Below are 63160 nucleotides of genomic sequence, written 5' to 3' on the forward strand. Positions count from 1 at the left end.
ATCGTCACTGGACTTCCTCATTTGCACTGTAAAGGGAGCTAACTCCTCTTTATCTTTCTCCCCCAGTGTCCCTGTCATCACGAAGCTTACCTAGACTGAAAATACACGTATCGAAGTAGAAAATGTTGAGTTTCTCTTCATTCCAGACATTACACTTGCATTTTAAACCCGTAGAAAACTTCTCCATGCAAAGCATTACCGGCGCGTGTGAGAAATATTGGAAACTTAATAGCTAAAATAAAATATGTATGTCCGAAATGATGATCGGCCTGAACATTTTCTGTTCACTACATAGTATACATTCGGTATTTCACACATAATTTGGTATAGAAGTATTGGAAATAAAAATAGATACAAAAATGTACTATGTTGCAAAACACACATTAAAAAAAAAACTTGTACCTTTAGAACAAATCTTTTTAAAAAATACTTCCTGTTACCAGAGTGATTATTTAAATATCAGGCGGAAAGCGGAAGAAAAAATAAATAGTATGATAAAACAGTCAATATTATAAAATGAGGAAGGTTATAGGTTACTGTAGAGCGTGTTTTTTGTCGGCTCCTATACGTACAGTGATCTGTCAGCAAACATGCTTTCAGACATTCGTATTCACCTAATTTATACTAGGATAAACGGCGTACCGTTACGACTTTAAGGAAGTTTATTTTGATTTGTTACAAGTATAAATTTATAGGATCCTGAAGTGTATGTATACCGATAAGCGGGAGTCTAAACGGAAGTTACATGTAAGAAATTTCCTCCTCTACTTCTACTTTTCGGTATAGGATGGCTGAAGTAATGATCAGGGCTTTTTTTCAGTATAGGGCGGACTTTCGCCGAACTTGTTTAGCAGACCTTTGGGAAGTGACTGTAAATTAATCTGACTTATAATTATTTTAAGCGCATGTAGTATTGTGAACTAAAATGACGGCTTAAGGCACAGTATGTAATCTGTATAGCGACTGATGGGACTATATAGGCATGGGTCCTACATGCATATACCGCGGTACGCCACACTCGGTGGTCTCTGCCGAATGACGTCATAGAAGGCTAACCTTTACGATATGTTATGCAGAGCTTCGCCATTTATAGTTCAGTGTCAAAAAAAGCTAAAAAAGTGACAACAAGCATATCGAATTTCACCACGAAATGGTTTGCTGTTCTGCATGCGGGTGTAAAAACAGGTCGTCGAAGAACCTTAGAGTTAGTTTTTTCAACTCTTCATACGCTTTGGCGCTCATAAAGACGTGGATTTGTACCCACCAAAAACAGCCGAATCTGCTCGCCCCCTTCATTTTACAGCTGAAAACTACGAGCAAGTGATACAGCTGACTTTCTACAACGGCGGCCGCACACAGTGGTTATAAAATATACTATCAACTGAAAACTGATAGATAGAAAATCTCTGTACACCAACGCCGAGGTCCACATAGTACATGTATTTATATTGTACACGACTATATAGGTCCCTCCAGGCATGCGTTATTCGGAATGCCGACATGTACCGGTAGTTGTCATCGCATATAGGTATGAATTTAGAATCCCATTGTGAATAGAATGATAGTTATTGTGAAACGGACAGAGGGAAAGAATAGTAAGTAGGCCTAAAGATTAAATTTTAAGGTATGCACACGAAGTGTACAATTTATAACACAGGATAAAGCTATATAGCTTACCAGGCCGTATTGCCAGTGCGGTTGAAAATGCCTGGACGAAGACCAACTTCAACATCTGAAAACCCGAGGATCTGAAGTCTGACCAGAGATGTCAATGTCATAAATCGGAACTTTTTACGTCGCCCACTATTCTAGAAATCATCTCGAAAATGACATCGTATTGATACGAATTCCCAGGATATTAAGGTTTGATATTGATAGGCCTACTTGGGTTAGCCACCTATGACCTCACCTGCCCGAGCCACAAGTGACGTCCAGCTGGAGATCGGCTAAGGCAGTAAATCCATTTTTTTGGTGGATCTAGAGTCATTATTACGTTTGTCAGAAGCCCTAGTGGCAACATACTGTTTAAACAGGTGATACTCTTTATAATATTAGCTCAATCTGAACACTACTCCTTTAACATTAAACGCATGCACTTCGTTTATATCTGCATGTTTTTGTCAGGCTATATTTAATTCGTCCATGCGGAAAATTATTTCACAGTGATATTGGTTTGAAAATGACACGATGTTTAACTAGGAAAGGAAAAAAAAGTCACAAATCGTCATCTGTCGGAAGATGTTGTCGATTTTATGAAAATATATTCATAGTTTTGCAGTGATGCTGCTCTGAGCCAATCATCAGCACCCTCTTTAGTCACGTGACTTAAGTGCTAGCGTTGCAAGCAAAGGAAATTTAACCCAAGTCATATACACTTTGAAGACGATTTCAGCTTAAAACATTAAAAATATAGATTTTACAGGTAAGAAATTCTTTCTGTGTCTTGCCTTCAAATATGATAGTTTCAGTGTCTTTTAGGCCTTTAAACTTTAGGAATCAGCAAAAATGAACATTTTGCCAATTTAACTCCATGTTATAATTATCACCTCCTGCTCCTTGCCAGTATACGATCTGATTGAGTCCAACAATTTGCGGTCAAGCCACGGTGTTGCCAGGAATCCGGGTGCTCGAAACTATGAATTATCCCTAACCTGGTATGTTGCAAGCCTATTTAGGTCAGATTCGCTATGTTCGTTCGGATTTTTCATAAATATGGTTTTCTGCCCTTAGACATGGCGGCTGCCTCGGAAGCTCAGGCGGGGCCTCCACAAACATCTCAGGTTGTGATCTTTATCCTACTCTGTCTTGTGTTTTATCGTTGACACATTGTTTGAAAAAGGCAACTGTATGACGTATATGTCTCTTTTTGGTTAGAAGAGGTGCTCAAGTTTGCATAAAGCTACTAACAATGTGACGAAAATTAGGCACATGGTAGTGTACTTAGGTTTTTTTTGCTAGCAGTTAGCCCTGGTTCACTACTCTCGCAGGGGCTCGCATAGTCATAGATTGCTCCCCTTCACCCTGCTAGGATGAATTGTAAAATTTAAAAAAAACAAAAAAAAACAAGCGATTACTAACCTACCACGCCCATCCAGCCACTCCTTTACAATGCTTAGGACCCCAGGGCGCCTGAGTATTAAAATCCTGAGATGTTCATCATCCCAATGAGAAATATCCAGCTATATTTATTTATGTCCCAGTCTCCGCTGACTTCTCATTTACGAAATGATCGTCATCTGGACGACGTGCAAAATTAATTCCCGCGAATATATTTTTGGAGAAAATCCGCGAAAATCAATTCCAGCGAATAGTAAGTAATTTACAGTACATGGGTATAGAGTATCATATGCATCAAATAGATGAGAAAATGAATAAGGGCGGAAAGCAAGGGTATCTGATTTGCTGATCCCCTCTCTCTTTACCGATGTCCTACTTCAAGACAAATAATCTGATTGCACTAAAACTTTCGTCATCTTGTCCATTAATAACTAAGCTTTATATTGGGGGCAAGTACATGGCACGTTTTGCTATATTTCGTGGCCAAAACATGTTTTATAAACAGTGCCTCCCACCAAGGATGGACCAGCTGAAAGTTCAACTGGTGAGGCACAAATCAACAGGTTTGGGTTGGAGGCTTGGGGATGAAATTATGGGTGAGAGGGAAGTTAGGCCACTCTGTTGAGATGAACTTGCCAGCAGCAGGCTACAAATATAACCCAGAAATTTTAAGTGTCGAGTAGTTAGAGGCCTAATTTTCCCACAGATTAGTGTGCTGTGAGATTTGCAAATCATGGCTTAGTGAAGAACTCCTACACTCTTTGAATTTAAATAACATGGCTCTTGTCTTAGCTACACACATTGTAAAGCAATTTTGTTAGTCTTGTAGGATATTCTGAGGCAAGTATGTAAATTTACACCATTTGAAGTATGGTAAATGACCTGACATTTCACCCCAGATATTGCATTTTTTAGAGACAAATAAATGTCCCAAAACATTACATTTAGTGCTGAAACTTACTTCATTTTTCCAGTAGGATTTTATCTGACCTTCCAAATGAACTTCGAAGCTCCTAAGATCAATACAACCCTCATAATCAGGAAAAATTTGAAACTTGGTCATGGACAAATTTTGAGGTTATTTATGGTAAACTTATATCATGTCTTATTTTAAAGGATATTCTGGGTCAAGTACGAAAATTTATCCGTGGTGCAAATTATGAGGAGAAAGTATCTGGGGAGGAGTTGTGCCAGTCTGCGCTGTATTTGCTGCGGACATTACCAGCGGCCAGGCACGCTGTGCTGGAGTACCTCTGTAATGTCTTCACTGAGGCGGTCAACTCACATCTACTGCATCTCCAACTCGAAACAACTGTGGCAGGTAGTGCATGCTGGGATACTATGGAAATACTGCTTACAGTATCGAAATGAAATATTTATTTATTTATTTAATTGCTGTTTTACGCCGTACTCAAGAATATTTCTCTTATACGACGGCGGCCAGCTTTATGGTGGGAGGAAACCAGGCACAGACCGGGGGAAACCCACGACCATCCGCAGGTTGCTGGCAGACCTTCCCACATACGGCCGGAGAGGAAGCCGGCATGAGGTGGACTTGAACTTAGTGAGAGACTCCTGGGTCATTACATCGAAATGAAATAAGAGGAAGAAGTTTTTAACAAATTAATAATTGTTTCATTTCAGTGCGATTATTTGGAGATATGATCTTTTGTCATAGAGTGGGCTTAGGAGCCTCTCACCAATGCGGCCTGTGTGAGTTCATGTCCGGCTTCCTCTGGAATCTGTCCTGTTTCCTTCCACCATGATCCTGGCTGTCTTTGTGTATATTTAAGTGAAACATGCTTGAGTGCAGCATAAATCACCAATCAAATAAATAAAGTTCTCACACAGGCAGTCAACTCAGATTTGCAGTACTCCAGATTGAAATGAAAATGGCAGCTAGAGGCAGGAAACTTTTCCTTGTGTTATAGGAAAATTTTTTTATAAAAATATTCTTTGGCTTAGAAGTGCTAACATTTTTTTTTTTAATATTCTTTAGAATTGCTAAAATGATAAGATGTTTGTGTGTGTTAGGAAGTTTCCTTTTTTTTTATCCACATGGATATCATATTTGGCAAATACATACATGTGATATAGATAGTGTAGTTAATAAGAATAGAGAAAATAATAAAAGAAAGGTTACTAGGTCCATCTAGAAACTAGTTTTGTAGCTGTTACATGTTATGCACAGGAAAAGAACCATTGAGGGACAAAGATTTATTACAAAATACTTTTGTAATGTTGCAGTTCGGAAAATGAGCCGTAAGCATTGTATGTTTGAAATACAGGTATAGTCTATTTCACCTGAAGTTTAGTGTTTTTCAGGTGACACATTTTTACTTGATTCTGATGGATTCAGCCGCCATTTAGGGCCACTTAAAGAAATTTGTGTTGTTATGTTTGGATTAATTTCTTATCAGAAGAACTGCTGTGTTGACATCAAAAAGTATCAGTTTATTCATGGTCATATGTGCTTCTCAAAGTGCCAGCTTTAGGTAAAATACAGTAATGTAAAAAGTGTACCACTGGAAAGAAAAAAGAAAGAGGAAAAAATCTATAAAAAAATAAATAAAGCCCTCTGAGAGATCAAACCTCCTCCACAGCTATGGTTACAAAGTCCCCCAAGCACTGCAAACAAGGGGACACTACTCTGTCCTTAAAATTGAAGAATTATTCTAAAAAAAATAAATTCCTGGAATTGAATCCAAATTTGGACCTCATTAAAATTTAATAGATTTATCATTTATAGTGAAAGGTAAACTTGTGCACAAAATTTCATCCAAATTCCTGAACACTCTGGTGGCTCAGTTGGTGGAACGTAGTTCCACAGAAGTGGCACTAGATTAAAGGGAAGTGGAAATCTGTCTTGCAACAAGGAGGCACATTAAACGTGTATGCATTCTAAGGATTCCTTCGTTGTCGTATGACTTAAAAATTGTTAAGTACGATGTTAAACCCTAAACACTCACTCACTCATCCAAATTCATACATGACTATCGCCTATTCCATAAAATGGCAGACAGGAAAAACATAACTTTCAACAGGTAATAAATAATAACTCTTCAAATTTAGTATGATTGCTTGACTTTTTACCCCCATTTCTTCAAAAATCAAATTACGACAGATTTGTTAAATGTCCAGTCCTGCCTAAGACTTCCAAAATGTCAGTCTTATTAGATACATATACCTACACTTCACCACTTTTATTTCTTTTTTTTTTTCAGATGAAGATGGAGTGAAGTTTGACAATATCATACAAAATGCCTCTGGAGTCCTGTTGAACTTTGTCAGGTCAAATCCAGCAGCCTGGGCACCCATCATATCCAGTGTAAGGCATTATTAATTATTAACCCAAAGGGTATTTCGTCAATTACGCTTTTGATAATCATTGCATTTATCAGAAATTTTTTTTTTTTTTTTAACTTTAAGCAAATTATGCCTTCATAATCTGTGCATCCATCCTCATGGATGATATTAACCGGATTAAAGCCATGCTTTTCATTCGTTGCTTACAAAGTTGATTTGTGGCCTCCGTGGCTCATTTGGTTAGCGCGCTAGCGCAACGTAATGACCCAGGAGCCTCTCACCAATGCAGTCAGTGTGAGTTCAAGTCCAGCTCATGCTGGCTTTCTTTCCAGCTGTACGTGGGAAGGTCTGCCAGCAACCTGCGGATGGTCGTGGCTTTCCCCCAGGCTGTTCTCGGTTCCCACCCACCATAATGCTGGCCACCATCGTATAAGTGAAATATTCTTGAGTACGGCGTAAAACACCAATCATATAAATAAATAAACAAAAGTCAATTTGTAACCTTGCTTCATGCTGAACTGCATTTTCATTTAAAATGGAATCAAGCTGTTGACAAACTTGCAAATATATTGAATTTTTTTTATAGCTTGTGGCATGGGCCAGATAACTATTGCCTAATACATGTCATATATGATATAATAAATTAAGAAATAAAGGAATAAATGAAATTAAGAAAGAATTCAAGAAAAGATTTGCACATGTATGTTTTATGATTCATGTGTACTTGCCCCACTCTCTTCACATCTTCATTTGAATCAAGCCAGACACTTCAGCATATGGCTGATTAATCTGAGGAGATGATTGAATGCTCCAGGGAGCATTTTACAACAGCAAACCAGTAACTAATGGCCAGCCTACCTGACTTTTTTGTTCCCATTCATGTAGGGAGTCAATGGAAGGTGCTTTTGTTATCAGATCTTACCTGTAATCAGCGCCTAATGCTGACAACATACCTTTAGTCTTCAACCTTTTCAACCTCCTCTTGCAATCAGTATTTTGAAACATTCGGAGAAAGCGGTAGAGTGTAAAGAAATAATTTTTATGTATAGTTTTATGAAGCTTAGGTGTTGAACGACACAAACAAATCATTTTTTAGCTTCATTTTCATTATAATTGTGTGCTTAAATTCCACTGAGAAAAAATGTTTTAGTGGTTGACGATTTACAGTACTTGTGTTGTTGTTGTTACATCTTTGCTGTCCAACATCAAGGAAACTATTATTAATTTGTTTGCATATTTGGAAGATATTAATATTCATCAGCTTTTAAGTTGGGGGAATCTTTCTGTTGGATCAAGGTATTAAATATAGGGTCTGACGTCATAAAACAAAGATACATACCTGAGTTTAGTACTATACTTTATTCGTTTCTCTTCAAGTGGTCATTGGAGTTGTTAGGTCAGATCAGCAGGAAGTACTCTCAGCGTCACGGGGTGCCACACTCTGACAGCCTTAATGAGGTGTTACAGCTTTGGATGACCTGTGGTGCCACCAAGGCGCTCATAGAAATCGCCACCGAATGCTTTGATGCCATGTGAGTGTCATAAAGTTTATTTGAGATTTTGTAAAACAAATGTGCATGTTTGTTTCACATGATTGTATGGAGAATCTAATAAAAGCTTCATATTTATTTGATTGGTGTTTTACGCGATACTTAAGAACATTTCACTCATACAACGTCGGCCAGCGTTATGGCAGGAGGAAACCAGGCAGAGTGCCGGGGAAATCCACGGCCATCTGCAGCTAGCTGACAGACCTTTTCACATATGGCCAGAGAGGAAGCCAGCATGAGCTGGACTTGAACTCACAAGGACCAGATTGATGAGAGGCTTCTCTTGTCATTGCACACTGCTAGCACTCTAACCACCTCTGCCACGGAGGCCCTCTAAAAACTTAATAAAAAAGCTCACTGATGTGTCATTTGTTGTTTAGAATGACATTTGACTAAGCATTCTAGTCTAGTATTCTCGCACACATCAGTCCTATTGTGCACTATGGCTGTTTCTATTACCTCCTCCGTTCACTGACCACCCGCATGTAAATGGATATATTCTTGATTACACTGTTAAATTTCAATCAGTCACTCATTCAGTCATACATTTTCCTTTCATGGTGTATTCGATGAATGTTCATGTTGTCTTATATGATGTTCATAAACCTGTGCAAGTGTTCTGTTTTAATGACTTGTCAAGTTTACTGTCTAGAACAGGTTTTGTTTTAAGGCCATGTTGGAAACTTTTAAAGCATTCACTGGGTATATTTCTTCTGTTTGTATGTCTTGGCATCAAAAGTGTGTTTAAAAACGTTTAAATGACGATTTGTGCTGTGTAACATTTGTTGGAAGATCGCTTGCCTGCATTCAAACAACGTGGTGTGCATGTTCTTCATGCATCGAAAAGTTTTTCATCGTATAAGGGACAAATTCTTAAATATGGCGCTAAAACAACATCAAATTTTTCTGTCCCCAGGGTTTGCGGGGCACCGGACGTTTGTGTAGACTCGCTGCTGGAAGCGTCGGTGAAGTACAGCCCCTATTTTGACTGGGTCGTCGCTCACATTGGGTAAGAGTGATGTGTATTATTATGATTTCAAACACCAGCCTGTTGATGCTTCTCTGAATGTTACACATGATCTGAAGATAAAGTGTTATAATGTATTGAGGGAATTCTGAGGAATTATCATGTAAGCTGACATGAAAATTATTAAAGAAATGTGGCTAAAATCAGACATATACATGTATGTTCACCACTGTGTTTTGCCCTTAATTTTTATCACGTCCAAGTCACTTTGACCTATCATGAAACGGTAATCATAAATTATTTATCATAAAAGTGTTTTTTAGATGAACTAGAATGTATATATTTGATTTGAGGGTTCAACAAAGTTGTCTGTTGTACATGGGCGTGTATTTCATTGGGGAATTGTTAAATTTCCTCCATACGGCTTAAAAAAAAAAATTATAGTCTCCCAGCAACCTGCAGATTTATTTATTTATTTATTTGATTGGTGTTTTATGCTGTACTCAAGAATATTTCACTTTTATGACGGTGGCCAGCATTATGGTGGGTGGAAACCGGGCAGAGCCCTGGGGAAACCCACGACCATCCGCAGGTTGCTGCAGACCTTTCTACATACGGCTGGAGAGGAAGCCAGCATGAGCTGGACTTGAACTCACATTGACTACATTGGTGGGAGACTCCTGGGTCATTATGCTGCGCTAGCACGCAAACCAACTGAGCCCCCTGCGCAGCCTGCAGATGGTTGTAGGTTCTCCCCGTCCCAGTTTGCCCTCGACATAATGCTGTCCATCGTCATACAAGTGAAATATTCTTAAATACGGTGTAAAATACCAATCAAAGAATTAAATGATATCATATAAAGTTATCTTGCATGGGCTGTCCAGATCAGTTTTCAACCCTCAGAACTGTCTTAAAAGTGTGTCTTCAATTACAACAGCGGTCGCTGTGAGGTCAAGTCCAGCTCATGCTGGCTTCCTCTTCGGCTGTACGTGGGAAGGTCTGTCAGCAACCTGCAGATGGTCGTGGCTTTCCCCCGGGCTGTGCCTGTTTTCCACCCACCATAATGCTGGCCGTCGTCGTATAATTGAAATATTCTTGAGTACGGTGTAAAATACCAATCAAATAAATAAATAAATAAAAAAATCAATTACAACATAAGTTACGCTGCTTTTGCTTCAAAGCTCGCCACAAGTCATTTTGATAGGCCTGACCTGACCACAGCTTGCTTCTAAAAACATGCCATTTCAGTGGGAGAGTGACCTCAAGGGAGATAATAAGGTAGAGGGTGATAATCTTAATAATAAGGTGAGGGTAATAATCTTATTTGTGATTCCGGTCAACTTCAGGTCTTGCTTCCCGAAGACAATCATTGCACGAGTACTTATGTGTGGGCTTAAAGATTTCTGCACCCACGGAGGAGGGCAATCAGAATCCACGTCCTCCGCGACATCAGAAGATAAGACACCTAAGATGGCGTCAGTGGTGGGAATTCTGGGACATTTGGCATCCAAGCATGGGCAGGATATTCGCAGGTCACTCATGACCTTATTCCAGGTTTGTTCTTGCCCTGTGGTTAACTGTATGACTCAAGGAATTTGATTGTATAGCTCATTTCGCAAGCATTAGATCTGGGCACAATTAAGGCCTTATTAATTTGTCAGAATTTTCACAGTAAAGGCTGTTTTTTCTCTTGCAGTTTATGGCTAAAATAATTTTTTATGTGAGTTTGATTCATTTTTCTATGAAGTATTTTACATAAAATGGAAATGGAGCGGGATGTGGTTAGAGGTCTTCATTCACTTGTACATTGGTTACAATTCAGCCTTGGTGACAGTAAGCAAAAACGAAAACTCATGTGGCTAATTAAACAGTCTTATCGTTCGTGGAAGACTAGTTTTATTGCACCAATATGGTGTGCATATTTACGTCACATGTGTGAAAGTTTGTCAATAACTTGCCAGTGGTTGGTGGTTTATGCCGAGCACACTGGTTTCCTCACCCATAAAACTGACATCCATCGTATAGAAGTATATTTATAAAAAGAAAAAATGTAATTGTACAGTTCTGAACTAAAACAATTTTGCTTAAGAATGACACAGTTTTATTTTCTTGTTTCGAAGCTGTCGTTTGCGTGATCATTTTATCAACTTTTATTTGAATTTTTTGCTTTGTAGGAGAGTCTTACAGCGGAGAATGATCCTAGAAAGCTATCGACTGTTCCGTTCCTCTTACAGCTGGCGTCCATGTCTCCCATGCTGTTACAAGTGCTAACCACAGATTTTCTGAAGGCTTGTTAGTTCCAGCTTTTTGTCCTTCATAATTTTATACTAATATGACCAGGTTTGAATGGAAAATGTTTTCATATAATGTTATTTACATGCATATACTCAAAATGACTTAAAATTTCGCCCATAAAAGTGCATTTTTAGAAGCAAATAAATGGCACAAAATAAAACTTACATTTTTCCCGTAGAATATCAAACCATTTTCCATGAAAACCTCAAAACTTCTAAACAGATTTTTCATAATCTGGAAAAATGGGCAAATTAGTCATTGATGAAATTAGTCATTTAGAGTAATTTGTGTTTATTTTGCAAGGTGAGGCCAGATTTTAATTATTGTCAAAAAGCTCTCAGATTATGATGTAGTTTTAGTATAATTCAAGAGTTATCGGAGAAAAACATAACTGAAAACTTCAGTTTTACTCCACTGTTTGGTATGGTAAATAATAGAAATAGCATTCGTGTTGGTTTGTGACTAACTATTTTGGCTCAAAAAGTTGATACTGGTTCATTGATAAACTTAATTTTTGCTATGATGGAACTGTGCGATGGTTAAGCAAAACACTGCAACACACTGTGACAGGGTCAGTATCTAAAGGTTTCATTGGTGGATATTTTTTCAGTGACCCCAGAAGTCGTGAACAAGCTCCGCGAGCAGTTTTCTCAGTGGCACTCGTTAAACCTTGGCGATTATGACAGGTAACAAAGGGACATAACTTGTCCTATTAGCATTGTAGCCACAAAAGAACAGACAAGTGTCAAACACTTGTGTGGCTACTTTGCCTAGCTACAGTTTGGAGGTTAAAGTATTGAAAGAATTTGTAAAAATAAAACAACGGAATTACCAACTTCTGGATACAATATTCCCACATTTGACGTGGACAGTTGAGCACTTTTTGGAAAATACAGCCCTTGTTCACCACTACTAACAAAATTGTCATTGGAAATGTTAGCCTGCTATCTGTAAAAGCACTGTGTCAGTGATATTCTTTGGATGTTCCATACACAGGAAAAAAAGGAAAGAACAAAAAACCCCTTGAACTTTAACAAACTCACAATACCCATTATGTTTGTTTCTGGTGATAAGTGAGGTGATAAGTGAGGTGATCAGTGAGGTGATAAGTGAGGTGATCAGTGAGGTAATCAGTGAGGTGATAAGTGAGGTGATCTGTGAGGTGATAAATGAGGTGATCAGTGAGGTAATCAGTGAGGTGATCAGTGAGGTGATCAGTGAGGTAATCAGTGAGGTGATCTGTGAGGTGATCAGTGAGGTGATCAGTGAGGTGATCAGTGAGGTGATCAGTGAGGTGATTTTCAGAAGTTTAAAACCTGATAATAAGCTGCATGTAAAGGACATTGTCGGGCACAGACTAGTCTGTTGGGCACCATTTCATTGAAGTGGCACAGTTTTGATATAATATGGATTTATTTATTTATTTGATTGGTACTTTACGCCATATTCAAGAATATTTCACTTATGGTGGGTGGAAACCGGGTAGAGCCTGGGGGAAAACCCATGACCATCTGCAGGTTGATGGCAGACCTTCCCACATACGGCCGGAGAGGAAGCCAGCATGAGCTGGACTTGAACTCACAGTGACCGCATTGGTGAGAGGCCCCCTGGGTGATTGCACCTCAGCCCCGTAGACCCCCACATAATGGCGAGTAACAGCATATGATGTGGCCACACATATACAGGTACAAAACACCTTCTCAGCTTCTTTCTTTGGTGTAAAAATGGCTTTAAACTACAGTTTTCCTAGTCCCCCGTGGTCAGTCCAGAAATTAAGTAGCCTGTTGAGGTGAAGTCAACAGTGATAGCTGTCAAAACAACTTTGATGTGACAAGAGCCTGAGCCTAACCTGGTCTCACATTTCGGAATCCCAGTATGTTCATCAATGACGTTATTTCCAAAAATTTTCGACAATTGATGGAAAACATGCCTATTTACTAGGGACTACATTTATAAATATGCCGAAAAAACATTTTTTTCTGTCTAATTTCTTCTTTGAATATCTGTCTTCATTTTTCATAAAACCATAATCAAACGTTGGTGGTAGCACAGCTGACATTAGAAATAGTATAGCACAAGCTTTCATTGATTTCATTTTCGTCAGAAACTGTCCAGAGTTACATTCAGTCTTGGATTTACGTAATTTTGATGTGTAGTCCTCATATTTTGCACATACTTATAGCACTATGCACAATTTTACAAAATCATACATGACTGGTGAGGTATGTGACTTTAAATGTTGGGTTGGTGTTCAGCATGGAGGGGGTAGTGCAACAACTTGTTGACCCGTATCAGTATAACGGCTCGAGCGGGGTGGCTTGCTTACCTTTGGTAAGGCGTCTCAGTGAAGCAGCACTAGATAAAAGAGCGATGGAAACCCGGCCTGCAACAAGGAGGTACATTATTACATACACCTTAAGGATTCCTTCGTCGTCATATGAATTTTTCATATGAAAAATTGCCGAGCACGACATTAAACCCCAAGCACTCACTCACTCACTCACTCAAATGTTGAGCATTGTGCAGAAGATTATGTTCAGCTTGGGTTTGCTTAATTTTGATGTTTATTCCACCTTTCCACTCTGTCATGTTTTCAGCTTGCTCAGTCTGTGTGTTCACCTTGTGATGAAGAGTGATGTAGGGGCTCATCAGGTGCTACAGTTCCTCCTCGATGTGGCCTTCCCTTCCCCCCAGTCAGCAGGTAAATAGACAAGCCAAATTGAGGAGAACCAAGGGTCCTCCGTGGCTGAGAGCGTTAGCACGCCAGTGCAGTGAAATGACCCAGAAGTAACTCACCGGTGTGAGTCCAGCTCATGCTGGCTCACTCTGCGTCCGGATGTGGTTGAGGGTTTCTGCCCACCATAATGCTGGCCGTCATTGTATATTTATTTATTTGATTGGTGTTTTACGCCGTACTGAAGAATATTTCACTTATACGACGGCGGCCAGCATTATGGTGGGTGGAAACCAGGGGGAATCCATAGGTTGCTGGCAGACCTTCCCACATATGGCCAGAGTGGAAGCCATCGTGAGCTGGACTTGAACTCACAGAGACCGCATTGGTGAGAGGCTGTGTGCAAACCAACTGAGCCACGGAGGCCCCCGTCATCGTAAAAAGTGAAATATTCTTTAGTAAGGCGTGAAACACCAATCAAATAAATAAATAAGTGAAAGGGAATTATGCACATTTCAATTCACACTAAGGTGTGTCATCCATGTTCTTTCTTGCTTTTTGTCAGGAGACCTGGGATCAAACCCAGGTCAGGTCATATCAAAGACTGTAAAAATGGTACTTGTTGCTGTCTCCCTGGTTGCTCAACTCTGAGATATTGGAGCAAGAAAACAGGACTGGTTGGTCCTGTGTCAGTATAATGTGACTGGGTGGGGTGTCTTATTTTTCGGCATGATACTTTAATGGCGGTGGCATGGACTTGCCACAAAAAGATGTAGTATATGTACACAACCTAATGACTTTTTGTCACATGACTCTAAAATTGTTGAGTACCATGTAAATACCTGAACATACATATATACTGAACAAAAATATAAATGCAGGAAGCAATTTTATATTTTTTTTTTCTCAGTATTAAGTCAGCAGTTAGGGTAAGTATTCATTGTCAATCAAGGTTTCATTTTTTACCAGAGTTTCACATTTTAGGGCTGTAATCCAGGAGCTATGGCAACGTGAAAACAGAGTTGTCAGTAATCACAGTTCACACTCTTCATGATGCTAATGGTGGATGCACTCGGTTTTGTAAACTGTGATTACTGACAAGATTGGGAGAAAAAAATATTAAATTGCTTTGTGCGTTTATATTTTTTTTCAGTATATGTATGCTTAGGTCTTTACATGGCACTCAACACTCAATATTTGAATTTTCACGCTGCCATAGCTCCTGGATTATTGCCCTAAAATGTGAAAATCTGGTGGAAATTGAAGCCACAATTGATACTGATTACTTCCCCTAATTGTTGAGTTATTTGATTCTGAGAGAAAACAATATAAAAATTGGCTTCATGCGTTTATATTTTTATTGAATATTTATTCATATGTGCATTCCTGTTTTTGAGATATTGATGAATGAATGCTTAGTGGTGAGATAATGATTTATGAATGAATGACTGCTTATCGGTGAGATAATGATGAATGAATGCTTTGCAGTGAGATAATGATTTATGAATGAATGAATGAATGCTTCACAGTGAGATGATGATTTATGAATGAATGAACGCATCACAATGAGATAATGATTTATCAATGAATGAACGCATCAAGATGAGATAATGATTTATCAATGAATGAACGCATCAAGATGAGATAATGATTTATCAATGAATGAATGCTTTACAGTGAGATGATGATTCATGAATGAATGAATGCACCACAGTGAGATAATGCTTTTTGAATGAATGAATGCTTTACAGTGAGATGATTTATGAATGAATGAATGAGTCACAGTGAGATAATGGTTTATGAATGAATGAATGAGTCACAGTGAGATAATGGTTTATGAATGAATGAATGCTTAAGATAATGATTTGTGGGCAAACCATTAATGTAATACTTATGTATCATAAGAGAACAGTGGTCAGTCCTGATGATTGCCAGTGCACGAAACAAGAAACCTAAGTGCGCACTAACACTATATTTCAGGGTCAAAAAGAATATAAACAAAGTCCACCCTTTGTCATTTCACAGTCATGGGTTATTAAGAGTTGTTGAGATTGGCATATCTAACCCCTGAAATAAGTCACGTATAATATCTAAAACCAAAAATTTTCACTCCTCAGGTTCCATGCAGACAGAGGGTTATCATCCTCAGGTACAAACGATCTGCCTGTCTGTCCTTGAGCAGTTGACCTCTGACCTTCAGAAGGCCGTGTTTAATCGTCGTCAGAGTTCACAGGGAATCCCGTTTCTGGCATCACTTTCGTCCTGTTCCACGGATCTCACTCGACAGCTGCTGAATGCTGATAACCAGAGGTTTGTATCACTCACTGAAATATGATACTTGTAAATTTCCTGGGCTCCTTATTTTGCAGAAGCTGTTTGAATTATCGTATTTACATTTAAGTTGCGTTCAGCCTCTTGAAAGGTCTTAAATATATTAACGGGCTTGGCAGAATCCTGCCATTTTTGTTTTCTTTTCTGCTTTGAAATTATGTAAATGTTTTTCTGTGATGTAAATCCGAAACCTGCAATGAAACTCTTTTCAAAGTAGACCTGAGAAGTACAGTCAGTTACATCACTGTAAGTGCCATTTTAACAAGGAATATTTGATTCATTGATTGTTATTTTAGGCCTTACTGTGATGTCATCTGTCATTTTTCAGTGAGGCAGCACAATAACATGATGAGCTCAGCCTTTCTATTTACTGACCAGATTTCACCATGGCAACAGATCTGTGATAATTTGTTTCTTTTTACTGTTTTATAGCAGCGAGTGGATAGTACGTATCCTCGGTTACATCTGTCTGTACAATGACGTGGGGTGTGCTTCTACAGTTCTCTGTCAGATCATGACAGAGGCCCAGACACCCAAACAGGTATGCCGTTTTTGGGCTCCTCATATGTATTAGGTCAAGATATTGTGAGAAAAGTTCACCTAAAATTTGGTATGCAAAAATGCACGTTCCTATAAAGGCCTTGAAACTTTTGATGCTAACACTGACAAGTTTTTATGATAAGAAATTAATCAAACTTCACAAAAAGTTCTTGTTTGGCACTTGACATTAAAGACTTGACAAATACTAAACACTTGACAAAAGTTAAGTTCAGTATATCGGCTATATTGGAGTGATTTTTACTTGGGCTGGTACACTTAAAGAGGTATGCAAGCATAGGCTTAACCAGTGACCTTTCCACCTGTCAAAGTGAGCACGTTAAATAGAAAACGGGTGCTATTTGGACACCCTGTTTTCAGCACTTTTAACAAGGGAGAGTTGGGAGGAAATGAAATCTGGACACCCTGCTGTAACAAAATGGCTCCAAAAAGGGATGTGTGGACACCCTCTTTCACATTTCTCGCTTGATACCGTAATAAATTGGCATGAGGGTAAAACATTAACATTTGACATTCAGGTACCTAGTGAAGGTTGTTGTTGTACTGCACTACCAGGCATTCCTGTTCCCTGTACACATGATCCATGATGCCTTATCTTGTATACTTGAACTCTGTCTTTATTCTTTGTCCTGTGATATTAATAATAATATCTCCATGCCAAAGTCAGAATGTCATTGATTTGCTGTTGATGTCAACTTACCCGGTTTGCATGTTTGTCCCCTGTAAAATGTGTGCTGTGTTAAAGGTCTGGGAATTTGCAAAGATCGTAAATATACCCTATTTTTTCAACTTTCTCGCATATGAAAGAGTAACTTTCAGTGCAGTTTATGGACATTTTAAATTTGATTTTGGAGATAAAACTACGTCGGTTGAATTAGCTAATATCAAGGCGTCACAAAAAGTATTATTTTATCATTCAACAATTCAAATTGCCTTCACGACATGCTTGAGTAAACACTTTGCAAACACGTGAAGAGGTTGAAGAATTACAGTAACTGGCAAGGTACATGTATAAGACAAACACATTACCAAAGTTTCATTTTGTGGAGATTTGCACCAGGTGTTTTGGGCAAAACAAAATGTACACAAGCTAGAATGAAAATATTTATGAAAAAAAAAACATTTTGGATATGTCGCTGACTCTGCTCTGCAATGACTATTTGGTATGTCCTGCAAGCTGTTGAGGAATAGGGCCAGTCAGGTGTGTCTTTACCGTGTCTTTACAGGTATCTCGTTTTATTCACCTGCAAACATTTCTGGAGACCAGGATGAGTAAGATCCTGCGAGCTACAGTGGACAAAATCGTGGACGCTCTTCAGCCTAGTAGAGGGATCAACAAGGCAGAGGTGTTGCGCAATTTATTGTATGTTGTGAAGTGGGAGAAAAGACCCACTGCACAGGAGAGTGAATCTGTCAGGTAAGAGTGTAACCTGATTTTAAGTATGGCTATAAACGTATATGAACTTGTATGTTATTTTGTTTTGTTTTTTTATGAATTTTATGTAATGATTAAAACATTTAATTTTCCAAACATATATGCGAGCTGTATTTGCGGAGACGGAATATTTATCAATTAAAATGTGATAATGGGCAGGGTGACAACAGTAAGGAAGAAAAATTAACCGGTTGGATATGCTGTGTTTGATGTTAAAGATGGCAGAAAATGATGAATGTATATGGAATAAAACTCCTTTTGTTCATGAAATGTGGTTTGAGGGAAAGACAGAATCCATCTTACACACAAAATATTGATGTCTCCATTAGCTTTAAGAGGATAGATGCATGCACATTTCAAAGATGCACCCTACCTGAAAAAGAAAAAGAAATCTCTAACGGTAACCAAGAGCAACAACAATGGCATCCTTTCCATATATTTATTCCATTGTTGCTGAATGCCACATTCCCCAAAGAGCTGCTCAAAGATATATTTAAAAAGAAAATTGTTCACATTGTTCATTTATTATTTTATTTTCATTTTCAGCTACCTGTATGTTATCATCAAAATCATCCTCTTTCTCTCTATTTCTTTTCAGATGTTTACTTCACACAGCTCTTCAACCTCACATCACTCTGTTCTCATCCTTGTTAAATCACCCTGATGACAACATTGCCGTGGCAACCTTAGAACTGGTTCAGGTTATGGGAATACCACGCTCCTTGCAGTCCAATGTCCTGCTTCATCTCTGCCACTCACTAACCTCCATTTTGTTCAGAGCCTTTGGAAACCCAAGTAAGTGTATTTGAGTTTGTGCTACAAAATGCTACAACTGGATTGGAGGTGTAAATTTTGGTGTTATCTATAGTGTATGCAGAGTTCAATGAAATGGTTGCTCCTGAAACCAGCCTGTACAATTAGATTACCATTATCAATGCTTGGTGAAGAAGGGATGCAAGTCATGTGGTCACACCATTTTTTTGTTGACAGTATTTGAAGGAAATAAAATAAGGAAGATATACTTTCATATGGATTTATTTATTTATTTGATTGGTGTTTTGCGCTGTACTCAAGAATATTTCACTTGTACGATGATGGCCAACATTATGGTCGGAGGAAACGGGGCAGAGCCCGGGGGAAACCCAAGACCATCTGCAGGTTGGGGCAGACCTTCTCAGGTACGGCCGGAGAGAAAGCCAGAACGAGCTGGTCTTGAACTCACAGCGACAGCAGTGGTGAGAGGCTCCTGGGTCATAACGCTGCGCAAGCGCGGTAACCAACTGAGCCACGGAGGCCCCCTACTTTCATATAGAAAGTAAAGAGAAACATGTAAGGAAACTGTTAATAGAATGTCACTAAGTGCAGCAGCCTTTCACCATTTTAGGGTAAAGCCCAGTTTAAACTCTTCTTAGATCCTTTATCATGAGTTTGTAGAAGTGTAACTCTTCAGTATGGAAATGGATACAAAGTGCTCCGAGAGCACAAACCTCTGCCTTGTTACAAATTTGCGCACTACAAACCAAGGGACATCACTTTGCAGTTCTCTCTCCAATCCATCAGTGATGAGGAATGGTTTAGAAAATTACCCACCCATTATTTTAGTGGATTGGTAAACTCCAAATTTCATCTGAATATGAGCATAACTTTTTCTGTATAAAAAATTGCTGAAATACAGACAAATAAAATAAACCCCGACCAAAATGTTACCTTCAAGGTATTTCAGCAATGAAAAATTGCTGAAATACAGACAAATAAAATAAACCCCGATCAAAATGTTACCTTCAGGGTATTTCAGCAATGAAAAATTGCTGAAATACAGACAAATAAAATAAACCCTGATCAAAATGTTACATACACGGTATTTGGTAATAAAATGTTTCATTCTTATTCAAGAGATCTGTTTGTATCATTGTTGATACATGTTATTCTTACCTCTCTCTTCAGGTGCAAAGCAAGCTGGGAAGGTGGTGAGACTAACCAAGACCTGTGTCAACGCCCTGTGTGCTCAGCCGTGCGCCCAGAGTCTTATTCTAAAGGGCTTAATTGAGGGGTCGTTAGCACCTGTACGTATGCTGAGAAAAGTGCCACCATCAGTTAAACATTGTTTCACCTGGTCTAAGTGCAGTGACTTCACCTTCACAATGGAGATATTGAAAGCCATTCTTTTGTCATCAGTTATCATAGTGAAGATTAATTAAAAGGGAATGTAAGTGTAAAAATGAAGTAAGCCTCAGTAGAAAGACAATTGGAAACTCTATCTGGAAAAACATATACTTTTATTTTTGAGATTTTTAAAAAAAAACTTTTGGATGAAGTCAGATGTTTTGATTGTATAGTGCACTTTATTGACCATATTAATAGTGTATTTCCTCAGTGACAGTTTTACATTGCAGTCTAACATTCAAGAAAAAACACTTATTTCCTGTTACTGAAAAAATATACTTTTTGTGAAGTGCAGAAATTGGCCAATCCATCCAAAGTAACTTGCCAAAGGTCAGTGGTGTACTCCCAGCACTTGGTTTTCCTCAACCCTATTGTATTTTTGGGTTTCCTCAACCCATAAGACTAACTGCTATTGTATTTTCGGGTTTCCTCAACCCATAAGACTGACTGCTATTGTATTTTTGGCTTTCCTCAGCCCATCAGACTGACTGCTATTGTATTTTTAGGTATCCTTAACCCATAAGACTGACTGCTATTGTATTTTCGGGTTTCCTCAACCCATAAGACTGACTGCTATTGTATTTTTGGCTTTCCTCAGCCCATCAGACTGACTGCTATTGTATTTTTAGGTTTCCTCAGCCCATAAGACTGACTGCTATTGTATTTTTGGGTTCCTCAACCCATAAGACTGACTGCTATTGTATTTTTGGGTTTCCTCAACCCATAAGACTGACTGCTATTGTATTTTTGGGTTTCCTCATCCCATAAGGTTTCCTCAACTGCTATTGTATAAGTGAAAAATTCTTCAGTATTTACACAGCCGTCAAATAAAAATCAAGTAAATATTTTCTTTCAGGAAACACGTGAACTGTTTGGAGGCAAAATTGACCTGACGACAGCTAAGGCCCCTGCCCCGTCCCCCGTGTCACTGTTTGAGGAGAACTGTAAACACGGGGTCTCCATGACACTTCCCCAGTCCCACTCCAGTGTCTTCCACGCCGGTATCATTGGCAGAGGTCTCAAGCCCAGAGAGAAACCATCCTCATTCTCTAAGGTATATTAAAGCCCAGGGGCTTGTTCACAAAGAACATGTAGTGCTACGTTCATGTAACTACCATGGCTACGTAATACTTACAGTACTGATAACCATGGAAGTAAAGTGAATGTAATGTTACAAGCGCTTTGTGAAATGGGTGCCAGGGAATTTTATAGAACATAACAGACTTACAGATGGAGAGTGAAACCAGAGATGCAACAACAGTGCGATAGCTGGCAATTGGTCACACATAAGTGGTGAAATACGGCCTCTTGTCAGTTTGTCTCATTCAGGGTTTTATTCTGATAAACTCTTTATGTAAATGCTTAAAATAGCAGCAAATTCCATGCCATCTTGCCAAATGTCTTAAGCAGAATTAGGTAAAAAAAAAAAAGAAATGCAGCAGTGTTAATTGCAGAATATTTTATTTATTTATTTATTTGTTTGATTGGTGTTGAACGCCGTACTAAAAAATATTTCACTTATGCGATGACGGCCAACATTATGAAACAGGGCAGAGCCCGGGGGAAAATCCACGACCATCTGCAGGTTGCTGGAAGACCTTTCCACTTACGTCCAGAGAGGACAATATTAGACATCAATGATCTAGAAGTACTCATCTTGCTGTGTTGTCATCATATTTAATGTACAAGCACATTGCAATGCAGAGACACTAAGCCTCGTGAGTGCCTTAATAGTCCACCAGCAGAACCCTGGTTTATGCAGGAATAAAAGATAAAATAATTCACAGCATGGAGAGTAAAACCAGAGCAGTTACAACAGTGTAATAGCTGGCAATTAGTCGCATGTAACAAGTGAAATACTGCCTCTTGTCTATTTACTTTCACTACTTTACCTGGGGCCTTGGTGGCAAAGGGTTGTTGACAGTGCTCATAGGGTTTCACCATAAATTCATTTTAGATCATTTACCTTCTACCAATATGTCAGAAGCATAAGTCCCATCTTGCAGATGAAAATCACAGTTGTGTTGTGTGGGAAAGTATGTCAGTAACTTGCCGTAAGTTGAGGGTTTAGTTCCAGGCACGTCCACCCTTGAAAATTGAAGCTCTCATATGTGATTGACATATTCTTAAGCAGGCTACTCCCCAGAGATTTTGGAACAAGAAGCTATACTTGTTAAATCAAATTTTCCATATTTATCAAGAATAGCTCAAATTTCTCCTTTCAGAAAATACCAGAATAGTATCTTTACTATTTATGTTTTTAAGTTTGAAAATGTTATAATACAACTTGCTTTGTAAATTTTATGAACTTTATTACGGATTTTGGGCAGTCATACATGCTCAGATGAAGCTGATATTTTTGTGAGTAGTAGTTACTTCTACTTTTCTGAAATAATAGCGAAAATTCGATTGGATATGCATCGATCAAAAAATGTTGGTATAACCTCTTTGAACACCACTCAATCAATCAATCAATCAATCAAACAGTCCTCGTTTGCAAAGGTATATAATTTGTGTATAATTACACCTCACCCACCTGTATGTTGACTGTAAAGCTGTCATTTTATAAAAATACTATTTCTTGACGACTGAAATTCGCCAACTCTTTCTCATGTTTGCCAGGTGTTTACTCAGACATATTCTGAAGGCATTATTCTGTTGGCCAATCTAACCAGTGCAGCTTTGTCTCCAAAAATCTGTCTGAAAATCTGCATAAATTGCACTGAAAGCTGCTCTTTAATATGCAGAAAGGTCGAGGAAATAGGGTTCATTGAGTCATGATAATTGTATTCTCTTGGAATGTTCTTTTTGTTTTTTCTAGGACCAAATACAGCGCAATAAGAGCCACCTACTGGATGTATTGTGGCTGGCCAGTAGCATCGTCAGTGTCTCCCACTACCACGGATCAGGTGATGCTGTCTCCATGGAGACGGATTCAGGGGAGGTAAATACTCGAGGCTCAGGACCGTCACCCACTCTGAGTCGTAAGATCGCAGGGATGCTGGTGCACTTGGTGACCCCAGACGTGTTGTACAACAGCATTGCGTGGCCTGAAGAAGATTTCCTGCGGGCTACTATTGAAAGGTTTGACCAAAGTCTTTATGGATCAGGGGTGGGTTGAGAAAATGTGGTTTATATGCTAATGTTTTAATTTCTTGGGCGCAGAAGGGGTTTGGGGCCTGAATGTTCAGCATGCTAGAGTAGTGCAACGATCCATGAGCCTCTCACCAATGCGATCACTTAGAAGGTATATCCAGGGCGTCTTTGTTGAAGTTAACAGGGCCACTCACCAGTGTTGTTGTGAATTCAAGTCCAGCTCGTGCTGATGTCCTCTCTGGTCATACGTGGAAAGTCTGCTGGCAACATAAGGAAGGGTCTGGGTTTCCCCTGGTTTCCTCTTACCATAATGCTGGCAGCTGTCATATGAGTGAAATATTCTTGTGTGCAGCATAAAACACCAGTCAAATAAATAAATAAAAATATTACCAATATCTTCTTGCCTTGACTGTTTGTGGAGCCTTGGAAGCACGAAGTGTTCTTCAGCTTTATGTAGCCTTATATGAAGTACATTGGACACCATTCGTTTGTGTGGGGTAAGCATTGCAAAGTGATGATCTAGTGGGTGAAAATTTGAATGACACGTGTATTTTAATGGCCAAAGACTGTTCGTTTCTTCCTGCTTGGGAAACTGACTGCTGTCCTAGAAGTGACTTTTTTCCTGTGCAGTAGGACCAGTAGAATGTAATCAAAGATCTGCAGTGCAACATGAGAGCACTGTAGTTGCTAATGATTTCAATGCCCACTCTTTTGCCTGTGAAATTTGCCCTGTAAGAACAATATTTCAATATTTTCCCAGAGATGTTTGAGCTTTCAAACTTCAAAAAAAGAAATGCTGTTTTGTTAACAAATAATGTTAATGATGTCTGATTTTTTTCCCGCTGCAGAGATCTGCATGTGTTCAAACAATTTGAGGAGAATCCAGTCTTGTGGGACGTTATGGAGCTGTGGTCCACATGTAAGTCAGCCAATCATATCTCAGTATGCTAATTTTAATGTTTTCACATAATAACAAAAAATCCAACAAATAAGAACATGGTATTGTAACTTTCAGATGTTAAGTTCACCTGTTGTTGATTTTATCGGGTTGAACATTGTATATCCACATGATTGTATCCACGAAGGTACCCATCTACCATATATTGGAGCACAGATGTTTGTGTGTTTCTGCTCACCTGTGTTTTCATGTTCCAGCCCAGATGTTTGTATGTTTCAGCTCCCCTGTGTTTTCATGTTCCAGCCCAGATGATTGCATGTTTCTGCTCACCTGTGTTTTCACGTTCCAGCCCAGATGTTTGCATGTTTCTGCTCACCTGTGTTTTCATATCTCAGTCGAGATGTTTGCATGTTTCTGCTCACCTGTGTTTTCATGTTCCATCCCAGATGTTTGCATGTTTCTGCTCACCTGTGTTTTCATATCTCAGTCCAGATGTTTGCACGTTTCTGCTCACCTGTGTTTTCATGTTCCATCCCAGATGTTTGCATGTTTCTGCTCACCTGTGTTTTCATATTCCAGCCCAACTGTTTGCATGTTTCTGCTCACCTGTGTTTTCATGTTCCAGCCCAGATGTTTGCATGTTTCTTCTCACCTGTGTTTTCATGTTCCATCCCAGATGTTTACATTTTTCTGCTCACCTGTGTTTTCATGTTCCAGCCCAAGTGTTTGCATGTTTCTGTTCACCTGTGTTTTCATGTTCCAGCCCAGATGTTTGTGTGTTTCTGCTCACCTATGTTTTCATGTTCCATCCCAGATGTTTGCATGTTTCTGCTCACCTATGTTCTCATGTTTCAGCTAATATGTTTGCCTGTTTTTGCTCACCTATATTTTCATATTTCAGCCCAGATGTTTGCATGTTTCTGCTCACCTGTGCTACGCTCGCTCACCGCCACACTGATCATCCATTTTGAGAACGCCAGGGACAAATCCGCGAGGAACTCTCCTAAACAGCTGGAGTATGCCAGAAGGGTGGTTTACTGTTTGAAACGGGTAAGTGTCAAAGTGGTGAGGTCGAGGATTGTTATGCCACCAATTAGCTGGTTTTGAGCGTGATTTGTTGTTGTAATCATCACCACTCTCACTTCTTCAGTCATGCAAGACAGCTTTTCAATTAAATATATTATGTCATGTTCACAAAGAACTGTCTTAAACTGTTTAAGAGGGGCCTGGAAAGGTCTTCCGGCAACCTGCAGATGTTCCTGGGTTTCTCCTGGGCTCTACCTGGTTTAGGCCCACCATAATTCTGGCCCCCTTCTTATAAGTGAAATATTCTTGAGTACGGCGTAAAACACCAATCAAATAAATAAACTATTTAAATGAATACTTATGAAAGAAATATAGAATTCAGGGATTTTTAAAGTGAAAGTTTCACACAAAAGTTCTAATGAGTGTTTTGTGGAATCATATTATGAAATCATCTGTTTTGATTTTATTTTATTGCTCTTACATGTATTTAGTGTTTTTGCTTCTAAATGATTGATCAGTGTGAAGTTTTAGCGATGACTGCGAGACCACTACCACTACATGAACTGAATTGATCACATACATTTATGTTATCATTGCGAAACACGGTGACCGTTTATTTCTCATTATGTTGGAAATGTCAATTTATCACCAGGGCAACATGCTGCCATCTCCACTGGGGATGATTGGGGAAATCTTTCAGGATTTGTCTCCCTTTGAGGTCCATCTCTTGTTACTGAACTCGTGGAGGTACATAAAGGTAATGCACTTTAATATTTTTCTTACATATTGTCTACAGCAGTCATGCAAAACTGCTGAACACCAGGCTGCAAGAGATAGACCATTTTAGGGTGTTGATGCACTATAAATTTCTGCACTGCTGGTTTGCACTCAGTGAAACTATGTGAGAATTTTGTCTGTTTGGTTAGAATTGAAAACTTTTTTGTCAGTGTTACTTCCCACCCCTGTGGAGGTTACCAAGGTAGCAAATTGCAGTGACTTCACTTCTAGCAACCACAGCCCTGAAAAATGGTGGTCATGCTAGTTTGATTTTTTGATAGATAGGTTGTATATTGGCTTAATATTTGATGGTTCAAATAATTGTTATTTATGTTTTAGGAAAATCCCCCTCAATTGGATGGACCTCCAAGAGGTAAAATGATATTATGTATAGTATGTGATCATAATTTAATTTAATCATAGTTTTTGTGTTTTTATATATAATTTTGTACCACAGTAGTTATTTGATGTCTTATTTCATGAAAAGTTGTCAATGTCTGGGTACAAGGTTGAATTTCATGGTTATCTTCACCATACTTGCCAAAAACAGCCAAAAGTTATTTAACTTTTTTCTGGGATATCTTTCCAAGTAAAATACAATAAAAAATGTAGTTCTTTTTTTGAACGTAATGTGGAAAGCAAATGAGAATTTGTGTTTTCTGTAATACAGAATTGGTTTTTTTTTTAGCGAGAGTATGAAATGAGGAAAATGGCTTTGATGGTTTTACTTCTTTTTTTTTTTTTTCAGAGTGTGATTCGCATTATTTGGATGTACTTCGAGCAGTGTTGCACAAAAACATCGGGAAGCTTGGCCACCATTATTCTAGGATGTTCGACATTGCTAACAGTACAGCGTCATGACCTTAGACAAGCTGCCAGTTGACCTTGAGAACTGCACAATGAATTAATATCACCATATCATGCATGACCTTGGATATGCTGAAGATTGACCTCGAGAAGTTTAAGGCTAATAACATTACCATGTGATTACCATTGGACATGCTGAAAGTTGACCTTGAAAAGTGGAAACCTAATCCTACAGCCTTGTAACATTAAAAAGTGCTTACATGTAAAAATCCTCTTTGAGAAAAGTTTCTGTATCATTCACACAAACAGTCAGAGGCCACTGTCACAAAATTTCATAAATCAGATGATACTTTTTTTTCCCGCAAATGCCGAACTGTTGTCCGTTTGACCAGTCAAAGACCCTGAACATAGGTGGCCTGTATAACGTCATGCCCATTTTTATACCATTACGTGATTGAAATGGTAAATGTGTGTGTCAAGAACTGGCTCTTAAACAACAACTCTTAACCTGCAAACACACAGATACGCATTTGCCGAGGCGATCAAGTCCATAAGTCATAATCATGTATTCATTCATTCATTCATTCATACATTCATACATTCATGAGCCATACAGTGTTCTAAGAACTCTTTGTTTTTGTTCTCATTTGTCATGCAGTCTTCTTAGAACACTTTGTATGGTTTTCCTTTGCCATGCATTATTCTAAGAACTTGTGTTGTTTTCATTTGCCGTGCAATTCACTACGAATTCTTTTTGCACTTCGGGAGACCACAATTTTTGTGGAATGGCAATAGTAATCGTAATACAACAACAACAACACAGCTTTGGTTAAAAATGTAATATCTTTACCAGGTACATGTTTTTGTCGTTATTCATTTCAAGTATCAGTTGTGGTGCTAAAAACATCATCATTTCGTTAAGCTATCATGAAGTCAGACGTCATCATTGCTAACCACAGAGTGCCATCAATATAGCAAAAGTACAATCGAAGACAGGAAAGAGACGTTTTAAGTGGGAAGTACATAGAGCAGTAATACATCATCACCATCACCATCATCATCATTATTAAGGTACTGCATCGCCGGATACCTTTCCATTGTATATTAGCTTAAACACCTTGCCAAAAGATCTAACGAAATATTTTTTCGGAGATTCATTTAAAAAGGTACGTGTATGTACAGCAAAACCATGTCCGCATAACCTCGGATCACTGTGTGTCAGTTGTCAAGTACTGCTGGGGATGTTCATGTCTGTACCACGTGAGCAAATATAGCACAGTACTCCGCCTAGAACTGACACACTACTACAATCGTCTGACGGCTTGTCCTGTCCTAGACCAAGTATTCTGCTCAGTCTGAAAGGCTGTCGGGGTTTTGCTTTGTATATGTATGCCTGAGTAGGTCTGACTGTAGATTTGTAGTCATTTTTATTACCTTGTAATATTAAGGGCAGAATGACGCGAGTGCCTCTCACCAGTTGGATGGCTACGAGTTCAAGACAAGCTCATACTGTCTCCTCTTCGGTCGTACGTGGGGAGGCCTATCAGCAACCTGCGACTGGTCGTGGGTTTACCCCGGGCTCTATCCTGCTCCTTAATGTTGACTGCTGCCATACGATGACAGAAATATTCTTGAGTACAACGATAAACCACCAATCAAATAAATAAACAAATAAATAAATATCAAGTGGTTAGGAGATTGGGCTTAGTTGGCACTGGGACCCTATTGGTTTTGTATTATGCTATTAATTGTATGAAGATTTAGAGTATTTAAACCATGTTTTTGACAGCCTGTTCATAGTTTTCCTCAAAGCCCCAGGAGACCCTCACCAAGGACGTGGCTTTTACAATCCAGTTCCTGTGATGCCAGGAAACAAGCACATGTATTCCATTCTTGCATGGTGCGATCTCTGGCAAGGACTGGCAAGTCAAAATGTGTGAAATTTCAATAAATTTTAGTTGATTGATAGAAGTCGTAAGAAATAAGAGTTTCTATTTCTGCTAAACTATACGACAGATCACAAGGTGTGAACAAAGCGTGAATACTTCAATACCCAACAAGGGCGCCAAGATATCCAGATAATACTGCTTTTGATCTCTGGCTGTCTGTTTTGTCACCCAGGAAAATAATATATCTTCAATTTGTCTCTCCTCACAAGAAACAGCGAAAACTGTCACAGGACCCCCAACCGCCCACCTCGCTCGATGTATGTATGCTTGGGGTTCAACATCGTACTTAACAATTGTTCAGTCATATGACGACAAGAAGTCATGAGGTGTGTGAACATATACTGTGCCTTTCTGTGGCACGCCGATTTCATGCCGCTAAAGTGCTGCCGCCACTGAAGTATCATGTCGAAGACACCAGACATGATACCCCACCTAGTCACATTATACTGACACCGGGCCAACCAGACATGTTTCCTTGTCCTAATCTTTAAGTGCTGAGTTCCAAGCGAAGACACAGCAAGTACCGTTTTTAAATGATATGTCAAACGGGATTTGATTCGGGGGTCTACCGACTAAATTAACTTGATGGACTCTACCAAACAAATCTTGGTCGGTCACGTCTGTACCAAGTTTTTTTTTATTTGTCGAAAACAACCAATATTTTGGGTCGTTTTGATCAAGTTTTTCGGGTTTTTTGAAAATCACGTAGGAGAGCATAACATGGTTAAGATGTTTCACTCAAAAAATGAATCTGTTAAGTTTAATAAAGTCTAATGCCTGGGTGATGCTAGAATGTATTCTGTTATTACATCTGCTTGTTTTGTTAAATATAACACATATATTCTGTTAATTGAGTATAAAGATTCTATTAGACTAACAGGATATTATGTTGAATATGACAGAAGGCTGTGTTCTAATAACAGTACATTCTAGCATTACTCAGACAACAGACTTTCCTTTTAAAATCAACGGAATAATATTTTGAGTGTTGTGCGTTCAACATGCATGGTTTTTGAATGTAAGGTGTCTGCATGACCTCAAGCTGATGTCATGGCCACGGAATTCAGCGAATTACTTGGGCTATATGATTAATATATAAAGCATGTATTTTAAAAGGAGTAGGCATAAAAATTATTATATAATAGTTATATTATATCATAAATATTATAGTAAATAGTTAATTCAGAGGATAAACCTTTCAAAGAAACCTGTGGTACATGGACTTCATCCTCAGTCAAAAAAGCGAATGTATGTTTTGTTATGTGAATATAAAGACATAGACAAACACATATATCCGCAACTGATGTTGCGTGCACGTTTAATAGGTAATATTGTTGGCACAGTTCTTGATTCAGAAGACAAGGTGTCTTTTGTACAGAAATATGCTGTGTACTGTGCCGTACTCAAGAATAAAGCTTAGAAAAGCATACCACAGAATCACGAAACTTACCCCTCATGGATTTTAACACGTCATCTTATCATTGCTTCTGCATAAAGGTACAAATGTGCAAATGTACAATCCGTTCAATAATGGAAAGATGGGAGCGGACGGTGTGTGTTATTTATTGAATAGGCTTGACCTTCATTTTATTCAAGAATATCAAATATGCTTGATGGCAGTCTGGTTTCTATTGGTAAAGAATGTAGGATGTGTGCGTGCTAGTTGTCACGATTTTGTGGACGATTTATCCACGCGAGCACCTGCCCGACATCTCCCTCTGTAGCCCATACACAACGGAGCCGGTGTTAGGTGTGTTGTACGCCTCTATAAAGCGGACCGGCCAGTATGTTATAGGCCTCTAGCAGCCAACGTGACTGTTATGTTATATGCCTGTATATGGGCGAACAAGACCGGTATTTTATATATGTGTGTATGTTGAGGCGAACAGGCGACCTGGATTTGTATGTTATATAGGCCTACCTGTATCTATATGCAAATGGTTTGTTTGTTTGTTTATTTGATTGGTATTTTACGCCATACTCGAGAACATTTCGCTTATACGACGGCGGCCAGCACTATGGTGGGAAGAAACCAGACAGAGATGGGGCTAAATCCACAACCATCCACATGTTGTTTAGGCGAACCGACCAGTATGTTATATGTTTGTATACAAGCGGACGGACCGGTATGTCAAATGTCTGAGGGAACACGACTGGTATGCTGTATATGCCTATGTATAGGCGAACGGACCGGTATGTCATAGTCCCTATGTCTGTGTGAACAGGACTGGTATGTTGTATATAGGCCTACCTGTGTATAGGCGAGCGGACCGGTATGTCATAGGCCCTATGTCTGTGTGAATATGACTGGTATGCTGTATATACCTGTGTATAGGCGAGCGGACCGGTATGTCATAGACCCTATGTCTGTGTGAACAGGATTGGTGTGTTGTATATGATTGTGTAGGCGACCGGACCGGTATGTTATATGTCTGTATATAGGCGAACGGATCGGTATGTTATACTGTATATGTATATGTGAACAGGACTGGTATGTTGTATATGCCTGTGTAGGCGAACGGACCGGTATGTCATAGGCCCTATGTCTTTGTGAACAGGACTGGTATGCTGTATATGCCCGTGTATAGGCGAACGGACCGGTATATTACAATGTATGTTTGAACAGGCAGGTATGTTATATATGTCTGTGTAAACAGGACTGGTGTGTTGTATATGATTGTGTTGGCGACCCGACCGGTATGTTATATATCTGTATATAGGCGAACTGACCGGTATGTTATTTTTCTCTGTGTAAACAGAACTGATATGTTGTATGTGCCTGTGTAGACGACCGGGCTGGTATGTTACACATGTAGGCCTGCCTGCGTGAACGAGACCCGTATGCCATATAGGCATGGGTATATGTGAATGCTGGCCGATTTGTTATATGCATGCATATCGGCTAACTGGACCGGTAAGTTAAGGCCTGTGTAGGTGAACCGGACCTGTATGCTAAAGAACTGTATAGGTAATATGGACTGGTATGTTATACAGGCCTGTTTGCGCTGAACTGGACCTGTATGCTAAATGGGCTTGTGTATGCGGACGAAAGTGTCAAATACAAATCTAATAAATAAATGTGTTGTATAGCTATTTTCTACGGTGATCGCCACTCAGTTGTGAGAATGACATCTAACTAGATATGGGATTATTGGTCACTTTTTTTTCACGTCTTCACAATTATAATCCCAACCTGTTGAATGAAATCGAATTATGCTGCACTTGGCATGAATCTGTATCCACAGCAACAAATCCATATCACATAGTCTGAATGAACTTCTTGTCTGATTTTCAAGCACAAAAAAAAGTCTTTGGAGATTTTTTTTTTTTTTTTTTTTGTATATTTTGGCATGTGGTTAGGTGGGTTTGCTTACCTCACTGTATAATGTGGCTGGGTACAATATTGAACTCGGAAGTTATTCCGTGTTTGCTCGGCGTCCTTCGGGTTCTTTCGGCCCGCATCGCAAGGTGAGCTCGGTACAAACCGTGCCTGTGATCACGGCTGAGTCATTCATAAACCAAACTTTGACCCAGCTGATTTCTCAGGGAGAAAAGAACCTAGGGAGCAGTCATTATTGGGCTTGAGAAAAAAAAAAAAAAAAAAGCAACGGAGATCTTGATCTTGCAATGCAATTTCAGCAATATTTCTAATCAATACCCTTGCTTGTTTTTGAAGTTTACCTCTAAAAGAGAATATCTGTGCCGATGTGGCTAAACGATAATCCGACCATAGTTTATTTATTTATTTGATTATTTGATTACGCAGTATACTCATGTTTCACCGATGCGACGGAGATCAAGCCTATAATTGAAGTAAATCGGACAGTCCGACTCGGAATCGACCTAAAAACTTTGGCACACAGACGAAGAACTCTCCGACGTGTGGCATGCCGATTTTCCCCGCAAACTGGGGTAAACATCTATACTTCACATTGGTGGAAGGAAGGTAAGAGATCTCCAGCAAACTACACATGACAGGTCTGAGAATTGCATTGGATGCAATGCCCTTTCCAAGACATGTTAAACGATCATTCGGGCTGTATCGACTGCTTATTTTCACGAAGAACTCGGAAAAAATGGAGACAGAGAATGTCATATCGTTATTCAAATTTCTCTGTATCTGGGTTCATGCCAGAGCCAGGTCATGTCTAAAACTTGTCCAAGTCACACAGCATATTCGGACAAGGTGTGACTGGATGAAATCTAACGTGTCTAACGTAGCAGGACTGAAAGTGTGACAGTGTATTGTGAACGAGTGGGACGTCACGTCTGTTGTCTTTGACATAGTAGTTCGGTGAGGCAGCACCGCAGTTATGAAGGTGTAATGTGAATGGAAAAGACCTCATGTATGATGTCTTCGGTATCGAGGTAGCACTTATGAGAGTATATTATGTTTGCATGGGAGACACATTTCTGATGCGGCATTTCTGTGAGGCAACACTATTTTCGGTATACAGTATACTGTGACTGGGTGAGGCGCCATGTCTGATGCGTGACGCGGCATTCCAGTGAGGCAGCTCTATAAGTGTGACAGTGTATGTGAGTGAATGAGGTGTATTGTCTAGTGTTTTTGACATGGTATTTCAGTGAGGCATCTCTATAAGTGTGACAGTGTGTGTGAGCGGTTGAGGTGTAGTGCCTGATGTCTTTGACATCGTATTTCGGTGAGGCATGCTTGCTATACACGAACATCACCATGAACATTTCGTCATGGGACAACCGAAAGGCATTAAACCCAGTGCAAACTAAAAACAAAAATTTGTAACTACAATTTTATTTATATGAGAAAAAAAGCCTAAATATCACCACCGCGTTGCAGCAAAATTTTAATGATGATGCCTACACAGAGTGAAACAGCTGCTTTATCGCCGCGAGGAATTCACTGATATTTTTCTGATTATGGTACATTCCTGATTTGTTCGGTCTGCGTGGCCTATAATCGTTGGTCGTACGTGGGGAGGTCTGTCACCAACCTGCAGATGGCCGTGAGTTTCCGCCGGTCTCTGCACGGTTTCCTCCCACCATACTGCTGGCAGCCGTCGTATAAGTGAAATATTCTTGAGTACAGCGTAAAACACCAATCAAATAAATAAGTAAACAAATAAATATAATCGTTGGCGTTCTGGCGCAGTACAGGGATCCAGGAGCGTCTCATCAGTCCGATCGCTGGCTTCCTCTCCGGTTGTACCTGGGAAGGCCTGTCAGCATGTTGCGGATGGTCGTGTGTTTCCTCCGGGCTCTGCCCAGTTTCCTCTCACCATAATGTTGACCGCCGTCGTATAAGCGAAACATTCTTGAGTACCAGTACGGCGTAAAACTCCAGTCAAATAAATGTATAAAGAAATAAATTAATCCTGATTTGTTTTTCACTCTGCCATACACGATCTCTGGGAATACTGACTGCTCCCCATGTATTGAATGTCCCTGGCCTGTCTCCCCCGCCGACTTACAATGGAGACTGGGGGTGATTGTTGTTCGCTGTGTTCGGTAAACATTCAATTCCGCCAGGTAAAACGTTAAGCCTATGGGGGTCACAGCTACGAGCCGCGCTCACCTAGACCGAGCTAAGCGATGTGTACGTGGGGGTGTGCTAAACGGAACGACCCTGGCTGATCCCGGTGTGGTAATATACCTGCGCACACCTGTAATTAGTGAAGACAGGTAGATGTTAATAATTCAGTCCTTACTGTACAGAGACATATATCATCTATTATAGGTACAGAACGACAGGAAGACTTGTAAAGGGCCTGAGCAAAAAGGTGTGGATAGTGTAGCGCGGACTGCACAGAGAGCCAGGTGCGATACACTCTAGACGGCCTGATAAAACCCGCTGACCTGTGACTCGACGACAACGGGGACTGTTGTCCTTCGCAGCCGTGGATTTAGACAGATTACGTTATCTTACATTCAGCTCTCCAGTGCTTGTTAAACATTCCATTATCTACCGGATTTGTGTGTACTGGAACACACCCGATTAACTGTTCCCGATCTGTCAAGGCATTCCACTACACGTGCTACACAGCGCGGCAAAGGTATGTAGAAACCTACATATTGACTTGCTGGTTTGCGCCAAGTTTGACGTCTCTTTTAATCCTTTTCGGACACATTACAATTATCGATGTCTCTGTCTATAACAGTAAAGTACTCTTATACTCTGGGACATATCTGGGACATGTGCCATATATTCAGATAGGGCCTATATAAACTAACCCCAGCTAGTCTTACAGTTAAGCCTATACACGAAAGCTATGTAATGCTTGAGTATTGTTTATGTGTAGACGAAATACTGAATGTAACGTGTAAGCCCTTTCTACACATGTGACAATGTGTATAGATTTTCAAGGTATTAGCACACCCTGAATGGTCTTTAAGGGCACGGACCAGCAGTTTAAATCTATAGTTATACATTTATATGTATGTATTAGGTATTGTTCATACTGCCACTCGGAATATACATACAACTGCTGTAATGCAGATAGGATTAAGAGTTTAATTAAGATTAAGATTAGGATTAAGAGCCTATACATTACATATATGATCCCTTCTCAGGCATTGCTTTCACAAGGCTGAACGGCCTAATGCCCTCTTGCTCTAGTTCGTTACAAGACTTGAACCGTGAGTTCAAAGGTTCGATTCCAGTTCCCGGTGATTTGGCTGTGGATTTCACGTCAGAATTCTTAGACCTTCAGACTTGACCGTCTTCACAAGCCGATGAAATGTGCTCTTATTATATATTACGTGATTCTTTTCACCCTTATCACATTATTCTTAGGCCGATACGCATGCGTGTCACCTGGTCACACACATATACCTTTTACACATTGATAAACAAGCTCAAATTCCCATACGTTGTGACACGTCGTGAGAAGCCAATGACCCCTTGCACCTCGTTTAGTGAATGAGCCATGTTAAAAAGATATAATATGTTCAAAATTTGACAGACAGACCGCCGACAGACCGACCGATCGACAGACAGGCATGCTTGCAAAAAGACCGCCGACAAGTAGACAGACAGACAGACAGACAGACATGTGGCTACTTAGGAAAGCAGTTTGTCGCAGCTAAAAAAGACACTGCCTGTGCAATGCTAATCATAGACTTACAGACACAATTTAAAGCAATCAAAGTATTTATTTCATCATGCATGGTTAAGTGATGTAAGTAAATTAGGTGAGACATCCACATAAAAATAGCCGTGTGTTTTTTAAAGCAGCATGAATGTGCAGAGCCTGTGCAAGGTTCAGTTTTATTTTCATATATGAAACATTTGCAACTTACACCTAAAGCGCTTTCATTGGATGAAACGACAACCAACCATTTCAATCTGACAGCTTACTGAGTGATATAATGCATTTACATGTAACCGCATTCGATTTATTTATTTAGTCATTTGATTGATGTTTTACGCCGTACTCAAGAATATTTCACTTGTACGACGGCGTCCAGCATTACGGTGGAAGGAAACCGGACAAAGCCCGGAGGAAACCCTCCACTGTCTACAGGTTAGGCTTTCCAGGTTGTAATATATGTAGACCTTAAGGTTAATTACATCCGTGGTTGTAAAGAACTAAAGAGCGCTGGTCTTTTGAAAAAAAAAATAGTTTAATTACTTGTGTTGGCATTTTTCATATAAATCACCTGCCAGTTTTTGTTTTACTGCTTTACTCTGTGTGAATATCATTTCAAAATACTGTCCATTATATACAGTTTATGTTTTACAAAGACTGACATTTTTCCATAGTCTGATTACTCACACTGTGCACATACGCGCTGTCTAGCTTGCTCGTTGATTGTTGACTTTGGCTCTGAACACTCGAACTCCAATAAACAAAAACAGAAGAGGCAGTTTGAATGACATTTAGAAGTCGTAAAACCAGCAGGTTTCTTGTGCAATTTTTTTTTCATGCAATCAAAATTAAACCCCCTGTAAACACGTCAAACCTTGTCTGTGTGGAAACTTGTTTTACATGTAGGCCTATTTTGCTTATTATAGAACGAAAAGTCGCGTGCCAACTCAAGTGGATCACGTTAGCTTTTTTTCAATTTTAACTATTCTTCTTGCATTTAAATATCTTAATAAATGTGCACCAATATATGCTGCTAACTCTCTTAAATATTATTCACATCTAGTTTTCTGTATTTCTATGCCCGTGAAGTTGTGTTCCCTGAATATTATAATACTCAGGCTCCTGGTTAAATGAACAAAAAGCAAACGAAACAAAAACTGCCGTATGTATTTATATAGACATGTGTCATGTTACAATAATATAGTATCAGTCAACGTATGCTGTTCTCGAACGCGAAATAACATCACTGTCAGTCGATATCACATGTTATATAAAGATACCTATATCCAGTTTGGGTTCAGTGTATTCCTACACTGCACATAGGCTTAAACAATGTCCATGTTGCAATCAACGTTTTCTTAACTGCCTCTTCTACCGGTATTATTGACAGGAGCCTTGCCAGAAATTAGGTAATTTAAAATTCAAGAACAAGCGTTTTCATACTTTCAGGAAATTGTAGTTTCACTTCTTTCTCGTTTAAGGTGTCCTCGCTTTAAAATATACACGGGGGAATTTACTGTTGATTTGAATTGAGGTCACATCGACCGTCAATATAGGATTATACTGTATGTACGCGTAGAAAGCGGTTAATGTGGATATAAAGCGAGGTTGGTATTGTAAGCGGTGGGCTTGGCGAGGGCAGGAGATGGCTGGTTGTGGGGAGGGTTGTCTGGAGGCGTGGGGAAGTTCATCTACATAGAAATTCACTCAGCTCGCTCGCGAAAAGTTTTCTTTTTCTCTTCGCTTAGGCTGTCCCTGCTGGACTGGTTTCGGCGCTTTGTGTGGAAATATGAATTCATGATAGAGGCAAGCCAGATTTTTCGCTTGAATTGTGAGCATCCGGACATATACATATAGAGGAAAATAAGCGTCGATGTGTCATTTCATAAATTTGTTAGCACCAGTTAGTATTTTCTATGTCTAGTGAAGAGGAAATAAGGACAGGTTATAAGGTTAAGAAAGGTACAATAGCGTCTTCTTCCTACTGTACTAGTATCATATCTATACATAGCTTGTAGGTAGATCGATGGTTAGCCTAACATGGGACGTATAGGGCCCTCGCAGCAAGAGTGGCTGAGTGCTTTAAAGGCGTTTATCCAACAGTCGTCTTTTATCGGTGCATGGAACTGCAGGTTCAAATCTGGCATTCGTTAGTTCGGCTGTGGCTTGAAGTTAGGAAATTTACCAGGTATTATATGCGCATGAGGAGAGCCGGTGGGTTTTACCTAGCTATACGCGGTTTCCTCTAGCGCCCATAAAACTGGCAGTCATTGCAGGAGTATGGCTTGGAACACATATCTGTAGGCACGTCTGTCCGTTTGTCTGCAACTCTGAACGATTGTCTGCCTTTTTGCACCTCTACATGTCTGTTCGTTTGTTTACCTGTCTGCACGATTGTCTGCACGTCTACACCTCTTAGCGTCTCTCCCTTTCTCTGCTCGTCTGCACATCTGCCAGCCTGTCTATGCTATTGTCTGCCTGTTTGCACGTCTGTTCGTCCGTCTATATGTTTGTTCGTACACATTTCCGTCTGCCTGCGTGTCTGCCTATCTTCCACTCAGCCTCATTTTGTGCATTTTATACGTTTCGGCACGCAGCTTCATGTTTGTCTAAATAAATTTATCTATATTTCAAACGCCACATAAATAAATTACGCCACCCAAAAAACACCTCCGTGATATATTGTTCTCGGAGCCTTGTCGACACTGAATTATCGACGGTGTCCCCTGGAATAATCTTACATGAAATCTGGTGGGACTTCTGGAGGGGACTTCTAGTGGGGACTTCTAGTGGGGACTTCTGGAGGGGGCTTCTGGTGGGGACTACTGGTGGCGACTTCTAGTGGCGACTACTTGTCTGTCATTAATGTAACATAGGTCGTACATGGTGAAAAGGTTTGCTAATGTATAGCTTGTAAAAGGTTGGTGTTGTAATCCGGGCACTTTAGTTTCCTCCTTCCATGATCAAATGGCCACCTCTGGAGTATGATTTTAAAGGACAGTGAGAAAAAAAATGTCCTATACTAGTATATCATCGTCAGATTGTGCATTGAATTTGTATACATGTAGAAATGTGTCATGTAACCCTTATCACCTGGCCTTTAATATGTGACAAAGCACTACTGACAACGATTTAACATTACCGTGGTTTTAAAGCAATAATCACGTTTACGGTCATAAATGCGGCAAGATGCGAGAAGTCACATTTAACTGTCTGAAATAAGGTAAAGACTTCGGCATATCACGTATGTATATATATTTCGATATATATATAGAAGGTTTACATGATCTTTACGTTTTTTAACATCCATATTGGTGTACTGGTCTGATACTAACCCATGACGATTACTATTGCTCCAAGATGGTTGACAATCTATTGTTTTATATATGCTATGCTCTTGACGACACGTTCAAAGCCATGCATGCATATTTAAGTTCGGGCCTCTGTGGCCGAGGGGATTAGCAAAGGCCAGCACTGCGCAATGACCCAGGAGCCTCTCACCAATGCGACCGCTGTAAGTATAAGTCCAGCTCATGCTGACTTCCTCTCCGGCCATACGTGGGAAAGTTTTTCAGCAACCTACGGATGGTCGTCGGTTTCCCCCAAGCTCTGAATATATATTCCGCCGGTACTTAATTAAGTATGGTGTTGAACTGTTAAATAAAAAAGTGTATTTTGAAAACAAATGACAATAGATAAGACTTGGACGGTCGGTACAAAAACATTAACAAGGTTTTCTCTCTTGCAATACACATGACCCGTTTACAGGCAGGACGACTTGGCAGTCTGTCTGTAGCTGATAGGCATTGTGAACAGAGTTGTGATGAACAGAACAAGGGAATCTTTGCTACAATGCCTGTGTGTGTGTGTGGAAGCGTATTCTGGCATGCCTTGAAATTCCATCGTGGATTATTGGCAAGGTAAACATAACCCCCCCAGGCATGCGTAACCACTGTGGCTGCCAAAGTCTCCTGGGAGTTGGGAGGGGTTGGGGGGGGGGGGAATGAATGGGAATTTACGCTTAGCAAAACACTTTTGTAGTTCTTGTTATCAATGAGACGTTTGAGAATGGAGCTTAACATTGGAGCAGTCGAAGGGTGCTTAATGCTCTGTGTTAGCAAAGCGGATGTTTTTATGTGGATGGTTGACGTAACAAATGTAGTTCACCGGGAAAAGTGTGTGCTATTGTCAACTGAACCAAAATGTCCACTGTCAAAACGAAACGATAAGATCTCTATATACATGCATTATCAGCTGTTTTCCTTTCTGTTTCATAATTGATACGTTTACAAGTATAGGCCTAGCTCTGCAGGAGTAGAGATGAAGGTAATCAAAGCTACATCGACTGTGCTACTCTCTGTTTAGCCACATGTAAAATATGAAATGCTGCTGCAGCTGGATGTTTAATTTAGGTTTCGTTTTGTTTATTTATATACCGGAGTCAGGGTGTTATTCTTTGTGAAATTTAATTGAGCCAACTGCTTTCGTCGGGACGCCGATCAACATTTTACACGGCGATCTATGTTTTTCTAAAAAAGTAGTTCCTGGGGAGAATCACGTCGCATGCTGCTGATTAAACTTTGATTGGTCTCAGACACTCAGAAAGGAGTGGAATGGACGCTCTGTTCTTTTCTGTCAACATGGACTTCTCATGTTTTGCAGCATATTTTTTTATGGTCATCAATTTATGGCACACAAATGAAAAATAAATCTACCTGTACAGGCTTAAAGGCTTAGAAGCTCTTACAACCAAAACCAAGCAGGGAATCTCGGCAAAATGTCCACCAGAAGAACACAAACCTAATTAATAAGTAATTGTACTATTAAATTACCTTATAAATCAGCTTTATTCAACAATGCCGATTATGCAGAATGTAACTCAGCAATGGTAAAATATGCTATGTATGTGCATAATCTTAACTCTGTTATGCTAAAATTAGGAAAGGGAGGCGATGGTACACATCTTTCACTGGCGTGCATCTTTGTCTCATGTAGAACTGAAATATCGTTGGCAGCATTCTTTCGTCTGTCCACGTAATAAATCAATTTTACATAAAATTTCAATTTATATGCAAATATTTGAAGCTATAAATGTCATTCATTCATGCATATATAGGGCCTATAGTTCTGTCACATGCCTCACCCAGTTTTGATATGTGTCTTTTTTTATGATGTCTAACAATCCCGGCACATTGTGTGTAGGACACCAAACCGATCTAATTAGCATATAGATTAGATCAGTGGATGTAATTTACGCCTACTGAGTACTCCACATCGGTCTATAAAAAATGGACATTGGTGACAAGTGTCGTAAATTGAAGCAAACTGAGGTTTTATTTGATTGTATTTTTAGCATTTTATTCATTGTTTTAGACAAAAAAAAAAACAAAAAAAGAAAAACAAAACATGGAGAAATGTCTCATGCGTTCAAGGTTTAAATGTGGACCGTATATATACTGTGGTTATATGAGTGATATTCCTTTGATACCCCGATTGCGTGGACTAAAAGAAAACCTAAAAAATTATTGATTGGTTCAAGCTTTGATATCTGTGTCATCTTTTCTATACTTTATTCAAAAATATCTCACTTATGTTGGCGGCGGAAAACGGGCACGAAGTCACCGCTCCTTGCTACATACCGTCTAACATAAGGCCGTAGTGTTATCAACAACATCTGATGGACCAAACAGTCAAAAATCCAACTCCGGCTGTTTGGCTGCGGCTTTAAGTCACGTGGTTTGTCAGGTTCCTGACGAAGGTCGGTGGTTTATTCCTAGCTGTCCGGTTTCCTCCAGCCATAAACCTGGTCGCCGTTGTATCAGTGAAAAGTGTTCAGCTTGGCGTTGAACACGCATTTATCAATCAATCAGTTTATCAATCAATCAGTTTATCAATCAATCAGTCTATCAATCAATCCAACCAGTCATTTAAGTAAAAAAAATTCTTGAGGCTGGCGTCAAATACCATTCAATCAGTCAATCAATCAATCAATCCACTCATAAACCCGATCATATAGCCTAAGCAGTCATTTCAGTAAAAACATTTTTGGGCTTCAATCACCAATCACTCAATCATTCAATCAAAAAGTACAATGCTATTTCAAATGATTGAAATTTTGTTTAATGAACCAAGGCAGCACAGTCTGCGTTCCTCCATATATATATGACAGTTGAAAGGTTCCGTTGTTTATTTGTTCGGAGGGTACACTTATTAATATTACACACACTATGTAAGTTGTCTATCTCAATATATCAAATACTATGAACGATATGAATTTGTGATCAGAAAAAGATAAGATGAAACGGATTTAATTTCGTTGGAAAACACGTGCCTTAGACTGAAAGCTGTGTCTATATGGCTGTCTTCATTTCCGGCGTACATCCTTGAGAACTAATCCGCTGTCCGGTTCTCAAATCTGATTAAGATTTTCACATCCACTTGTTGCATGGTCAATATAGTCTCTCTTTGCATGTGGCAGCGATGACGGGTTTTGTCATCTTTTTTTGATCTAACTTGGTTTTAAATGCAAAGAAAAACACTAAAATGAAGTATGTGTGAGATGAAAGACCATTAAAAACTGTCCAGGAAAAGATATGATTGGATTTTTTTTTTCACAATTTGTTAAACCCAGTCAAACGCATTTAAATATTTTATTCTATGGTGGCCTTTTTCGACCACAATGCTACCAGTGACGTCAGGTAAGGTTTTTGTAACTTAACACACATTAGACTGATACATTTCTTCATTCAAAATGACTATACATATAGGTCTATGAATGCATTCACCGATTTGAGCTTGAAACTAACTAGGCAAAACGTATACATGTAGATATGATGTAATTGATACCTTCTGGGTCACAAAATACCATCACAGAATATGACCTTTTAACACAATTTTACTTGGTTAGATTAATTCCGAAAAAAAAAATCCAATTATCCAACCTTTAAAAAAACTGTATAACTTGCTGCAATGCAGATAAATTGGTGTGTTATATATTGAGTTTTAAACTTCGTCATCGCTTTTATATTACGGTTGGCTCAACTAAGCTGATTTTTTGCACTGCCTTGAGACGCAGCAAAAACATAATCTGGCTCAGGATATGTATAATACTCACACAAAATACGAAAGCTTTTGTAAAAACTTTCCGAAATGAGACGGGGGAGTTGGGGTGTGTGGTTGGTTGGTGGGGAGCGGACAATGGAGAAACAATTATGAAACGGATATCATAAATCAGGTGCAGAAGGTTTTTCAGCTGTATTAATCGACTCTGTCATTACAACACAGAGCTGGTATGCAATGTCAGGTAAAGTACAGGTGTGTACAGTTTGAAGATGTTATCCGTGAGACGTCGCACACCTGTTGTGTATATCGGTTAAAAAAAACACTATCAAGATATTTTCGTAACTGATTGACCCATTTTTAAGTGAAAGTCTTCTTGTCATAGCGGCCCAGGCCGTCAGCTGAAAAATCTGTCCAAAGTCATAAAAAGTCAGACTTTCCCAAACATAAACTTAATCAAAATGTTGAGTTCAGTTAGCCATCTAAAAGCAGGAGAAGACACAATCAATGATTTTCAACATATAGCATTATCTAACTCAAATGTGATACGGTTGGGAGAGGTGGGGAGGGTGTGGGGAACCGAGTGGGAAGGTGAATGGGGATACGTGGATTAAATTCTTTCAATCACTTAGACACACGTGGCTTGAGTTCAATCCCAGCTCCTAACAAGGAGTTTCCCAGATATTTTTGCCTCCATTGTTCTCGTGAGCGCTTGACTTTCACCAGTGTGACATGCGCATCGACTGTGTTTGTGATGTAAGATTGAAAATCATTGGCTTCGATAAGTTTGGTAATTTTTCCTCTGAACTTACAAGTCTGTTAAATCTGGTTTAGCCTATACAGTCCCATCTGTTGTATACGAATTCGACCATAGAAAATAATCCGTACGCTTTGTCCAACAGCGCACGATGACAGAACTTCAGATAGCGCCACCTGTGGGGTTCGTTCTGTTGGTATTTTGGTTAATCAGGTCATCATTACGTAACTGTAAAGTGGCGACAGACTGACGAATGATAATGGCCGTGACATCTCCTCCTTAGGGACCGCGTGCCGTAATAATTAGGTCCAATAAAAAGCGTTGTACTGTAATTGAATTATCTTCGGTTACCGGCTTTGTGGTGTATAAAGTCCATCCTCTGTTTACCATATGGAGGGGAACTGGGTGTTTTTGTAAACGAACATCTGGGTTGTGAAGACAAGATGAAGCGTCTGTCAGAACATCAGTGTACTTATACGTAATTTTGAACAAAAACGTTCTTACTTCATAAAAACCTTTTTTTTCTAATCTTATGTCGACTGCTGCTGACGAGCACAGATGTGTTTGGGAGAAGTGCCCAAATAAGCCCATGCGTATCTTGTATTATAGCTTAATATAAACATATGCAACATTTTGCTCTTGTTAAATAGGGGTGTATTTTTTGGGATGAACAAGTGGTTTTCACAAAGGACAAGTAGGCCTTCTGAAGCTTTCACTCATAAATTGCTAGTGTTTGAAAACTTTCTTTTCAAGTAATACGCTATGCTTTTCCCTTAAACTCCCACTTAGGCTTATGACCTAGCTCGACAAGCCTATATATTACTGCACGTATGAACTGCTGAGTCAACCCTATTTCCCCAGCTCACTGGGAAAGTCAACCTTATTTCCCAATGGCTTCTTCTCCGGGAAGGTCTGTCAACAACCTGTGGATGGTCGTGGGTTGCCCCAGACTTTGCCCGGCTCCCTCCCATCATAATTCTGGTCACGGACGTACAAGTGTAATATTCTTGAGTATACGTGGTAAAATAAATCAATCAATCATTCAATTAGTCAAGCGTATTTCGAGGTTAAGGCCTTTGAAACCGGTTGACTTGTTCTCATGCAGGTAGGTGAAAGTCCTAAAAATGGAAAAGATCGATCTGCATTTTCCATTTAATCGCATCACGCTTGTATGGCAAACCGTGTCATCCTAATAACTCGATTTGTGAGTTTGAAAAAAGAATGTGATGAATGGCAGCTTGCTAATTAAGTCATATATCAAAGATTTGTTGATAACTGCCTGACAAAGATATGCAACACAGTCACACTGTTCCCACTTTTCTTTTTAGATAATTATCGGAATTCAAAAATGACAGCTGGCCTTTAATTTTTTTTTCTGCAAAGCTACATGTAGGCTTTTGCAGGTTGTATATACAATGAAGCGGCAATATAGAACAAAGAAACTTGCTTTGAAAAATGTACCCGCAAGATCTATTAATGAGCATTAGAATTGCTTTGTTACCGAGCAACAGAAGTCTGCACCTGTTGATGCGCTTTTTGTTTCCAACTTAGTTTAACACTGATATAAAATGCGATATGTTTACATGACCTGAAACATATTTAACCCAATTGCTAAATAGTCCAGTTAGCTGGGGCACCACAACTTCAGCATGTACATGTGTATGTATACATGAAAATCTTTGTCTTGTTTGAAAAAAAGAGCTTATTTTCTTATTATAGCTTTGTTCAAAGTTTTTATTTACTACATGGAAATTTGCTAGAACTTTATGAATGGAAATTATTTGAGTATTTCTTGGAGATATCATTGACAGACTTCTTCTATAGTTGTTCACACTCGATATACATGTACATCTTCCCACAATGCACTCAACGTCAATTTGCGGAAGTATTGACGGGCAAGAAAATAGTACCCATAATGGTAGAAAAGTGAACGACAAAAGACATTCGTGCATATTTGATCAGTGTTATTGTGCTTAATGAACGTTTAGTTCCATTGTGTTATATACTATATCCCTTTGCCACAGGGCATTTTCTAGAGTAGGGTGGAATATTTGAATATGTAAAGACAGTTTGTGTAGTTATTTATGTCTTAAAGGTACACTCCAAAAAATTAATCTGTTTTAACACGAAATCTGTTGTCTGAATGATACAAGAATGTTTTATGTTATAACATAATATTCTATCATATTCAACATATGTCTTTGTTTATTCAACATAGAATCTTTGTGTTGAATTAATAGAATATATGTGTTATATTTAACAAAACAATCTGCCGTAATTACAGAACACATTCTAGCATCACTTAGACAACAGATTTTCAGAGTAATTTTTTTGAGTGTTGAGGGCTTGGAGGAAAATCTGGTGGAACATAGATATTACAAACGTAGACGGAGAAATTAACACATCAAAACGTGGATAACGAGGAAAGCAGTTTCCACGTATTAGGAAAGAAACTGTGACATTTTCAGTACCGATAATGGATTCGACTTATATGAGGAGGGCAGTAGCTGGATTTGAACCCGCGACTTATTTCGTCAAGAGGTATAATTGGTATCCGGCGGTATAATAGGTTACGTTCCATCAAAATAACTTTTACCTTTACAAAAGGTATGAGACTGTTATTTCATGTAAATGGGACAACTTTATAAATACGTATTTATACATATCCATTTAACATGAGGCTGAAGAAAAAGTAATTAGATGGTCAGTTTCATGCTTCAACTGCTTTAATGGCCAATTCTTTCTTAAAAGTGTTAACCTTGAGTCCAGCAGATTTCACAATTTTTAAAGGGATAAAATGACTGTTTTATATAAAAACAAACGCATTTTTAGGCCATAAAATTCGTTTTAACACCTAAGTTGACTGTAAAGACTGAATTCGTTATTATGTTTTTTTTTTCTTGGATATTTTTTACCCCTTTTGTCCACTATCATTTCTAAATGAAGATAATTATATCTAGAAGGCCAGCCCATTTGCCTTTGCCTTTGATCTACCCTGTCTTCATTGGCATCTCATACACACCATTAGTTTTACTCACGGCACAGTTCCCCTTACAGCCTGCCTGAATGTAGTATATACATACAATTTCACATAAATTACAACCGGACAAATTATATGCATGTACAATCTATAAGTTTGTCTCTGAGTGATTGGATTTCGCTTGATGACACTAGAAGTGCATTAGCTATTTCACAGGCTTCTGATAACAATGATATCAACCATATTCCATGTATATATTTTTTATTCACATCTCTTCATCTGTCTGAAACCTTGCTAACATTTTTCATATTTTTAGAATATTCTGAAACACGGTGTGAAATAACAAGGAATCAAACATTAATCAGTGTTTTGGGGGGTGGGGTGGGGTGGGGGTGGGGGATAGGTGGGGTGGTATTGTTGTGTATAATTATTTTTTCTTCTTTTTCCTTTTTCTTTTGCCTATGTCTAGGAGCTGTGTTACTGTATGTGGGATTGGCTGATTGACTGACTGTTATTTAACGCCATACTCACTGTACGAGTATCAAAACGACATTACTTATGGATAATTAACATTAATGCATATTTGGGGTTCAGTGAGGTTTCCAAACTATGGCAAGACGAAAAGGGAGTGCCCAGGCTAAAACCATTGCCCTCCAGGGGCTCGGCAATCCTACAGATTTATAAAGTCACATCAGCGAGAGCTGGATTCGTTCCCGCGACCTTACAGTAGTTTGACATTATCTCATGGGATTCCTTGACGCTTTCGCTACAGTGTTTTCATGGCCCGTGCGTTGACAGTTGCATTTTCCGGTACGACTCAGCAATGAACCCAAATACGATGGGACATTTTTCATTCGCTCATTTTCCAGTTCGTAAAAATGCTCCGGCTTTCGGATGGACATGGTATACCATGTATAGACTTATAGTAATAGCTGGGTTTATTGCAAAATTACCCAGGGTATGTAAAAGCCAAGAAACTGCATGCGAAAACTAAAGCTATAAACCTTTGTAGCCTGAACCCAACTGGCACGCGCGTGCAACAAAAATCGCACATGGCGTGTTTTGTACACACACATCATAGTATCCTTTAACAGGAATTCCTTGTTCGCGGAAGCCCTTAACAGTGTTGCCTAACACATGTGCTGGAAGGTTTAATTACTATAATTGTACAGCTGAATAGGCGGTACTTGTTCTTTGTGGAATACGTACACTGGGCTAGGGGGGACACGCATGGATACGCATGACCGAGCACCAAGTCAGAAAGGGTTTGCTCATAACGACGTCTACCCCCGGCGTATATCCCCCTGGGGCACTTGTAGGGGCGCTAAAGCTATGCTCATGTATCTGCTTCCCACCCACCGCAGAAGTTTATCACACGACAGTCTGGTTTGTATGGTCGTCCGTCGTGATTAATACCAGCTGTGCTTTGCTCAGACTAAGTCCTTTGATTGAAAAGTCCCCAAAATTTTACACAGGACTGATTTCTGTATACAAAGGATCGTCACAGAGCTGGCACGGAATTTCTAGCCAACGTCTATACGCCGTCACACACGTGGCTGTGGTATTTGTACATTTCAGTCAGAGTTGACGCGACACTGGAGTGAAACGTACATAGCCCTACATCGCGAGAGATGCCAGTGTGGTGCTGAGAAAATTACAATCTGCCATAGACTCTGTCTGCTGTTTGCAAGGTATGGTTATAATTATTTTCGCATATTTTTACATAATTTCAGTAACTTTGAGAGAGACATGCGGAACTGGTATAGCTGCTGACTGAAAGGCCGCTTGAAACTGCTCAGCACTAGTGATGAATGAATTGAATAGGCCAAGTTGCTAAACTAAAGCTACATGAGCCTGCTTTATATTGGTTTTTGAGAAAGATGTTTGCAGTTAGTTTGCATCGGTATACAAGCCCGTCCATACAAGACCGTCCATATGTAACTGTAAAGATTGATGGCATATATGAAAAGCTGTTAGAAAATTTACCTGGAGACATTTGTTTTGGGCCTATATGTTTAAGTTTAATGACATGATTGTTCGCTCGTCTTTTTGTCTTGTTTGCATGCTGGAGATTGGGAAAGAGAGACAGTACAGCGCTTTCATTAAGCCGCATTGCTTGCTTGTGGACAAAAATGTCCTACCGAGTAAAAGTCCTGACTGCTTGTTAAACGCTTGATGAACGGAAAGTTACATCATGGGCGTACAATGCTGTGACACTTAACTGTACATGTCTTTAACAACGAACATGTAACAACTTTAATTAATGCTCTCGTTAAGAAAAGACAGACAACTTATAAATAGACCTGATCGGGTTGGACTTTTTTGCGTCTTTTTTTTTTATCTGTTCGGGTTCCTGAAATGATAAATGCGTACTATTCCATATGCAATAGATGTTTGCAGTATACCACATACGCATATATTTTAGACACTTTCGTGATGGGCACATGCTTTCATTTACATTCCTATGTGAGCCTTTTTCTACTGGTACATTTCCCAATTATGTTTAATCGTTAAATGGGTTAATTGCTCTACGGCCTTTTTTTTTTTATCTCTTTGTCTCATCAACTAAACGGAAGCTGCAGGTATTAAATATCGTGCCATATATTTATACATGGATGAAGTTATGTATGAATTGATGTTCACTTGTGTGGAGAATCGTAAATGCGTGCATGAAGTTGATAAGTATGTGGTAGTTGTAGTTGTCACTGGCAGAGCGGCATAAAGTGTTGAGACTATATATAGAGGGAGACCTTGCACTTTAGCTATTGACCATATATTTATCTCCTGTACAGTTAAGAAAACGTATGATATGGCCAAAAAATAATGTTATAAATGTTAGGTAAAATGTTAAAACACAAACAAACAGACTCAATATATGTCCAGTATCATTGAACATTGTCACAATTTTAATTAATGCCAATTTGTGTGTGATTGGTTAATTTGTTAAAAGGTGAATATAACATCTGGCAATTGTTCAAGATCTCTACTTGAAACTTCAGCAATCTCTGGGAGATTTCACAAAGGTCGAACACCTGTATATCTGTATATAAGGTCTGTATATTTTTTACTGCTGCTATATAGGCTAAATGCAAACGCATTTTACGGTTGTTCAGGTAACCCCAAGTTCAAATTCCTGAGAGTGACTTTCCCTAAACTTCGTAACTACATTTTCTATAAATTTGATTTCGCCATGACTTTTCTGAATATATATAATACCATAAGGCGTCGTGCATGATACAAATGAAAAAACATATTAGACCTTGGTCAATATGTTTATAGTTAATGGTTTATCTATCTAATGGTCATCGCGGAGGTGGACATATTGCATGCATTTAGCATACAGTTATGTAGATTTATTATGTATGCACGAACGATTAGTTGTAGAAATATTTAATCCTACCGCATTATAAGTCAGTGAAGTGAATAAATGAATGAGCCGGTGCATAGCTTGTGTTTCTAAGGTTACTAGTGTCTAAAAACTGGTATATTTTCTGACACAGTTCATTGAGGTACTCACCATACTTTCCAAAACAGCAACACAATTGCCATGCATTTTGACTCATATAAATTTACAATTTTCTGACAGAATAATGATCACTGATGGCGCAAAAATCAGACTTTGACGTTACCGGTTTAAGCACATAGAAATATTCTTATTTCTGGCAGTGTATTTCTTTATTTAATTCATTAATTGTTGTTTAACTCCATTCTCCACTGAATATATGATGTTAGATGAAATCATAACCAGTCAGAAAATGGATAACATCCCAAGGCCTTTGACCAATCATCTCATGGATAACACCCAAAGCCGCAATTTAATTGGTTAACTACATTAATTGTGCAGCATGATAAGAGAATAGGTTAGATCATAAACTGGAATTACATTTGAGATGGTTTTCTGATAGACCCCTCTTTCAAAGGCATAGCGTTCTGAGCACGATTGTATTACGACAAATAAGAGTGTAAGTTTAAGCTATATGTCCGTTTCTGAAGTACAGAGATATTTACTCGTGCCCTGGTATGGAGATTAGAAGACTACTTGCGTTCACCATGGAGACAAGGCGGGAACGTGGAGAATGCTCATCGCTCCGTTTTTTTCACCGCCGGTTATTGTCTTGGCACGTGATCACCATTCTGATCGCCTGATTACGATATTTGATTATTAATAACAAATGTGTTTGTCCATGTAAACATAGACTTCTACCACGGATCAATAATTTGAGGTAACCGAGCTGGCTTTCCAAGTCGATCGAGCGAATTAAGACACAAACTCATTTATTTCTATGTTCCCTAGCAGGCATTCATCCAACAGACCACTTATGAATAATTTATATTTTAATGAATTATTTCTCCGTGATTCTTAAACTCTGTTCGCGTTAATTTTCCACTCTATATATAGACCATACCCGGTGACATATACTGCATACAGTCGTGTAATAAATAGTCAGTTCGACCAAATCTAAAACAGACTTATAATGTATACGGCAAATACGTGACCTCACGGTGCTAGCTGCATGGCAGGCCTACTGTAATGTTCAGAGACGTGTTATACGTCTGAAAGCGGCCATCTAGACTGCGACAGCGATCTCGTGGAGGTCGCGGTTTTAACTCCTTGGATTGTGGCAGTACACAATTTACAGTGACGGGAGAGACACACATGAATCGTACATAGTGTATGCTTTCGTCAGAAGATTTGACTGAAATTTCTCTTGTATTCTACATTACAAAGTGTGTCGAACCTTCAGTCAGCCGATGTTATTAAATATGTAAATTTTTCATCTCTGATTTCAGATTCATATTCTCAATCTGATGTGGAGTGCGACCGGCTCACAGCTACATAGGAAAAGGGAAGTAAAAGTAGTTCCCTGAATTCTGATTGTACGAACTACATTTCTTCGCGCTTTTCGTCTTTCTTGGTCATGTATTAAGTTATTGATCCCCAATGGATTACGTGGATTGGATGGATTAACTCTTTGGTTTACTAATTCGCCGAAGGATTCATCTTCTTTGACAACGGTCATGGAAAGCATTTCTCCTGTAATCAACCGTGCCCGGTTGTCCCGAACGCCTCATGTTAAGGATTAATATCGTTAAAGACCCAACCGGATTACTGGAATTCACCGTTTCAACTACATGTGATCAAGAAACAGTTTTTCCAACCAAGTCTGCTAGAAAGGATTTACCTTATTAACGTACTTTTATATATTAAGTTTACAACTCGTTTCACCGCTGAAAAGTTGTGGAGAAAAGATTTACTTTGTGAACTGGAAAAAAGTTTCCCCGTCAGGTGTTCGATATTTGTGTCATCTTGTACGAGAAAAAAATTTTCAACAAAGGATTATACAGTTCTTGGTTATTTCTCCAGCTTTTTGACGGGAAGGAAACTGTACTCGACCAAGGACGTATATTTATCCTGGCGTATATTTATCCATAAGGATGCACTCTATGCATTTCTCATGATATCACTGAAGTACTGCCATCAGGATTACCTCTGTGACGTAAAAAGTGACGTGTCCGCCATACTGCACACGCTGTCATGACACCAGCATGACGCAATGTTGCGCGAGCATTTGTTTGGCTGTATCGTGATGATACAGGCTGTGTCGTCTGCTCTTTCTATGAGGCTGGACGATGGTAAGAACTTTATTAGAAATTGGAAAACATGATGTGTATAACTGCAGGACAGAAGCCGCAAAAAGGAGCTTCCCAAAACAAAGAACTCTTACACGCAACAAACAATCTGTATTTCACAAAAGAAAACCGATGAACGCTCATTGGTCAAACAACAATTATTATTCTTAGAAGAGTTCGTCAAAGGTTACTTCGTCAGAGTCTATAGTTTCGCAGAAGACTCGAGTTCGTCAAAGGCAAATTCGCCAAAGACTGTACAGAGACATGTGATGAAACTAGAGTCATTGGCGAACTTGAGTCTTCGAAGAACACGAATGAGCACTGGTCATTAGTTTTCTGCGTGGAGTCGTAACCTTTGTTCGTTTGATCAATAGATTGTTTGTTGTGTGTAACCGTTCACAGTTTAGGTAATAGACTATTGCATTTAACCGTTCTTCGTTTGGGGAATAGACTGTTTGTTGCGTGTAACAGTTTTTCGTTTGGTGAATAGACTGCTTATTACGTGTAACTGAACTGTGTATGTGAGATAGACTGTTTGTTTCGAGTAACCGTTCTTCTTGTGGTTAATAGATTGCTTGTTGCGTGTAACCGTTCACAGTTTAGGAAATTGTCTGTTGGTTGTGTGTAACCGTTCTTAGTTTGGAGAATAGACTGCTTCTTGCGTGTAACTGTTTTTTGTATGTGGAGTAGGCTGTTTGTTTCATGTAACCGTTCTTCCTTTGGTTCATAGACCGCTTGTTTCGTGTAACCGTTCTTCGTTTGGGGAATAGTGTGCTTGTTGCGTGTAACAGTTCCCGGTTTGTGGAATGGACTGTTTGCTATGTGTCTTCAGGCTTCTGTGTTCAGTGAAATTCAAAGTGTGCTCGTGAACTGTTACGTGTAAACTTCAATGACGGTAAACATAACGCCTTTAGACAAACTTCCAATGATGATAATTCTGTATTTTACATGTTCTGTCATGAAATCTGGTATGATTTACGCCTTAGCTTCTTCTGCCACTATGCTGATTTTCTCAAAGCTAAAACTCCTACCATCTGAAGGCTATTCTATTGTTTTCGCTCCGTCTCTTTTTTGTCACTCTTTTTATTTAAGTCCTGGAAAAATCACAAGGCATTTATTATACGTACTGATCACGTCATTTACAGTGCCATTTGAAACTAGCCGTTTTGATCACTAGAGTTATCTCCCTTCTACCATTCTCAGTTACCTCGGCTATAAGGAATCGCAAGGAAAGAAAAAAAAATTTCAGAAGGCAGATTAGCTTGAAAGAAGTTGGCCATGGCCGATTGAGTGGCTGATGTCTTCTCCTTTCAATCGGTGGAACAAAAGATGTGTGGGTTCAAACGTTGTATGGGCAAGGAAGTTGTACATTTCCCGGCCTTGTTTTGTGCAAATCTGTACGTGGGGAAGTTCATCAGTAACTTGCCAAAGGTGGGTGGTTTACCCCTCGTTCTCGGGTTTCTTCCACTCAAAACTAAGGTGCATGGGTATGGCCTTATATAAACAACAATCGAACAAATCTGTCTTTGGGACATTGTGTGTTAGCATAACTTTAGGAATGCATAGGCTATGTTCATTTAGCATTTTCAAGCGTCAAATTTATTGCCAGATCAAACCATGGAAGGTTTTGGGTGTGCTCTGATGAGGTTTGGGGACCATCTAAGTTGCATGTAGGCTAATGGTGTAGTTAAGTTACCAAATTAATTAATGAACTAATATATATTCTGAAAAACGAACTTTTCCTTTTCAGTTCACGCCCTGTCGTTCTGTGGCTCCCTGGGATGTGCCAACAACGCCACATGTCGGACTACCTTGACCAACAACGAAATAGAAGGAAGTCACGTGACATATTCCGAATGCGTCTGCCAAGGAGATTGGATAGGACCAAAATGTGACCACCTTTTGTCGCTCAACCTGTTACGTCATCAACATGACGTAGCCGACCTTGTAGCTGACGTCATACATGTCAAGACGACTAGACGAGGTGGCAAACGAAACAGAAGACCAAAGACAAGACCGTTTGAACTGAGCTTCAGTGTTCAGTACTGGACGAATGATTCAATGGCTATGTGCAATATAATGACCGAAGTCAGGTCGAAAACCTTTCACCTAAAAGGGCTTAAGCCGGGGACGTTTTACACTGCCTGTGCCAGTGCGGTAGGTGTAGATCTGTGTTTCGCAAAGACTCCACAAAGAATGAATTCCGTGTCCAATTGTGTCTATTTTCAAACTCTCGTCGGGAACGAGACTCTCGTGGCGGCTACTCGGGAGATATCTCCAGTCGTAGCGCCTTTAACCTTAACAATTTTCTTTGTGATAGTACTATTGATTTTCGTTGTGATTCTGGTCAAATGCCGAACCTGGCAGTACTGTCGGAAAAACGGATCATTACTTCGGCGTCGTATTTTGACTTCATCACGCAACTGCAAATGCCCTTGTCTTTCATCCGTTTCAACGGAAACGAGGCCGGAGCCTCGAACTGACGGTTGGCTTCTCCCCAAGACAGCCAATGGGCGGTTCAGAAACTACAGCAAACGCCGCCACCCCCATCCAACCGCTATACCGCTGACAACGATCATCGAATACAAAACCGAGGAAGCGGAAACGTCCGCTAGTCCCCTAGTGGTGGACGAAGGAATTGCCACTGAGGAAAAATCATAACTGAATTGTTTTATTTTTTCTGAATATTTGTGTGTTTGGATCCAGTACGAAAGAATGTACATAGATGAAACCTTGATTTGTTTTTATGAAAGAAGAATAGCGCAGCCTCTAAAGCTAACGAGTAATTGAATGTTTATATTGTGTACTATTTGTCGCTGCGCAGTATTAGATTTTTTGAGGGGTGGGGGGGGGGGGGGGGCGCGGAGTTTGGCCTCAGTGCCTTGCTTAGAAAACACTTTAATCAATACAAGAGGTCACGTAGGATACCTAAGAGTTGACGTGTTGTTGTCGTTTCTCTTGTATGAATAGTGGAACCTTTCCATTGGAGAACGGCCATTACTTTTCAGATATAGGTCAGATAGCATTTTCGATGCCATACGACGCGTCAAGGTCTTTTAATGACAGGATTCCCAATGTTAAAGGATTGCGACCCGAGGCAGGCACACACATTCAGAAAGTTAATCTTTGTACGGGTTAAACTATACACGAACTGGTTTATGAGTGGAGGAAACCAGATTTATGGATGGAGGAAACTCTGTTCGACTGCCCGATTATGGGTGGAGGAAACTCTGCCCGGCGGCTAGGTTTATGGGTGGAGGAAAACGTGCCAGGCGGCCAGATTTATGGGTGGAGGAAACTCTGCCCGGCGGCAAGATTTATGGGTGGAGGAAAACGTGCCAGGCGGCCAGATTTATGGGTGGAGGAAACTCTACCCGGCGGCTAGATTTATAGGTGGAGGAAAATCTGCCCAGCGGCCAGATTTTTGGCTGGAGAAGACTCTGTCCAGCGGCCAAATTTATGGGTGGATGAAATTCTGCCTGGCGGCCAGAGTTATGGGTGGAGGAAACTCAGGATTCAAACGCGTCCAACGAGAGTCGTCACCTGTGGAATTATACCACCCTCCTTCAATCTATTTATTTGATTGATGTGTTATAAGCTGTATAGACTAGTAGTGCCCAAGATCATTCTACTTTTACGATTATAGATACTAGCCGTGCAGAGGAAGCCCACAGTGCCTTTGGCAGGTTTATCATTGTGTTCATTGTGCTACAATGGACTGAATGTCCGGAATCTTTAGCAATGTGGGGCCCGCTTAAAGCAAACATCAAGTCAGCCACTGAACCTGAAATAATTAATAAAGTAGCATTCCAGAAATGTTGTAAAAATATTCTACACCGCTTATCAACAAAATAAATAGCAAGCAATCGTCAGTACCTAGCCACTCATTTGGTGACGCCATTTTGCCATGTTATAGCTATGTAGAGTGACGTCACAAAACCTAGGCGCTCTCCCGTACCATCGGTATTAAACAACGTCACAATGAGAAAATACAAACCAAAAACGCCTGATAACCAACTAAAGAGTTTCAGCTCTGTTCCGTGTTCCAAGGTGCCGATGTTTCTTTTAGTTTGGCGCGCGGTCAGTTCGATGTTCGTAGACACAAGCGTCATGTTTTAGTGGTCCGGCTTGTCCTTGCATAGGTGTCAGCATTTGGCCTAGCTGGCTGCACCAGCTTCAGGGAATTTAGCGAACATAGCAGGACCTTCTTTTTGATAACACACTCCTTCATTCAGATTTTGGGAAGATTTTATAATAATAAATCTGACTTTGCTAAACAAAAAACAAAAAAAAATGCACAGCCAAAATATTTTTCTGAAAGCCATGTCTCTCCCGAGGCGGTTTCCTTGCCCGCTCATTCTGACAAGTTACTGCAGTATCCTGCCCAACATGTACGCATGGTGACACGGGCAGCCGCTCTCAGTTCCCTACTCATAGGTTCAAAATGCATCAGTCTAACACATAAACTAACCGCAAAATCCAATTTATTGCATCGATGTCTGGTTATCAACTATAAGTAACCACGCTGACAATCGAGAGCTAATAGGTCTTTTGACGTGACAGCCAATTACCAGGTAACGCTTTCAGTGCCAGTGATTGGCCAAGTTCATAAGGGCTTCTACAACATGGCTACTCAGAATGAATTGTCTGTCAGTGCCATATCCTCACTGCTGAGCCGTATCTTCTCGGCTTTCAAAACTTTATAGAATTTTTTACATATTTTTTTGTGAAAGCTGTGTTCTATATAATTTTGTCTATGCATATACAGTGGTAGACTTTATGTTCACTTTAACAAAGCGATTTGGGGCTTTGCGTAAAAATTTTAATGCTAGAATCCAACTCTTAAATAGTTGCATGGAACTGATAGTTTGAGCACCCAACTACAAATAATTGGCTTTGTAAAGAAGATTAAAGTTTTGGACTTTTGGGCTTTTGCGTCATGCTCCGGTTTCGTAGCTGTGTCTAATTACTCTAAACCCAGAGTTACGGGCAAAACACCTGGTATGACAATAAAATCGCCATGTTCCATAAACGAATTGGTTCCATCAAAATGCAACCGAAATACATATTTTTAAATAACGATAACTTAACTAGCAGGGTACACGATTTTGATATAGATTAAATTTTCACACGAAGATCATCCTTTGCAGCTTTCTGACAACACTGAAATCTGCTGACTGCTTCTCTTTACAGTCTTCATATCTTATTTGGTATTTTTTTAAATTCCCCGGTGGTTTGTATTGAACTTTATTTTAAAAATTGATCTGGCAATTACTGACTTGAAACGTCCATTATTGCTGACGACTGGTAATTGATATACAGATGTACATCTACATAAAAACCATAGCCTCGAGCGTGACCGTATGACAGCCAGAGGAACACAATGACACTCACATGTCCTTAGTGAACCCTGTTACCCCGGGGTTCTGCCCGGTATCCTCCCACCATAATGTTGGTGGCCGTTGTATAAGTGAAATATTCTTGATTAGGGCGTAAAACACCGTACTCAAAACACAAAACACACGAAACCGTTGTCATGGCAGCCTTTTCCAGATGCGAATGTTTAAATACGTAAACAGGAAGATTTCGCTGAACAAATAAGGGAGTTTCGAGCTCGAATTCTTTTATCACTGAAGGTAAAAAACGTCTAACTGTACCACGTGACCTGTCAGAAACGATAGGCAACTATTGTTGATTACATTTCCTATAACATGTGTGCCTGAAAAAGGTTTCCTAAAACGTTTTTCAGAATAAACGAACAATGGAAAAATTGAGGAGCTGGGCCTTTGTGAATTTTAGAAGTTCCGAAAGCAAAGCGCTGTCAGTGGTCTATCCAAATATGGCGAGACAGATGATCGATAAATTAACGTCAACAAATGTTGCCTAACATTTTTGACAAGTCACATGATACTAAAGGACTATTTTTATTGGCATAATGTATATGTCGTTGTTGTAATCGGAAAACTTTGTAGTGCGATACCGTTTTGCGGGATTACCAATTTTGTAGACTACAAGATGCGCATTAATTTTTTTTTTAAATATTTGGATATGTCATCTCTGATGTTTAATGAAACAGCATTGAGCCAGGTCTGATTTTAGGGACTTAAAACCTTGCATTAAATAAGAACAGTCACTTTGGGAAAATGCTCATACTAATATAGACATCTCACAAAAGGCGACGTGCTGGAATCTACATATCTATACCTCCCTGTAGGGTCAGTCGGGGAATCCGTCCAGTAGCCGTGCCAGGTCCGTTTGCCCTGTTTTTCTCAAGGTCTACTAGCCCAGGTGGTCGTTGAAAACTCGGCTAATGCCGAGAAGCACGCAAATAGGCGTCATATATCAATCAGATGGGAAGATTGACATTTGGAATATAATATAAAAGGCTAAGGCGTGGGGAATGTACCACTGCATGATACTGCATGATAATGCATGATAAAAAGTCACACGTGACACATTGTTATGGTGTGCAGTCTTTTATATTCCCTGATATTAATTAGAAAACGGACAGGACACGTGACAGACCCCCGCAAATGACACACACGATAGTTATATCGATATGTAAGTATTCCACGTTTCAGAACGCTCTCATCATATACGGGCATTTTCTTTTTCAGAAATTTATATATTGTAAATCTGATGCTGAAGATGATAAACAAAACGTTTGGACGATGAAGTATAGAAAGTCTTTCAAGTTTCCCATGTAGTTGATCTCTATGAGATATTGGTTATATTTATTCCAGTTTTTCACTTATACGGCGACGACCATTTCTATGAACCTGAAGAAAACTGGAGTGCTAAGGTTACACCATGTTCCTATGGCAGGTTACTGACGAATTCTCCCGCGTGTGTAACCATGTCGACAAAACGCAAGTGATCTGGCTGCACTGAACAATCGGCCACACGAGTTTCGTCGATCGTTTATGTCACTAAGGCTCTGAAACTGAGAACCGAAGAGTTCACAAATTACCTGTCCATAACCGGACTGAACCCACATCTTGTATGTTATGGCGATTGAAAATCACAGTTTCGGGAAGGAAATCCGTGAGAACCCTCTGTTACTCTTTAGGCCATGCTGAAAATGAACGTTCGACATCGTATTCAGAGGAGTTCATGTGGTATTACATGGATTCCTTTGAAAATCACCTGCCTATTACAGGTTGGAATCGCTCTGCGAGTGAAAGTCAGTGCATCATGGATTCTTGATGAAGTTCGTTATGTACTTGCCAAAGGCCGGTGGTTTATTCTAGGGACTTCATTTTCCTGTATTGTGTAAGTGGAATATTCTTGAGCACAGTGTTAAACATTTAAACACAAAAGACTACAGCATAATGAGTAAAACCAGAGCAGTGATAACAGACTGATACTTATCACATGGTCACACGTAATCGCTGTCCTGTCAGTCCACCTCAGTCTATCATATCCATTATTACATGATCAGGATCGGTAACATATGGGATAAATTTATTTATTTATTTGATTGGTGTTTTACACCGTACTCAAGAGTATTTCACTTATACGACAGCGGCCAGCATTATGGTTGGAAGAAACTACACAGAACAATTGGGAAACCCACGACCATCCACAGGTTGCTGGCAATACCTTCCCGCGTACGACCGTTGAGGAAGTCAGCAAAAGGTAGACTTGGACTCACAGCGACCGCATAGATGGGAGTCCCCTGAGTGACGGAGGTCCTCATAAGTGATAGACAGTACAACACATGAGTATACATGAGCAATATATAACACATGTGTAGGGTGCTTAACTTGACATCAAGAAGACGTAGACAACATGTCATGAACCTGCATGTTCTAGCTAGGACGTATGCTCTAGATCTTATCTGATTTTGTCGACGTCTGGGTCACGAGGAACACCGGGCTGCCGTACAAAGGTTTAATGTACTGTAGATCGTCTCTGGTCATAATATAAGTGACAAAGCTAATACGTTTCCTTCACGTCAATGAAGAGGGAGCCTTGATAGTTGCGTATTTTGGACGGCTTCGATGGTATAATGGCTAAAGCGTCAGCCTGGGGATCAAACTTAAGATTTTGAAAATGGTTCTTGCTGCTGCTTCGCTTGGCGCTCAGCACTGACAGATTAGAGCAAAGGGACATGATTGGCTGGCCTGGTAATGTGACTGAGTGGGGTGTCATGTCTGGTGTCTTATATGTATCATATGATACATATGATACATGATACACCGATTCCTCGTCACCATATGACTGAAAAATTGTTAAGTACGACGTTAAACCCCAAGCATGCATAGATACATATACATACATTAAAGAGATTTTCTAGCAAAAATCCATATTGGCCAATCAAATCAGATTTTTTGCCCTTGCAAAAAATAGCTCCAACTGTTGCCTTTCAATAAATGATTCTCTCTGTCTGTCAGCTGCTTTAAGGGAAATGTTATTCGAAGGTTTTTAATGAAACTGTCCATCCACAGTTTGGCCTGGGCACAAACATCTAGCCATGACATTTTGTATGGTGGTGATTGGGATCTAGATCGTGATACAGGCGTGTTTTAAAGCGATTTTTCACGATTGACAAATGTCTATACCTCTGTCAGCAACTTACGGAAAGAACGTGTGCATGGTTTTGATAAAACTTTGCGTAGAGCTTGATCTTAGTGCAAACACAGTTTGGTTTTTTTTTTGTAATTTTTTTTTTGGAATCGGTTCTCTCCCAAATACTATACAAATGAGATTTGTGCTCTTGGAATTTGCGTTTCTAGTTTTCCTTGCTTGACTGATGTTTAACGTCGCAGTCAAGGACGTTTGTGATCCCGACCACGGTGTCGGGATCATCGATGGAGAAAACCTGGTATTCATTGTCCAGGGGTAACCGCCGCACATCGCCAAATATTGCTTGGCCAAACTCCGGACTTACAGCCACTGGTTGGAGTTAGATTTTAACAAACGGTCTCATTTACTACGGACTTCGTGTTTAGTATTGCCCGTACTGAAACAAAATATTCCAGTTGTGCCTAGGCGTTCTTATTTTTCCTGCAGCCTCAAACGATGACAGGTGATGGGCTAGTGTTGAGCGTTTAGGCGCTTGCCTTTCAATCACTGGGAGTTCAATCCCGGCCTTGGACAGGTAATTTGTAGACTACCTTTCTCTCACTGTTCGTAGGGCCTCGGTGAGCCTCTTGTTGCCGTTAACATAGTCTTGCCTTCGTTGGAGGCCACTTGCCAGAGGCCAGTGGTTTATCCCGGGTACTCCAGCGATCGCCACCCATAAACTGACCGCTTATACGTACAAGTAAAAATTGGTAGAATAAGCCGATAAAAAAACAACCAAATAAATAAATTAGACGAAGAGAAAAAATATATCTCATTAGTAATGGAGCAGACTGACGGATTTAGCCGACAGACGGATTTAGCCGATATACCTGACAAACCTTGCGAATGTTGCTCGAGTACAACAGACAAATCAATTAAAAAACCTGGTGCATTTGTTTGCTTTGAATGTTATGCCATTTTCAGCATTTTTATCGATCCTTTCACGATGATGTCTCCTTGTAGCAGACTGTCCACGGTGCCCCTATATTTACATGATGCTGCCTCACTGGCAGACTCTACTAAAGACACCAGTCACGATGCCTCCTATATTCACGTACGTTGGAAGGTTTTCCATCAACCTGCAGATGGTCGTGGGTTTCCCCCGGGCTCTGCCCGGTTTCCCCCCACCATAATGAGTACTGTAAAATAAACTTTAAGGTAGATGATTAACGGATAATCAAGAATTCGCAAGACTTTTTACCATGTTTACGAAGTTGGTTACTCTAATTAAGCCCCAGATAGATACTCAGTAAAATATAAAAAAGTCCTTTACATTCTTTTACATTTTATATGAGTAAACCATAGTTATTCTCATTCTATCATATCAGACGGTCCGCTTCGGGGGCGGTAGATCCAGGATCAATCCTGGGTCGAGTCACATCTAAGACTTTAAAAGAGGAAGTTGTAACTTCATCGCTTGGCGTTCAGCATGAAGGAGATAGTGCAACGACTGGTTGACCCGTATCAGTATAATGGCTCGGGCGGGACAGCTTACTTACCTTCGGTAGTAAGTCGTCTCAGTGAAGCAGCACTAAATAAAAGAGCGGTGGAAATCCGTCCCGCAACAAGGGGCCACATTACATACACTCTCAGGATTCTTTCGTCGTCAATAAAAAATTGTTGAGTAAGACGTTAAACCCCAAGCACTCACTCACTCACTCATATCGGGCGTGTCAATGGTTCTTGCTATCAATTGGCTTAGTTGCAACTAAAGTACTGTTGGTTTACTGCACAGAGCATTTCGTGCCCGGAACCCGGAAGTCACACCAGAGTGCTTTTTATCAAATAGTTTGTTTTTTTAAGATTCAGGCTAATAATCGACGTCAGCCACCTCTGCAGTCAAAGGCTAAGGACCTATGGGTGGAAAGCTGATCTAGTTATCCTTCTCCGAGGAATCGGCAAGAAGTTAATTCAGGGCAATTTCGCATGCGTTGTAATAGGGAAACATGAAAAAAATGACCAATATGTGGCCATAAGCTGCGACGCATGCGCATTTCAAAAAAAGCGCCCACGATCAAAAACAAGAAGAACACCATCCACAAGAAGAAGAACAAAAACATCAATATTCTGAATTATATCAACGTTTTGGATTGGTTTGTGTACCATTGCTCTTTTCACACTATTATTTAAAATTACTGCATTCATGGTTATATCTCATTAGCCTCCACTTTTTAATCGCAGTTGATCTCTTTTCGCACACAACAGCTAC

The 63160-nt window shown here is 39.7% G+C and overlaps 2 protein-coding genes across 2 annotated transcripts; both read left to right on the forward strand.

Moving 5' to 3' along the window:
• The first annotated feature begins 2732 nt into the window (after positions 1 to 2732).
• Positions 2733 to 27984, forward strand: LOC135480944 (integrator complex subunit 5-like). The gene is made up of 21 exons (XM_064760876.1): positions 2733 to 2780; positions 4174 to 4378; positions 6282 to 6385; positions 7741 to 7895; positions 8830 to 8922; positions 10227 to 10434; positions 11055 to 11172; positions 11786 to 11861; positions 13773 to 13876; positions 15967 to 16159; positions 16613 to 16721; positions 17965 to 18155; positions 18772 to 18968; positions 20118 to 20236; positions 21193 to 21390; positions 23158 to 23420; positions 24281 to 24351; positions 25232 to 25380; positions 26009 to 26113; positions 26473 to 26506; positions 26882 to 27984. Exons 1-21 carry the CDS (start codon positions 2733 to 2735, stop codon positions 26992 to 26994), a joined length of 2853 nt encoding a protein of 950 aa, XP_064616946.1. The 3' UTR covers positions 26995 to 27984.
• A 4555-nt stretch (positions 27985 to 32539) lies between these two features.
• On the forward strand, positions 32540 to 55220 carry LOC135480611 (uncharacterized). Its single transcript, XM_064760495.1, has 4 exons — positions 32540 to 32835; positions 34606 to 34921; positions 51544 to 52386; positions 54134 to 55220. The coding sequence occupies exons 3-4, from the start codon at positions 52308 to 52310 to the stop codon at positions 55042 to 55044; spliced, it is 990 nt and encodes a 329-aa protein (XP_064616565.1). The 5' UTR covers positions 32540 to 32835; positions 34606 to 34921; positions 51544 to 52307; the 3' UTR covers positions 55045 to 55220.
• Positions 55221 to 63160: the final 7940 nt, after the last annotated feature.

Source organism: Liolophura sinensis, chromosome 13, assembly GCF_032854445.1.
Source record: "Liolophura sinensis isolate JHLJ2023 chromosome 13, CUHK_Ljap_v2, whole genome shotgun sequence".
Taxonomy (NCBI): Eukaryota; Metazoa; Mollusca; class Polyplacophora; order Chitonida; family Chitonidae; genus Liolophura; species Liolophura sinensis.

Coding starts and splice junctions, on each gene's coding strand:
- LOC135480944 (XM_064760876.1), top strand. CDS start 2,733: ATGGCGGCTGCCTCGGAAGCTCAGGCGGGGCCTCCACAAACATCTCAG. Junction 16,722..17,964: donor AGGCCCAGACACCCAAACAG/GTATGCCGTTTT, acceptor GTGTCTTTACAG/GTATCTCGTTTTATTCACCT. Junction 18,156..18,771: donor CAGGAGAGTGAATCTGTCAG/GTAAGAGTGTAA, acceptor ATTTCTTTTCAG/ATGTTTACTTCACACAGCTC.
- LOC135480611 (XM_064760495.1), top strand. CDS start 52,308: ATGTTGCGCGAGCATTTGTTTGGCTGTATCGTGATGATACAGGCTGTG. Junction 52,387..54,133: donor TTCTATGAGGCTGGACGATG/GTAAGAACTTTA, acceptor TTTCCTTTTCAG/TTCACGCCCTGTCGTTCTGT.